Genomic DNA, 72,089 nt, shown 5'->3' on the forward strand with positions numbered 1-72,089 from the left:
AATTCTATCTCTAAGGCTCGCGTAAAAGCAATCCATGTTTTGAATGAATTTTCACGAGTCATCATTTGGTACCAGGGCACAACCTCTTTATCCAAGTGAATTGAAGCAATAATCAATCGTTGTTCATCCGGAATTTTATAATAGTTAAAAAACTGTTCAGCCTTGAATATCCATTGTAAAACATCTGATCCATCAAATTTGGGAAAATCAATCTTAACATTCCTAATCTGAAAAAGGTGATTGTTCATAGCCAATGATGTACTCCCAGGATCTCCAGTTTTATCCTTGAGTGTCATCTCCAGTGTTGTTTCTAAGGTCTCAAACCGAGTAGTATATTCTTTATTGCAGTTTTCCATCATCTCCAGGATACTTTTGACATCCCCTGTAAGCTCCTTCATGCGTGTGTTGTCCGCCATAAAGCAATGAAAGCACCAATGTAATGAGGGAATTAATGAAGGCAAGAATGGAAGGAATTTAGTAGCAGAGGAAAACAAATGCAAGAGATAGTTAGGAATTATCCTCCATTAAAATAAGAAACCACGGTTTACAACCACCAAAAGAAAAAAAACAGTAACCACACCAAAAGTGAATAGAATGTTAAAAAGAAGGAAGATCCAGAGAGAGAATGGGATCACACGATAATTCTTCCACACCCACTCTGCTATAACTGCCTAATATAAATACTACTCCTTATGCCAATAGAAATCCTTTAATTTGGAATTTGGTATTTTGGGCCGGGCCCCTCTCCTTAATTCCCTTGCTTCTTCCATCACGTGCTCTTCACCCTCTTCCTTGTCCAATGTCCTTTCTGCCCTTCCTTTCATTGTTACATAGGAACAAACCAAAAACGCAGAATGCGACGCGAGATAGTCAAACCAGATCTGAAACAACAAATTTTGAGAAAAACAAATGCAGAAAACGTACTCATAACCTGTCTTTTGAGTTTTAATCAGTGATTTGAAAACCGGACTGACCAACTCAACGGGAAACTGATCTGATCATTGGTCCAAACACTCTAAAAGCTACGACATTTCAAAACAGGTAAAAGAACCGGTCAAACTGATCCAAAATGAGTTGAAATCAGAGTTGAACTGGTCCTTTATAATTTAAAATATTTTTAAGATAAATAAAAATACATACTTAAATTTTTACAAAAATATCAATTATTTTATCAACTATTATTAATTTTTATTTTATAAAACATACAAATAGTGTTTTATAATTATTTTTTAATCCCAATTTTTTTATACTTTTATATTAATTTATTACTTAAAATATGATATAACATTAAAAAATATAAAATTAATTTAATTATAATTGAATTATTCAACTTTGAATCAATATCTTTGTCCTTAAAATTTTGGTTTTGATTCTTAGGCGCGGTAATAAAAACAACCCGATCTTAACCATATTCACTTAAATTAATTTTAAATTAGGTGCACAAAATTTGTGTGGAGAAATAAAAGTTATGTGGAAATTAATTCCATTTTTTATTGAGAGGTAGAAATTAATTCAATAGCAAAGTAGTAAAAGTTCAAGTTACCACGTCGCAGTCACGCTACTCATTTTGGTCTCCTTGACACGCTACGCCAAGCACTCAACAGGGTTTGTTTTTGTCGTCTCTTTTGCACACCCAACCCTTCACCAGATCTCACTTTGTTCCGTTCAGTGCAGAGAAGAAAATGGCGGTGATGGCCGTTCACCAATTCGCGCAATGCATCACTTGCCACGCTTGGAGCCCCGATCAATCCAGTAATTACTCTCTTTCTCTCTTTCTATTTCTTCTTTTTCTGTTTGGATTCCGAGAAATAATTTTACTGCTTCTATAGAGGACAGACCTTTCGCTTTTTTTTTCTTTTTTCTTTTACGAATTTTAGGAAATCAGATTTGACGGTGGTTTCAATTTTGAACTTCTTTTGTTCGTTGATGGATTGTGGAGATTTTTTTGCGTTTGTAGATGCGATTTTGATTGGATCTAAAATTTGTTTCACTCTACGGGTTTTTTTCATTTGAAATTGAACGAAGGCTGTAGTTAGAGGAAATGAGAACCTCCTGCTGCGAACATTGTTTTGTGGCGAAGTTGATTATCTCTGTGTTAAGTATCGTTTTTTTTTTTTTGCTTTGAACTATGAAGCGTTTGGATCCCTAAAACTTGGAAAATTGTTGATGTTGGTGTGGTTAATTGTCTAGGAAAGATGTGTAATTGTTTGATTGTTTTGATAATCAGTTTGAGGAATTTCATTTCTGTTTTGAATCTGATTTGAATTTTGCACAAACCAGTCTGCTTTGTAATTGTGGGAGAATGTGATTATTCAAGGGAAAATTTTAAGTGGTTATATTATTATTGAAGAACTTGAGTGAGGTACTAGAAGTTGTGGACGCAAAGCAGAGAACATAGGATAATAATGCATATGTAGTGTGAACAGTAAGTACATTGTGGAATGTTTGGACAAGAAGGGATGGTAAGAGTTTGGGAGGTTGAGTTACAAGCTTTGTTCCCTTTGCTTGGATGTTTGAAATCCTCCAAATTAGTGACTTAAAAAATGTTCATACGGGGGGTTTAGGAGGTTCACGTGATATACCCTCTTCTTATTCCCAAATGAGAGGAGGCCGTACTTAAAACCTTCCCAGCTTCCTTTCCATTGCTATCTCATCCATCCAAACATATCTAGCTCAATGAGAAGGGATCCAGGCTTTCATTAACTATCTAGCTGTTATACAATTGTTATATGTTTCAATGTTTTTTGTGTATTTCTTTCCATTTTCTTGCCCCCAACTCCACATGTTTCCCACTTTTAAATGAATGAAAACATTTGTTGAGAATCAAAATAGGATCAATTTCATATTTTGTCTTTACTATCATATCAGAATTATAAGAACTATATCTGCTATAATTGATTGTATTAATTGCAATAAAATTATATAAAGGAGCATCTGCTATGTACTCTAACACACGGTTTCAGTCACTTATCCCTCTATATTTTTTCTCATTTTACATGGTATCAGAGCTAGGTCGAGGGAATAACGAAAGCTGTCCCCCACCGGGTCCTCGGTGGAACTTTCTAGTCATTGCATTTATTCCAACGCTTTCCGACAACCCTTTTTTCTTCTCCAGTGATTTTGCAGGCTGCTGTCACTTTACTAATGGCCCTTTTCTCCATTTTGGTGGAGCTTTGCACTTGTCGCCCTTCTTCCGGTGTCCTTTTTCTGCATTCTAGTTGACCTTTCTGCTTGCTGCCCCTCTTTTCGGTGATTTCCCCCCTTTTCCGGCAGCCGCTGCCATTCTCTGTTGTCTGCCGCTGGAGCTCTGATGACCTTTCTGGCCGGTGACCCCACCATCAACATTGTCGTCCACCGATCTACACAATGTTGGTTAGGACATCTCGATTGGGCTTGCTACACTCCCTCATGTGCTCACTCTTTTGCGCACTAGACTTAGCCAAACAGCGCACTTCTCTAACGCACGGTGCACTGTCTTGGGTTGCGCTTCTACTGCTGAAGTCGCCCTTCTTGTGCGAGCATAACCTTAGACTTTTGCCTCAAATGGAGCATCCTTGCGGACACACCATTGGAGCTCGGTTCTGTTTACCCTTCTTCTAAGTACTGCTTGGTTTGCGATTTTGGGCACCCTACAGTCCATTTTTTGATGTGTTTTGCGTTGCTGTGAAGAACTTTCCAGTCTCCCATTCTGCCGCCGTCTTTTTCAGCGTGTTTTCCGGCCACTGCCTTCAGGTTGCCACTTATTTTCCGGCAAAGAACTTTCTGGTTGCCCATTCTATTGCAGTCCTTTTTCCAGCGTGTTTCTCGGTGACTTCTCTTGCTTTGCTGGCTTTTTAAGACGATTTTGTCTCTTCAGTTTGAATAATTTTGGGTCTCCATAGTTCATTTGAAGCTTTCAAATCTTGGTTTTAAGATCAGAACTTGCGTGGGATTTACTTAAGTTGACGGGTATTCCAGCTCTCTCTTCCTAGCAATATTCCTTGATTTCACCAAGATCCCTGAGTTGTCTTCAAAATATTGGTTTGAAGCTTCCAAATGATGATTTTAAGAAAGTCGAAACTTGCTTTTCTTAGGCTGATGGATATTCCAGCTCTCTCTTTCTAGCAATATTCCCCGACTTTATCAACATCCCTAAGTTGTCTTTCAAATTATTGTCTTGTTTACCGTAACTCAAATTTTATGTTTTTGTTGGGAATAAACTTTCTTGTAACAAGCTAAAGCTTAAAGTCGGAACTTGCTTTTCTTAGGCTGATGGATATTCCAGTTCTCTCTTTCTAACAATATTTCCCGACTTCATCAACATCCCTAAGTTGTCTTTCAAATTATTGTCTTGTTTACCGGAACTCGAGTTTTATGTTTTTGTTGGGAATAAACTTTCTTGCAACAAACTAAACCTTAAGCTTTAGCTTGAGGGGGCGTGTTGAGAATCAAAATAGGATCAATTTCATATTTTGTCTTTATTATCATAATTATAGGAACAATATCTCCTATAATTAATTGTAATTTATCTATATAAAGGAGCATCCACAGTGGACACATGGTTTCAGTCACTTATCCCTCTATATTTTTTCTCATTTTACTACCTTTATTGAAAATCTACCAAACCTAGATGGAGTCTTTTGTCATGTATATTGGCCTTAGATATCAATTTTATTTCTTGACTAAATCAAATGTGATTCATGAACATAGTTATTGATTGTGTGCTGTACCAGCATGATAGCCCCACCAGGGCCTCCAGCTGTGCAACAAATTTCAGTTTGTGGAGCACTTTAAAATCATGTGTGTCACATTGCAATCTGCAGCCCAAATTGCTGCCATTCGCACACTGCTATTACACCTGGAGGGTAAAGCCCCATTTTGCCCCATTTTCTGACTTTTCATCGTCTCCCAGACATATTTGCATTTCTGGCCATTCCCAGCATTTACCAGTATTTCTGGTCACCGGAGTCTCTTACTACTTCAATCATGCACTTTTGGTGCAGCCCAAAATCTCACTCTCTGTTGACCCTGATCACATCTTGTAGGTCTTGTTCTTTTTTTGTCGCCTGCTGTTCTGTTACTCAACCCTATACTGTCCTATTCTTTTGACTCTGACTTATTAATTAGGAATGTCTTTGATTTGAATATTTTATTTATTTATTTTGAGTATTTATATGAGTTAATGAGTATAATATAAATTAATAACTATGTTATCTACTATCCCACTATAGCATTTTTGGGGTCGTCCACTCTGTGCTACTATCCAAGATTGATAACTATGTTCATGAAATTTGTAATCAAAACATGTTTGAACTTGTAAGTATCATTTCAATTAGCAAAATTATAGTTTGAATAGTTTCTGATATTAAGTTTCTTGTTGGTCATGCGATAATTTTTTTTTGGAAGGCAGAAAATATAATATTATTAATAAGAGCAATAGTACCAGAGGTACTTAAAGAGAATTACAACAGCAGCTATGCTGCCAGCCTCCCAAAAAGAAAAAACCCATCACAAGTCCCCCCAACAGACCAGACCATCCGAATTAACCAAAGGCCTCCACAAGATTGGAAGACCAATGGTTAAAAGGAATATTAAAATCTTTATCTCTAGCTTTATACCAGGACCAAGCTAGGAATAAGGCGTCCTCCATCACTTTGGAAGATACAAAAGGAATACCCTGAAAAATCAGTAAATTCCTATGCTTCCAAATAGCAAAAGTTAGAGCAATCCACCAGCCACACCATCTAGAATGGTGTCTCCCTACATCTAAACCATCACAAAATAAGCTGAAGTGGCTTGCTGGAGAAGCAGGGAAAACTCCAGAAACCTGAATCCACCGCAAGGATTCCCACCACAGGCCATTAGTTTGAGAGCAGTGGAAAAAAAGATGTCCTGCCTCCTCCTGCTCGACATGGCAAAGCGGGCAGGTAACTTCCTGCAGGCCCACGTTTCTCCTGTGAAGATTAGCTCTAGTGGGGAGCCTATCCTTTAAAAGCCTCCAAGTGAAAATAGCAGCTTTTGGGGGAATATTTAATTTCCAAATAAGCTGAAAACTCCTCCCATCTGAGGCAGCACTATTTAGATTTGACAGAAGTCTATAAGCTGATCTAGTAGAGTACATCCCCGTAGGATCAGCTTTCCACAGTAAGCTATCTTTCAGATGACAGTGGATAGGATAAGCAGTGATCTGTTCCATGAAAGCTACAGCTGCTCCCTCCTCATGTTCAAATAAGTGTCTCCTCCAGTTTAGATCCCATCTCCAATTGTTCTGGTAGAAGCTGCCCATGTTTGAAATTAGTTCATTCTGTTGCTTACTAATAATGAAGAGCTGAGGATATTTCTGTTCCAAGCTGCAGTCCTCCCCCAACCAATTGTCTTTCCAAAAACGAATTTTATCCCCACATCCTGCCTTCCAAGCCATGTTTTGATGAATAATCTTGAAGTCATTGTGCTGATATATCTTCCTGAGGTCCCTCCACCAATGGGAATCCCCACTATGAATTCTGCCATTTTGCAAAGCTGACCATCCTCCATATTTAGAATTTATAACCCTGACCCAGAACTGATTCTGATTGGAATATAAATCCCAAATCCATCTTCCCATAAGAGCTGCATTAAACTTAGATAGATTCTTGATTCCCAAACCCCCTTCCTTCTTGTGAAGACAAATTTCCTCCCATTTGACCCAAGGAATCTTCTTGTGATTATGTTCCCCCCCCCCCACATGAAATTCCTTTGCAGAGAAACCAATCTATCTGCTATTCTTTGAGGTAATTTGAAGAAGGATAAAAGATAGATTGGTAAAGCATTCAAAACTGAATTTATCAAAGTGACTCTGCCAGCCATAGATAAACTTTTCTGGTTCCATTTAGTGAGTTTAGCTTCAAATTTGCTGATCAAAGGCTGCCAAACCACCTGACTTGAGGATTTGACCCCAATTGGGATGCCCAAGTAATGGAAGGGGATACCCATCTGCCTACAGTTCAGAAACTGAGCAGCTTCAAGATCCCAATTAACAGAATCCCCAAAGACCCCAAATTGGCTTTTAGCATAGTTAATTTTCAGACCAGAGGCCATCTCAAATCCTCTCAGCATTGCCTTCAAAACAAGAACATTTTCCAAGGAAGCTTGACCAATAAAGACAGTATCATCAGCATATTGAAGGATATTAATAGGCTCTTTCTGTTTTCCCACCAAGTAGCTTTTATACAGATTTTTCGAAATGGCCTCTCTCATCAATCCAGTGAGACCTTCACCCACTATATTAAAGAGCAAAGGGGCTAGAGGGTCCCCTTGTCTCAGTCCTCGAGTAGGGGCAAACTCATTAGTAGGGCTACCATTCACTAAAATGGAAATAGTTGCTGATTGAAGGCATGCAGCAATCCATTGCCTCCATTTAGTGCAGAAGCCTAATCTTGACAGCATATAGTCTAAGAAAGACCAAGATACAGAATCATAGGCCTTTTCGAAGTCCACTTTGAAGACCATGACTGGCTTCTTTCTCTTGATAGCTTCCTCCACCACCTCATTAAGTATCAGAATTCCATGAAGGATATGTCTATCCTTTATGAATGCTGATTGCCTTTCATCAACAATGCCGGAAATGACACTCTTCAGCCTATTTGCCAAAAGCTTGGCAATGACTTTGTACATACACCCAATGAGAGAAATAGGCCTGTAATCGTTTAGAGATTGAGGATGTTTTGATTTAGGAATAAGAGCCATGAAGGAAGCATTGCTGCCTCTAGGGAAGCTTCCATGATAGTGGAATTCATCCACAAATCTCCTGAATTCAGGTTTCAGAATATTCCAAAAAGCCTTAATAAAATGAAAATTAAAACCATCGGGACCCGGGCATTTATCTCCCCCACAACTCCAAACAGCTTCTTTAATCTCTTGGTCAGAAAAAGGGGCAATGAGTCCCTCTCTTTGATTCTGGTCAATGGACTGGAAAAATACCCCATCAAGAGTAGGTCTGAAACTCTTGTCTTCAGTAAATCTATGAAGAAAGAATTTAAGAACTTCATCTTTGACCCGGTCAGGCTGTTGGACCCAATTACCATCAATGAAGAGGCCCTGAATAGCATTGTAATTTCTTCTGCAGTTTAAAACTTTGTGAAAATAAGCTGTATTGCTGTCACCTTCCTTAATCCATCTCTCTCTAGACTTCTGTCTCAGCAAAGATTCATAAGCATTGGAGACCTCCCACAGCTTTTGTTGAAGAGATTTCTTGAGTTTAACTTCATCTTGAGATAAAGGTCTATTACCCACTGTAGTTTCCAATTCATTAAGCTGCTGCCTCAAACTGTGGATCTTACTAACATTAACATCAGAATTCACTTTACTCCATTGTTTGATGGTGATCTTAAGGTTTCTCAGCTTGTTTTTAAGAGCAATGCCCCCCCATCCTCCTTGCTGATCCTTAGACCAAGCCTCCTTCACCATCCTTTGATACCCTTTTTGATTAAGCCATGAGTCCAGCACCCTAAAGGGTTTAGGACCCCAATCAACCAGCTTGGTTTTCAAAATTACAGGGCAATGATCTGAGTAATCTCTGTGAAGAACATGCTGGGATGAGTCCGGCCATTGGGTTAGCCATTGGTCTGAAACTAGGAATCTGTCAAGTCTACTTTTGGCAGATCCATTGGGCCTGAACCAAGTGAAATTGCCACCAAAACCTCTGATTTCATGAAGATCCATGTCTGAGATCCAATCATTAAATTCTGAAATATCAGAAATATCAGCCCCCCTTTGAGAAGATCCAATACGTTCCTCCTGACTCCTTATGCTATTAAAATCCCCAAGGAAGCACCAAACACCATTCGGATTGGCCAACTTCAGCTGTCTTAGTTCCTCCCACAGAATTCTTTTCCCAGGAAGGTCACAAGGAGCATACACATTGACTATATGAAGTCTCTGATTTTCAGTAACCCATATTCCATCTAAAAATAAGAAGCTATGGCCTTTAATTGTCCTCTCTACTTGAAAAGCTGAGTTGTTCCATAGACAAAGAAGGCCCCCAGCAGCATGAACAGAGGGTATACTGTCCCAAGAGACACTGGAATCCCCCCACATTGACTGACAAATTATTTTATCAAATTTGTCCCTTTTTGTTTCTTGAATACAAACAAGATCAATCTTATGAATTAGATTGATTCTCCTTATAGCAGCCCATTTGATCCCCCTTCCCAGCCCTCTACAATTGTATGATAGAATAATCATGAGTGATGGTTCATGATACCCCTCTCGACTGCCACAGCTTTGTCTCTCTGCTCCAACTGATCCATGAAGTCCCTGACCTTTTGAGTTTCCTGACCATAAGTGAGGCCCAAATCACCAACTAAAGCCATTTGGTTTTCCAAATGTGTCTGATTACACATGCTAGTATTCGGTTCCCAGGTGTACTCTTTAGAAGAGGCCTCATAAATTTGAGGAGCTACTTGTATAGAAGGTTCCAGAGCAGTTTGGGCCTCTACATTTAGCATCCCATGCCCTTTTCTTCTAACGTAAAATTTAACAGCAGAGGAAGTTGGGCCTAATGTTTGCTGGCCCAAGTCCCCCCTTTCTTTTTGAAAATTAAGGCCTACATGTATATGAGGCGAAGTCTCCCGACACCTAGGATGACCTCCTTTTTGCTTCTGTTTCGTCTCTGCCAGCTCAACAGCTGCTTCACCCTGCACTTCCCCTGCACCCCTTTGACTCTGAATACCTTTTTCCTTTTGCATGTCTTCACAGGTCCCACTGTGGGATGGGTCAATTAATGATATCCTTTCCTGGATCAATTGACCGTTGCTGAGGGCCTGAAAGGATTCGTTCACGACGAGGTTGTTGTCGCCCAGCAATTGGGCCACGTCATGCCTGTCGGTAGCAGACGAGTGCAATTGACCAACGGGTTGGGTCCGCTGGTCATTACCCTCAAGAAACGAATGGGTAAGGCTCTGTTTTGCAGCGAGACCGCCGTCGGAGCCGTCGAGATCGCCATCCATGGAGGCCCCCTCTATATCGATCCTTGGGCTTTGGCCTGAGCTTTGGTCAGCGAGAGGTATCGGGGTGTTTGGCTCCGTTGAGAGTGGAGATGGCGGAAACCATGAACTGGAGTGGTTATGTAGCTTCTTCGTTCCAAGCGCATAGGTGTCTTCGGCCACGTAGAGTTCGACTTCCACTCCATCGATAACAGCTGGTACCGTCGTCGCGATGGCCGGCCGCAGCTGTGTCCTGATCAGAATCCGCGCCACATCTAGCCTCCGTCGCTCCTCCACCATCTCATCTACTTCCACCATCTCCCCAAGCTCCGCCACCACCTTCGCCATATACTCCTCCTCCCACACAACTGGTGGTAAGCCCCATATCAGGACCCAGGCCAACCTATGTGTTGGGCGTATAAGGTTGGACCATCTCTGGAGATCCAAAAGAGGTGTGGACCCGTTCATCCTTTCTTCCTTCACTAAACAGGACGCCCTCTCTTCACCCAAGTTAGGTAGGATAACCCAGTCATCTACCCAATATCGAGGTTTGATATCAGGCTCTAAGACCCACCTGAGTTCCTCATCTATTCTTTCAAACATACCCCTATTCTTCAGTCTGCCTACCCAAGCCCTTTGCAGCCACTCCTTGTGTTCCGCAGTGGGGTTCAAAAGCACAGGACGCTGAACATGCCTGATATCTCCCTGGAGAACAATCTTGTGGCTGGACGAGATATCCTGTACTGGTGTTACCCCCTTAGCCACCTCAACATAAGACCGAAGTCTTACACCAGTGTCATATGCTTTCTGATCAGCTCTATGGACCTCCTGTGGTATCTCCTTTCCGTGCTTAAGAGTATGAGGCTGATACCTTCTATTCCCCCTATTTCGTTCAAACTTTGGTCGGTTAACAAATATTTTGATCCCTCCAAGGAAAATGTTGTTATCCAACTGCCTTTCCAGTCTTTGTACGTCATGAACCTCCTTGAATCTGACGAAACCAAAGCGGTGTCCAGCTTTGTTTTTAGTTTTATGGATGAAAACCTCCCACACCTTACCCCACCTTTGAAAAGTTTGCCATAGATCCTTCTCATTTATCCCATCAGGGAATCTTGAGAAGTAAAAGGATGTGACATCCTCCTTATCTCTCCATGTACCTCTCCTATCCTGCCTTTGCCACTTGTTGAGCTCAGGAAGTCCTCTGTTAACAGGTAGTTTGTTCCTCCTCCTATAAGATACTTCCACCCACCCTTCGTCAGTTCTATTGGGGTTGTTATCCACCTCATAAGGTGGTCTCCTACTCTCTGCAAGGCCCCTAACATCTCCATATTCAATATTTCTGCTCCTTTCGCTGACAATGTACTTGTCCCTGGTCTCCTTTTGCCCGTTCTCTCACTGGGTCACTCTCTCTAACCCTGTGACGATCACTCCCTCTTACACTGTCCTGATCTCTCCTATGTTTTCTCCCTCTCACACTGTCCTGATCTCTCCTATGTTTTCTCCCTCTCCGACTCACTCTTTCTCGCTCTCTACCTTCTCTCCGACTCACTCTTACTCTCTCTCTCTCTCATGCTCTCTCCTATGCGATAATACTATGAAATTTATTTTAAGTTGTTTTGGGACCAAAGTAATGATTTTGCCTCATGACATAATTGTTGTAAAGCTCATCTACGAGTGGAAAGAATTTGGATGTTTCTAGTTTTTCTATTTTATTTTATTTTAAATTACAAACATCATCTTTGGGAGTTTTACTGGTTCATGAAGATGATGGGGTTAACATTTGAACATTTCATCTTCATGTATCATTTTACACACTCAAGATAAAAAGTACAGTTTATGGGGCCAGCTTACAATAATAAATCTTTTTTTATTGTCTTTATGGCATGTTATTTATTGCTGCTTTTATTAATTCTTCAAATATTATAATATATTTATCTCCTTCTGTAGTGGTGGCTTTATGTCCAAACAATAATGAAGTGCACATCTATAGGTTGGTTGAAGACAAATGGGAAAAGGTGCATGTTCTTCAAAAGGTACTCTGCTAGTATTCCTCCTTTTTCTCATTTAAAACAATGTTATTAATTCTGTACTCTTGCTTCTGGATGTGATCATGGTAGAAGATATTCAAAACATGTATTTTTGGTGCTTATAAAGTTAATTTAGATTGTCAGAAGTGATTGGACAGGCAGTAAGAATGAATGCAATTTTTTCTGCAATGTTATATTGTATTTTTAGTGTATATCATACTGTTCTATGAACTACTTACTATCTGAGTCTAGTAGCATTTGATTCTTTGTCCATGAACTCATGTACTTGTTAAAGTTTTGTGTACTGTAGCTTGTGTGGTTTAGCTTTATTGAGGGACAGCTGTATTGTGTCAGAGTAAACAGCTGTCTCCCCACTTTCTTTTGTACTCTATATATATGTTATTAGAAAGCAATAAAAATTTTGGTGTGTGTGACATTTTTCCACACAACATTCAAATTCAAGTTAGTATCAGAGCTGGTTCTCCGGCTGGTGTCAGCCGCCGTCTGCCGTTGGCCGCCGCCGTCTCCGGCCACCATTTCTCTCGGTGAACCCAGGGTTGGGTGCGCCTTGAAGAGCGCAACTCACCCTTGGAAGTCGCATGGCCAAAGTCCCTTCCACGCGCTGTCACGCGGCGCCACAGTCTCGTGCCAACTTCGGCGTGTGAAGGCCACGCGTCGCCCTCTAGTCGCCGAAAGTTCACCGGACCTATTCTAGCAGCTTCGTCGTCTTCTCCTGAACATGTTTCAGGCCTTGTTTTTCGATATTGACAAGTTGTTCGTTCCAGCCCTTGCATTTCCCTCTTCTTCTTTGTTAGGGTTTTCGTTTTCTGATCAAAAATGGCCTCTGCTGGTCCTGTATTTTCTTTCTCTGGAACTCCCACCATCACGACTGCAAAACTCAACTGGAAGAACTACCTATCTTGGTTTGCTTCAGTGGAGTTGTGGTTTCTCGGCCAAGGATATCATGACCACTTGGAAAAGGGAGTTGGTACTGTCCCAAACGACAAGAAATCGGAGTGGGAAAAACTTGATTTTCAATTGTCTGCTGTGTTGTGGCAATTGGTTGAGCTGAATGTTTTGGAAATCCTTAGATTGTTCAAAACATGTTGCTCTTTTTGGAAAAAGGCCCAAGAGATATTTGCCAATGACATTCAAAGTTTGTTTGATGCAACCCATAAAGTTACTGCTCTTAAACAAATGAGCCATGATATGATTGCACATATAGGTAAAGCTCGAGCGGCAGTGGAAGAGCTCAAAAGGTTTCTTGTGACTGACTCGTTGGAGGAAGTAGATAAGAAGCTGGACAAGTTTTACATGGTCCTCATTTTGAGAAGCCTACATTCAAATTTTGATCATGTGCGTGATCAAGTTCTTGTTGGAGACCAAATTCCGTCAATGGACTCTCTCATTACTAGACTTCTTCGTGTGCCTCATGTGTTGAAGGATGAAAACCTAGCCGAAGTTGTGGAAACATCAGCTATGGTTGCATCTCGTGGAAGAGGAGGAGGTCGTAACAATAGGGGAGGCCGCAGTGGAAGGAGTGGACGTCCTCAATGCACCTATTGCAAGAGGATGGGTCACACTCAAGAAAATTGTTACTCCTTACATGGTTTTCCTAACAAAGTAGCACATGTATCTAGATCAGAAAAATCAAAATCTAAGTTCTCTGATGAGGAGTACCAAGAGTATTTGAAGCTCAAATCTGAAAAATCCAACAACCAAGCACAATCTTCCTCTGTACCATGTATTTCAACAGCATGTATCTCTTAATCTATGAAAGGTCCTAGTCCTTGGATACTTGATTTAGGTGCCTCTAATCATATCTTTAGTAACAAATCATCTTTTTCATCCATCTCTTTTCCAAAAATTTCTCACGTTGTTACTGTAGCTAATGGGTCAAAAGTTGTATCCCATGGAATTGCTCAAGTTTCTTTATCTCCTTCATTAAAGTTGAACTCTGTTTTTTTTTTTGAACTGCAAAAATAAATTATATTAATAATTAATCAGTACCAGGGGTACTACATAGTAGAAGCAAGAGTGAAGTATCTCCTGAATAAGGAAAAAAGAAATACAACAACCCTACAAAAACAGCCACAAACCCAACCCTACAAACCAACTCTACTTAAAAGCTATAGACATAGCTGAAGACCATTGTTGAAAAGGTACATTGAAATCCCTTTCCCACCCTTTCAGCCAAGACCAAGTGAGGAAAATTGCATTATCCACCAGCTTAGAGATAACAAAGGTCTGATTATGAAAAACCATGTCATCTCTAAGCTTCCAAATTGACTTTGTAGCTGCCAACCACCATATTTTCCATCTTCTATTGGTAGCCATCCTTCCTACTATACTTGAGTGCTGGAGAAAATTGTCCATCGGCCTACAATGAGTGTTCCTTAACCCAAGAATTGGATTCCCACCACAAAGGCAAAACTTTATCACATGTGAAGAACAGGTGTGAGGTAGTCTCAGGTTGGCTTTGGCAGAAGGGACAAAGTTCAGTATCAATCTCAACTTGTCTCCTAGATAAGTTATCCTTAGTAGGAAGCCTATCCCAAAGCAATCTCCAGGCAAATGTTAAGGCTCTGGGAGGGATTTTGATATCCCAAAGCTGTTGGAAACCCAGACATTGGACATCAGAAGGTTGCTCAGCTTTAATAATGTGGTATGCAGATTTGGTAGAAAAGATCCCATTAGTTTCAGCTCCCCACACCCAAGTGTCCTTCAGATTAACATTTAGACTGATTGCTGCCATTTGATCAATAAATGTTGAAGCTATCCCTATCTCACTATCAAACAAATTACTTCTCCAAGAAAAATGCCATTCCCACCCATTTTCAGAGAAAGAGCCCATATCTGCCACAAGAAGAAATTTGATATAATTATGGAAATTTATCTTTAGGAGGTATCCCACCATCAACCCAAGTATCCTACCAGAAAAGGATCTGATCTCCGTTACCCACCTTCCAATTAAATTGCTTAGAGACATCAGCCATGCTCTGATGCTGCTGATTAATAGCCCTTAGGTCAGACCACCAGTGAGAGAAATAATGCTTTGCTGGCCCCTCTTCCAAGCCTCTCCAACCCTTGTATTTAGAGACCAGGATCCTGCTCCAAAGTTGATTTGATTGATGAAACACCAACCATTTCCATTTAATTAGAAGAGCATTATTGAGGACCTTAATGTCTTTGATCCCCAAACCTCCCATTTCTCTAGAGGCACACACCTGTCTCCAAGCTACCCAAGCAATTTTCTTCCCTTCCAAATTACCACCCCAAAGAAAGTGCCTTTGGATGGCAGTTAATCTATTAATCACTGCTATAGGGGCCCTGAAGAAGGACAGATAGAACAAAGGCAATGCTGTTAGGACAACATTAATTAGAGTGATTCTACTAGCCATCGAAATGTTTCTCTGGTTCCATTTATTCAGCCTAGCCTCAAATTTTCTGATTATAGGCTCCCACACCACCTTTCTTCTCGGATTGATTCCAATTGGAAGCCCTAGGTAACAGAATGGAAAATGGAGCAGGGCATAGTTTAGGTAATCAGCAGCAGAAAGGCACCAATCCTCAGATTGCCCAATTGCTCCAAATTGGCTCTTTGCAAAGTTGATTCTCAATCCAGAAACCATCTCAAAGCTTCTAAGAATGGCCTTCATAGCTTTAACATTTTCCATTGAGGCTTCCCCAAAAAATAGTGTCATCAGCATATTGGAGAATATTCGCAGGCACCTTATTCTTCCCCACCAGGAAACTTTTGAAGCAATTTTTGTTTGTTGCTTCCCTCATCAATCCTGTCAGCTCTTCAGCAACCAAGTCAAAACAATAAAGGAGCCAAAGGATCCCCTTGTCTCAAGCCTCTTTGTGGCTTAAATTCAGTGGTTGGGCTTCCATTCACTAGGATAGATATAGAAGCTGAGGTGAGACAACCCTTAATCCAGCTAATCCATCTCTCATGGAACCCCATTCTTCTCATCATGTAGTAAAGGAATTGCCAAGATACAGAGTCATAGGCTTTTTCATAAAGTTGAACTCTGTATTATTTATTCCTCATGGTCCCTACAATCTGTTCTCATTAAGTCAGCCGACTCGTTCCTTAAATTGCTCAGTAACCTTTAATGCTAATTCTTTTGTTATTCAGGAACATGGTACGGGTCATTTGATTGGAGAAGGATGTGAATCACGAGGACTCTACTACTTAGAATCCAACTTTCCTGTGTCCTGTTTTGCAACTCCAAAACCCAAGCTTTTGCATGATTGTCTGGGTCACCCAAGTCTTCCAAAATTAAAAATGATGGTTCCTAGTCTTAAGAATCTTCAAGTCTTAGAATGTGAGTCTTATCAATTAGGAAAACATGTTTGGTCATCATTTCCTCAAACTGTACAAAGATGTAACTCGGCTTTCTCTACCATTCATTCTGATATTTGGGGACCAAGTTGTGTTACATCTTTTGGTTTTCGATATTTTGTAACCTTTATTGATGAATTCTCCAGATGTACTTGGGTTTATTTAATGAAAGACATATCTGAACTTTTGCCTATATTCATGTCCTTCTTTAATGAGATTGAGAATCAATTTGGAAAAACTATTAAGATTTTCAGAAGTGATAATGCTAAAGAGTATTTCTCTCATGATCTATCCACCTTTTTATCCTCAAAAGGTATTCTACATCAGTCCACATGTCCTCATACACCACAACAAAATGGCATAGCAGAGAGGAAGAATCGTCATCTCCTTGAAACTGCACGTTTCCTAATGTTAAACTCCAATGTTCCTACACATCATTGGGGAGATGCAGTTCTTACTGCTTGTTTGTTAAGAAACAGGATGCCTTCTTCTTCTCTTGAAAATCAAATTCCTCACTCAATTATTTTTTCTCATGATCCATTATTTCATGTTTCTCCTAGAGTGTTTGGTTGTACTTGTTTTGTCCATGATCTTTCTCCTGGTTTAGACAAACTCTCTGCTAAGGCCATTAAATGTGTCTCTTTTGGTTATTCTTGTCTTCAAAAGGGTTACAAGTGTTACTCTCCAACTACAAGACGATACTCTATGTCTACTGATGTAACTTTCTTTGAGGACACACCTTTCTTCTCGTCCTCCGTGGACTATTCTTCTTCTCTCTAGCAAGTCCTTCCAGTTCCATCTCCTTGTCCACTGGGTAACTCCAACCAAAATGTTAGTGGAATTCCATCTCTTCCACCAAGTTCAATTGAAGTTGCTCCTTCAACTCTTATTACATATTAACGCAGGACACGGCCAGTTGGTTCTACAGTGCCTAAGTCTTCTCCTCATGATTCCCATCCTCCTCCAACAGATCCTCAAACCATGGATCCTTCATCCTCCACTTCTTCACATTACTCTGATTCAGATTGACCTATTGCCATCAGGAAAGGTACTCGATATGCTCGTAATCCTCATCCTATTTATAATTTCTTGAGTTATCATCGTTTGTCTTCTTCATATTTTTTCTTTGTTTCCTCATTGTCTTCTCTTACTGTTCCTACCAATATTCATGAGGCACTTGATCATCCTGGATAGCGACAGACTATGATTGATGAAATGTAGGTTCTTGAAAATAATGGTATTTGGGAACTTGTTCCTTTTCCTCCTGGCAAGAAAACTGTTGGTTGTAGATGGGTCTATACTATTAAAGTTGGACCCAATGGTGAGGTTGATCGGCTTAAGGCTCGGTTAGTAGCTAAAGGATACACTCAGATCTATGGCCTTGATTATTGTGACACATTTTCTCCTGTAGCTAAAATCACCACCGTTCGACTGTTTCTTGCTATGGCTGCCATGCGTCATTGGCCTCTCCATCAGCTTGACATTAAAAATGCCTTCCTTCATAGTGATTTGAGGAGGAGATTTATATGGAACAACCCCCTGGATCTGTTGCTCAGGGGGAGTATAGCCTTGTGTGCAAGCTACATTGATTTCTCTATGGGTTGAAGCAATCTTCTCGAGCTTGGTTTGGTAAATTTAGTCATATTGTACAATTTTTTGGGCTGAAACGAAGTGAAGCAGATCATTCTGTTTTTTTATTGTCATACATCCCCAGGAAAGTGTGTTCATCTAATGGTCTATGTTGATGATATAGTGATTACATGAAATGATGCTACTAAGATTGTCCAACTGAAAGAGCACTTATTCAACCATTTTCAGACTAAAGACCTGGGACATTTGAAGTACTTCCTTGGTATTGAGGTGGCTCAATCAGGGGATGGTGTTGTGATCTCACAGAGGAAGTATGCTCTTGATATACTGGAAGAAACATGTATGCAAAATTGTAGACTTGTTGATAGTCCTATGGATCCAAATCTGAAGCTCATGGCAGATCAAAGTGAAGTTTATCCTGATCCCGAGAGATATAGGAGACTTGTGGGAAAACTCATTTATCTCACCATTACAAGACCGAATATTTCCTTTGCTGTTGGAGTGGTTAGCCAACTTATGCAAAATCCTCATGTTGATCATTGGAATGCCGTCATGCGTATTCTCAGATATGTAAAGAGAGCTCCAGGACAAGGATTGTTTTATGAAGACAAGGGTAATACCTAAGTATCTGGATATTGTGATGCAGATTGGGCTGGTTGTCCCATGGATATGAGATCTACCTCAGGATATTGTGTCTTTATTGGGGGAAATATTATCTCTTGAAAAAGCAAGAAACAGATTGTTGTTGCTCGATCCAGTGCAAAGGCTGAATATCGATCTATGACTATGGTTACATTCGAACTTATGTGGATTAAACAATTTTTTCAAGAGTTGAGATTTTGTGAAGTGGTGCAAATGAAGTTATACTGTGACAATCAGGCAGCTCTTCACATTGCCTCAAATCCAGTCATCCATGAGAGGACTAAACACATAGAGATTGATTATCATTTCATTTGATAGAAACTATTGTCCAAGGAGATTATCACTGAGTTCATCAATTCTAATGACCAGCCAACAGATATTTTAACCAAGTCCTTGAGAGGAAATGATTTGTATGCTCCAGCTAGAGGGGGAGTGTTAAAGTTTTGTGTACTGTAGCTTGTGTGGTTTAGCTTTATTGAGGGGACAGCTGTATTGTGTCAGTGTAAACAGATGTGCCCCCACTTTCTTTTGTACTCTATATATATGTTATTAGAAAGCAATAAAATTTTTGTGTGTGACATTTTTGCACACAACATTCAAATTCAAGTGTACTCATCTGATCAATCACTGAAGTTGTATAGGGCTTTATTTGTTATATTCAGTTAATGTGTTTGTTATAGTTAGTTGAGTCAATTGCCAATATAAAGCACTTATCAGTGTTGTTAAATGGCGGCCATGGCGGCGCCATGGCGGTTTTCCATGGCGGGTTTGCGAAAAAACGCCACCGAATAGCGGTGGCGTGGCGGGTTTGGGATGGCGGCGCCATGGCGGCCGCCATAGCCATGGCGGTCGTGGCGGGATGGCGGAAATGGCGGAAATCTTCGGCTTTTGTCCGCGGTAGGAGTTGGGCCGACCCGACCCAACCCTACCCGGTTATTCATTAAATTAAAAACCCTCCACAGCTTGCGTTCAGAACACCTAGCCGTCCCTCCAACAGCTTCCATTCCCTCCCGAACCTGCCTGCGTCCCTCCCGAACCCCGCCGCTCCCAGCCGCTGCCGCGACACCACCCCCTCCCCGCCGCACCCAGCCGCCGCCGCGACGAGGCCCGCAACGCACGAACGGCGCCGACGACCTCCGACGACGAGCCCCGGCAACGCGCGACACCCCCCATTTTTCTGTCTCGCGTTTGAAGAAGACGAAGAAGAGGAAGGAAGAAGACGCGGGTCAGCTGATCTGTTTCTTTTTTTTTTTTTGGGCTTTTTGCTGTTTGACACCCCCCATTTTTCTGTCTACAGCTTTTTTTTTTCCTTTTGCTATTTGACACCCCCCATTTTTCTGTCTACAACTTTTTTTTTTCTTTTGCTATTTGACACCCCCCATTTTTCTGTCTACAACTTTTTTGAACTCTTTAATGAGTTTATTTGGTGTTGGTACTTGATTATTGTATGAACTCATGAAACTTTTTTAGTTTATTTGAATGCAATCCTTTGTTTTTTTCAATTTCAATGAGTTTATATATATGTTTTTTTTTTTTTTGTGTCCGCCATGACATCCGCCATTTTCCGCTACGCCATCCGCCATATTTTTATGGCGGATTTTTGACTTTCCGCCATGAACCGCCATCCGCCATTAACAACATTGGCACTTATGTGAAGCTTACCTTGTTTTTAATTTAGTTTAAAATACATAAATTAACCTATTTTCACTGTTCTTCATATTCAGAATTTCTCTCATTTTTCATACTTTCTTTTACAACATACCAAAGTCTACCAATTCAACAAAATTGATTTCTGAAAAATGCTTCTCATTTGTTTTTTTGGATTGCTCTGCAATCTCTTTTCTTTGGAATGATTTCTTTGGTGTTTTTGGCAGAGATTAGATTTGCCCCAAAGGATCCCCATAAGTTCCTTTGTGTTAATTTTGGAGATGTTGAGATTGTGTGAGATTATGGGCGATTGGCATAGGTTATGTTCTGATTTATTTGTTATTATGGATGTATATATTTTGCATTTTAAGAAGTTTTTCTGGATCATAATATATCAGGTTTTTCCCTTCTAGATTCAGGATAATTCTGTCCTTTTTTCTCTTGTGCCTTGTGTCTATTTATACATGTATCTTAGTGCTTTATATCAAGTCAATAATATATCAAATATTCATCTTTGCTTTGTATCTTAAACAATTCTTTGCTTATCAAAATAAATCAATAAATAAATAATCATAGGATTGTCAGATCCAATGAGTAAACATAATATTGACAACCTTGATGCCAATAATATAATGATTTATTTTCTTTTTCTATGTAATGGATTAACTAATTTGGTTGGAGACTTTGTGAATAGTTTCTAAGTAATTTCTTGGATTATTTTTCAGCATGACCAGGTAATTTCTGGGATAGACTGGAGCGCAAGATCAAATAGAATAGTTACTGCATCCCATGATCGGAATTCGTGAGTGCCTGTGTGATTTAGAACATTAGACTTATCTCCCTAGGTCTTGGTGATATTTTAGCATCACCTTTTATATATACACAATACATAATTACAAATTAAAATACAAACCATTTGGTCTTTGTAGATATGTCTGGAACCTTGAAGGATCAGAATGGGTGCCTACTCTTGTTATCCTTAGACTAAACCGTGCTGCTCTTTGTGTTCAATGGAGTCCAAAAGGTATGAAGTATGTTGCCTTGTTTCAGTTCCTATATTCTTCTCAAGTGAAGATATGTTTAGATATTCATGAAACTTTGTGTAGGACAAATAATTAATCTGAAATTTATGAGTTGTATCCGCCTTCTAGAATTAGATATGCATATTTTTGGTGTCTGAATCATCTCAGAATTTAAAGCAAAATGCGTAGGAGTGAAATCTCTACTTCCTTCTCCACCCACTGCACTATTGGATTACACTTAGTGCCATCTTGGAAGATGTTATGATGGCTAAGAGGCTATCCTAAGCTAACTCTAGTTATGCCCTTGACATGCATGTATGGTGCAATTTTATATTTGTCAAATTTTTACCAGCCCAAGTCTTGGGTGTAATGTTAATATTGGAGGTTTGATCCTCCACTGGGCCACTTTTGCCCTTCCCTACTCAGGTGCTTGCACCTTCTTTGTAATGTCCTTTTTCTTATTTTGGTTTATCCAGAATTGTCTGAATATTTTTTGTTAATTATTCTTGTTATTGTTAAAAGTTTTATGGTTCTGATGCATTTCCAAATTCTGTTTTGGCAGAAAACAAATTTGCAGTGGGAAGTGGAGCCAAAACTGTTTGTGTATGCTACTATGAGCAGGAAAACAACTGGTCTGTCAGTATTTCCATGCACTTTATTTCCCAAGTTCATTTACATCCTGGCAATATAATGGTTATGTCTAGTTTTTGTATTCTAGATTCACCTTAGATCTGCTTAGACTGTAGTTTTAGACTTGGCTGTTTGAAGGTGTGTTTAGAGTTTAGACAATAGTATGTTGAGTCAAATAACCTAACATGTGAAGGATTGTTTTAATTGGTTCACAAGGCATCTAGTGCTGCACAATATATATCTTTTATATTACTGGACCAGCTGGTTCATGTCCTTAATGCGTTCATAAATGTTAGCCGTGATAGTATTTAATAATTCAAATTGATGGGGTATGCTACTAAGCTACTTTCTAGTTGATTTGGGATTTATGTTGACTTTATTTAGAGTTGTTATGCATAATGAATTTTCCATTTTGTATCTTGGCATCACTTTAGCAATTAGCATGTGAAAATTTTCTTTTTATACATGATACACCCATGAGTTCACTCGTGAGTGGGTTGGTTGGATCAGGTTGAAGGAAAAAAGTATTTCCCTAACGGCTTAACCTTAACTTGACCCAGTCCAATCTACTGCTTTCATGAGCAAGTTGGGTCTAAAATATCCCAAACCCAACCTTACCCATGGACACCCATAGTTGATATACTTGGAACATTAAAATTTCAAATTTCTTCTTTTTCATTGGTTATTTTATATATTTGTATCTTTTTTGCAGGTGGGTCAGCAAACTTATCAGGAAAAGACATGATTCTTCCGTGACAAGTGTTTCTTGGCATCCCAATAATGTTAGTCTGACTTTCTCATATACATACATGCATACATACATATGTAAATACATATATATTCCAAGTGTTCTTTATCATTTTATAGTAGTTATTAAAAGCCTTTCTTGTATACCAAGTCAGCTATAGATTAGGTTGCACTTGCTTGGCTTGTTGAAAAATTCTCTGAAGTTATTTTTTTATATGTCTATATCCGTTGATTAGTATTATGATTTATTTGTAATCATCAATATTTTAAATATATAATATTTATTTATCCTCTGTTTTCTAAATTGTTTCATCTATTGTTTCACCCAGATAATGTCTTGGTCTGTCTGCTAAATTATTTTACTTTCAGAATCAAATCTTAGATAATTGTGTTTTGAAATATATTTGTTATTTGATGTAAAACCCCCTATGCTCATCTTCTTTGTTTTTATTTTGTTTTTCTTTTAACTGCAGATTCTTCTTGCTACAACATCCACAGATGGGAAATGCCGAGTATTCTCCACCTTGATAAAAGGCGTTGATGCAAAGTATGATAAAAGCAACTCTGAATGTGGCTGACTTTTACTTTTTCTTTTTTATATCATTCAAGTTTAAATGTTGACTTGGCACAGGGATTCAAAAAAGGGTACTTCATCAGATTCAAAATTTGGAGAGGTTCAATTTTAACTCTTATTCCTCATATGAATTTTTTATATTTATAATCTACTTAATGTATAATAAATTTTCATACATGTTGCAATAGATACATTGCTTGTGAAGCTTGTTTATGGATGTATTGTTCACCTGTTTTTTGATTGAAAAGTTGAAACTAATATTATTTATAAAAAAATAACTTTGTTAAGGTCTTGATGTCTGGATTTATATATATCAGCATTTTTTAGCATATCGATCAATGACTGAATGTGGCTGAAAGAGTACTCTTGCGAATGTTTGATATTTTAGAGTTGAATGTTTGATATTTAATTGAATGCTTATAATTATTTTTATTTTTTAATGTATTCTTATTCTCTACCTTAGCTTACAGAAAAAAGAAATCCCAATTATTTGACAAATGTGCCTTTTTTAATAAAAAAAAGATGAATTTTTAAAGTTTTTTTATTAGATCCGCAGGCCAGACATGGACTCAAAAATTTAGTCTATTTAATTTTGCGGACCAGGCGTATCCGGCCCATGTAAAATGCGGGCTTTGTGGGCCGGACTGGTTCGTATACCTACCCCTAAAATTTGATTTGTATAAGATTATAATAATGAACTGAATAATGGTTCCTAAGTAGTTTTCTTGTTAACAATTTTTCTTCCGTCTCCTAAAGAACAGCAGAAAATAGAGATATAACATGAAATGACCTGTTGGATAAGTGTAGCATCTGCTTATAATATTTTTCTTGTCTAACAGCTGATTGTTCAGCTTGATCTCTCATCATCTTGGACATTCGGAGTCAAGTGGTCACCAAGTGGTAATACTCTAGCATATGCAGGTGAGAAAATTCTGTTCCTGGTTGAGCTCAGATTATGACTGCAAGCTAAATGTTTCTTTTTGTTTTTTTTTTTTTTTCATTTTTCTTCTTTCTGATGTCAATAATTTATTAAAGATAAATATTTTAGTACGGTTTTCATGGTGCACAAAAGATTTGATTTGTTTATCTTGACCCATTGCATTTAAATAAGTATTTTATTAAGTCTGTATCTTTTACTTGTGACCTACTGTATTTGTTGATATTATACAGGTCATAATTCTATGATATATTTTGTTGATGATGTTGGTCCTTCTCCTTTGGCCCAAAACGTTGTGTTCCGTGATTTGCCGCTCCGTGATGTGGGTCAGCATCCACTCTGGCTAACCATTTTTAATTTCCCATGGCCTTTTCACGGATAATTTACTGATATTTATGGAACTGGTGGATCATTGTATTACATGTTTTCAGGTATTATTTGTTTCCGAGAGAAAAGTGATAGGTGTGGGATTTGACTGTAACCCAATGGTTTTTGCCGCAGATGAAAGGGGAATTTGGTATGTGCAAATTCACATTTTGGTTTTCTAAGATTGGCGTTATCGATGTGACTTGTCCAATTTGTGTGCAATATCTAAATAATTATGCTTTTAATTATCTTTCTAGGTGGAAGAAAAGCGATTATTTTGGTTCCTCATTTATTTTTCCTTCTCTTTTGATGTGTTTTTTTTTTCTAGGAGTTTTGTCAGATATTTGGGAGAACGAAAAGCAGCATCTTCTGGACCAAGATATGGCTCACAGGTAACTGAATTTCTTGCAAAAGATTCTTTAATATTGAGCTATGAGAAACATGAATTTCCAGCTGGAAATCAATTTCATTAATCTCAATGCCTGACATGGAAATACTCATGGAGTTGTAGCATGGGTAGCTTGATATAGAGAGTGTTCTTGATCTCCGTAAGTCCTTAACACATTTAGATTTGACAAATTAGAAAGATCAAAGAGAAATATTGGGGAAAAATAATGCTGCTAGCTCAAGGGGACTATAACTTCCATTTTGATGTCTAGTGAATATACTCTTGTCATGACAACATTTAGCAGAACCCCACTAACTATTAATTTTTTTTAAAGAATCTATAAATTAAAAAAGAAGGTACATGGATAGGAATCTATAGTTGAGATTTTTTAAGAAAATTGAAATTTTATTTTATGTAAAATGGGAAAGTACAATTAGCAGAGAATATATATCCTCTAAATGGAAGGGTTAAGTTACTGCAGAAAATTAGAACATTACAATGTAGTTATTGTAAATTGTGACACAAGATAGCTGAAAGATTTCCAAAGCACTTTTCCTTTTTAATCTTCTAAAAGCAAAGTCACTGGTTGTAAAGAAATTGTCCAATAGAAAATGAACTGATCCGTTGTTGTTGAATAAAGCACCCCTACACCTGCCTAGCTACCTCATCGTCAAAAGGACAGTGTAAACTTTTTCTAGACTTCAGTAGCACATAGGACATAGCTTGATTCAATTGGTGGTTAGCATTGTCTAGGCGCTAAACTTGAAACAAGCCTTAACAGATTATCAATGTTAATCTTATTCAGAACTGTAGTCCAATGAAATAATGCTGATTCTTGTTTGTTTATCATACCCTTTTCTCATGGCTAAGCACATTTGTGATGTGTTCATTACGTGGCTAATTGTTTGAATATTTTCCCTTTCATTTGTGTCCTTGTTTACTTGTTGCTTGATGGCTTAATTGTACTTTTAATCTCCTTTGCCATGACCAATGTGATTTTAGTTCCCTATTAATTTTTTAATTTTTTGTTCAACTAGTCCCTCATTTTTTTATATTGCTACAATCAAGTCCTTCAATATTTTCTTTTGCTATAATCAAGTCCGATAGTCAACTTTCTTCTACATACATGATACAACAGGTTCACATTTTTTTAATCAAAATCTTCATAAACTGAACCCATGAAACCATTTTAAAATCTCATTCAAAATCCACCAATCAAAACATCATATTAACCCTAAGTTAATAAAATCCTAGATTTTCCCTTTTCAATATATTAAGTTCACCCCCTACAAGATCTTTCAAATTTCAACAATTTTTTTACTTTCTGAACCTTGTAAATCATTTTCTATTTCAAATTTGTCCAAGACCTCTAATTATTTAAGTGAAAAACTAGGACTTAAGGGTTTTATGTAAAGAGAAAGTGATAGAAGGATTTGATTGTAGCAATTAAAATATTGAGGGACTAAATACAACAATTGCCTTATTCTATTAGGTAATGTCAGCTACATGAATCATACAAGGCCATTAGGTTTGGTAAAAACCAAATTCTCAATAACATTCGTCATGAAATCTCTTTATTAATTCCTTTCAATGTTATTTTTGGTCTCTTCTACCATATTTCAAGGGCTAAAACCAATGTGATCTACTTTCTTCATCAGTGCCTCCCCTTACCTTTTTTGCACATGTCTGAACCATCTTAACTGGTTTTGTGTCATCTTCTCATATTAATGTATCTACTCTAACTCATTTAATACTATAAAACTATACGGTAAACCTAGCATTAGCACACATAATCTGTCGTCAGTGGTCTATATTTGGGGTTTAGACAAGTTTTATGTTGATTTGTCTATGGTCTAACATAACCCTCCCTTTATACCGAGGCTCGGGAACAAAAAATTAATGAGGGACAAAAAGTGCAATTAAGTATGTTTTCTTATTATCTAAAACTCATTGTAATGTGAAATTTGACAGCTAAATCAAGCTTTAGATAGGTTGGCACAAGGTCATTAGGTGTTGGCACATCTATATCTTGCAGTATTCCTCTTTATTCTATTAACTGGAGGTTTCTCTTTCCTTCATTTATCAACTTATGCCTTTTAATCAGTTCTCTGAAGCATTTGGAAAGTTTTATGGCCAATCAAAGCATGGAGTGAGCAATGATGCAGTTGAAACTTCTAGAGCTCGTGGAACTGTTCATGAAAACTGTATAAAGTATATATCTCCTTCATGACCTCCGTACTTTTTCCAAATGTTATTGATTGTTACATATTTTTTAATGTATACAATGCTTAGTTTTTTCTTCTATTCCACAATACGGTAGTGGTTTCCATTGTTCTATTCAATTTATCATGCTTCTACCCGCAACACAATGGATGGATTCCATTAACAGTGGGATTCAGGCAACTTAAAGTTCATGTAAACTGCTAATGACTGGCTGATTTTTGGGCTTGTAGTTGTATTATGCCTCTTGGGGATCATGGCACGTTGATAAGGCGTTTCAGCACATCAGGTTAGTGGATGGTGGATGGTCATCTGAATTTTTGTTATTTTTTGTGCTGATAATGTTCTTTGCTAGTTTCAAGTAGGCTGCTTTTGCTAATGCCTACTCCTCGAATCCACAGGATTGGATGGAAGAATTGTTGTATGGGATTTGGAAAATGAGCAAGACCTGTTGGAATTATAAGCTCATCATTAAATTGTCACATCTTCGTGGTAAAGTGTCTGAAGCTGATTGTCTCATGAAGCTGATTACCTCATGCAGCATTATACCTTGTAAATTAATTTGGTTTTGAGGGATTGAAGTGATCTCTAATCATTATACATGGCTTGAAAGTGTCGTATACCAGCCCCTAGAATATGTTTATAAACTGTACCTGGATGTTAACGTATTCTCTTTTTCTATATTTTGGCTGTTGTTTTCCATGCAATGACTCTCTAAGGAAAAGATATATACTACTCCCACTGGACTCAATATAAGAAAAAAAAAAAGTTGTCATGCTTCGAATCAAATATAAATAAATCTAATTAATTTTATTAATATTTAACGATATTATTTCTAAATTTTTTTATTTAATTGTAATTCTATTTTTAATAATTTTATTTTATTCATAATATCAAATTTTAATGAATGATATTTTAAAAATAATCTTATATTTTACTTGAGATTAATAAAATTAAATGATTTTAAATAACTTTAAAAAATATAAAAGTAAATTATTTTTGCTTATGAGTTCAGGGAGTAGTAACCGATAATATTCTTACAAAGGAATTTCAGTGTTCATCTTTAGACAGCTTAAATGTTTTTTCCTTTTCCCTATACATGGCAGATAATTTCATTTGGTTCATCAATTTCTAGAAGTTAGAATTTTTTTTCATTGTTAAACGGAGGATTCTATGGTGGACCAGTGAGATAGGTTGTCCACCGTTAGACCACAATTTTTGCCTTGAACAGTAGCATAAAGTAGAATTAAAATGTCCATGATACCCCCATTAAAATGTCCACTCGTTTTTTTTCGTTTTCACCTTTCTCTTTCTTTGTTTTACGGTCTTTTTCCGTTGTCGCTTTTTCTCTTTCTTCTTTGTTCTGAATGACCCACTCCCCTTCACGCCGTCGTGTCGTCGCTTTCCCACAATGAACAAGAACTCAAGGCCTCCTCACCATTCGCACTAAAGCCATCAACCCTTTACTTCTCTCCTCACAAATTATCGTTACTATCCAAAAATGAGCAAAGAATAACAATCTCCCCCAAGCCTTCCACTGCGAGAACTGTGACGACGTAGGTGGAGTGAGTGTAGTGGTGCATGCGGAGAAAGACAGGGAACGTGAAGGGTTGGGGTTGTAGATCTTGGTGAAGAGCAAGATGGAGAACGGGTTTGGGTTAGATTTGGGGTGATGGCGTGTTTGACTTTGTAGATCTGGGTGGTCCTTGTGATTCGACTCAATGAGACAGTGGAAAGCATTGATGGTGTTGTCGACGACGGGTTGGAAGTGGGAGTGTTCATGTGGTGACTCCACCCAGTTGAAGAACTTCACCGAAAGATCGATGGCCTCAACAAATTTTTGGGATTTTTACTCCTAGATCTTCAATTTAACTTTTTATTTATTTATTTAAACTTAAATTTTTATGTGTATTTTTTTGCATAACTTCTAATCTTTTTTGCGTTAATCTTGGATTTGGTTGGATATAAATGTGCTCAATGTTTTCTGTGCATTGTGTCTACACTTTGTGTGCATTTGACAAAAGAATATGATTTTGAAGTTTTTTTTGGTAAATCCAAGTTTCGAATGCAGGGCCAAGCATGGATGGTTTATTCTTTCTCAATAACTAGATGCATTTCATTTTGTACATTCAAGGAACGTTTAGTTTCTGTTTTAATTTGAGTACATCTTAGAAGGAGAAAAAAGGATTGAAAGGGTCGATGAAGGTGATGCGTCATTGGCTTGGGGAAGTTCTTGGCAGTGAGAGAAAGGCAGGGGAAAAAAAAAAGAAAAAGAAAAAAGAGGAGAAAAAGATGTCAATTCCGTTTCACTTATTATGGGCAAAAATGTCTCAAAACCATATTTACCTAACAATATTCAAATATTGAATACCAAAACAAGACTTTGATTAGGTGCGAAAGTAAAACTACTTTTGCACCCAATGCAAGTCTCGGCAAAAAAAAAAAAGAGAATGCATCGCGTCCGTCTGATTTTAAAATTAGAAAATCAAACGGTGGAGATTTGTTTGGGGTACCGGTTGTATCAGGAGCCCTCTTATTCGATTGTCTTTGTCGCGAAAGTGACCTCTGGTGCCACCTCGAACACCTCCGCCGTGACCGTCAGCCTCTTCTTCCTCCCCTCTGTCGCACCATGCAGTCAGATCTTGAAGTCCTTGACCTCTGCCACGCGGAACCTTAGCCCCCACGTCGCCATCGCAATCTTTGCCACAATCACTGTCGTGGAGCACTTTGACGTGAACACTGCTGCTGTCTTCCTTTTGCTCTCGAACATCCCGAGAGGTCGAACCCAAAAGACATGGACGAAATAAACTCAAACGCGTTGAAGAACTTAGGCATCTTGGAATTGTTTTCTTCCTCCGTAACTGTAAGGGCCTCTTGTTTCTCCAATTGGCACAAGTCTGGAGCGAAAAACGAAGAAAAGCCCTTCCCGAACCACAACACGCGAGTTATGGCGAAAATCGTGGTTCTCTTGGCGGGATCCGCCACTACAATCTTGGAGATTAGCTTCTTTGACTCAGGCGAAAACCATGGTGGAAACTCAAACTCGGCTCTGAGAACTTTGTTATACATGGTCATGAGATTCTCGTGTTGGCCGGAGGTGTCCGAGGTGGTGCCGGAGGTCACTTTCGTGACGAAGACAACGGGTCTGAAGCTTACACCGAAGGGGAGGGCTCTTGTTACAATTGGTACTTCCTCCGCTGCCACAACTAGAACTGCCGTCACTGGAGATCTAGCCTCTTCGACATCACCACGGGAAGAGGGAGGGGGGAGGGAAGAACAGTGACCGTAGGAGCGACCTCTCAATCCGGTTGTCATCATCAAATCCGGTCCATTCAATTTTTTTATTATTAAATCGGACGGACCCGAATGACTGTTACCTTTTTTTGTAAACTTGCGTAGGGTGCGGAAGAAGTTTCACTTTCGCACCCTAGAATTCGCCCTAAAACAGTACAATCCTACCGAAAATGATATGGAATGTTTATGTTAAATTAAAATCCAACGACTTCTGATTCTACTTTATGTCACTGTTCAAAGCAACATGAAAAAATAGAGTACATGAAAAAAATAAGAGAGAATAGAAATAAAATAATATGTTGTGTTGAGAAATCCACTGTTCAAAGCAACATTAAAATCCAACGGCTTCTGATTCTACTATAAGGAACCTATCTCACTTGTCCATCATAGAAATTACCTTGTAAAACTTAGTATTTTTCATATAATTGTAAGGTTGTATTTGGTTTAAAGGAGAGAAATAGAGTACATGAAAAAATAAGAGAGAATATTTAAAAAGAGAGAAATAAAATAGAAATAAAATAATATGTTGTTTTGAGAAATAAAATGATAAATTTATTAAAAAAATACTTTTACACCCTAAGCAACATGTGCCTTTTTGTAACACACAAACAAGACAAAGGACAAACTGGTAATTACACCAGCCACATCATTGCTTTTGTTGTCAAGCATAGAAATATATGTAGAACCTGCACATTTTATGACTTATCTCTATTTTAAATTACTCCTACCAAACTCCCTATCTTCATTCCTATCTTTGGTCTCTTTTTCTGTCCATATAATTGAACATAGCCTAAGTTATGTCATTAAATAGATGAAAGTGAGTAGTTAGTTTACAAAATTAATTAGTATTAATATTACATCGAAAAAATAAAGTAACACTTATAGTGGAAAAAAAATAGTACGTTAAAAAGTCAAATTCGACATTTATTTTGAGATAAATTTTTTCTGCAAATATGACACTTATTTTGGGATAAATTTTTTCCACAAATACGGCACTTATTTTAGATTAGAGAGGGTAAAATCTACTCATTGTAAAACTTATTTCTCGTATAATTATTATGTTAGTGTAAGTTTTGTCCATTAAGTATAATTTTCTACTTACCTTTTTGTCCTTTTAAATATAACAATTTTTCATTCAGCTTTTGTAAATACTACTAGTTTTTCATTTAATATTGGCTCAAATATGGTTTAAGTCCTTGAAAATATGATTTTATCTAATTTTTATCCTTGCAAAATTTTGATACTTTAAGATTCCTGATATTTTCTTAGTGTTGTTTTTAGTTCTTTGTGTTAAATTTAGTTAGTTTAGTGATGACATGATTAACAAAATGAAATTTGTCAACTATCCCTAATATAGATGTTTACAATGCAACTTCAAATGTATAATGTTAGTACAAATTAGCAAACTTAAATGTAGAGTAAATTAACCAAATGGAAAATATGCTTAAGCTATTATTGATCTCTAATTGCCTATTTTGTAGAATTAAATAGTGACATACTAAATGACCAATTGTAGTCTCATATGTAAGGATACTAATATAGGTGAAACACTTTTCATGTGAACATGTTATCAAACAATTTTCTCCACAAAGATCAAGTAAAAGAGACCATCTTAAAAAGATAAAGTGAGAGCATGTAAAAAAAAGGTCCAAGTAAAAAAAAAGATAAATACTAAATTAATTTAAAATTTTCTAAATTATTTAAATAAAGGCAATAACCTTTTGAAATATTATGAGTATTTTTGACTTGATGGTCGATCTGCATAACTTGTCCAAATGTGTTGGTATGTGTTGTATACATTCAAACTCACCAATTGGTATAACCCAACTCGTCAATTCGACCTGGGTTAATTAGATTGAGTTGAGTTGACTCAATGGGTTGGACCCCTCTCCCATTTTATACATTTTTATGATCATCTTATGTATTTTCTTGATTTACTAGTTCATAACATTTTTTCCCTCTCTTTTTTTAATTATATTTGATTATAGAATTTGATTTTTAAAATAAAACATTTTAAAAAATGGGTTGCATTATTATTTTCAACTTAATAGAAAAAATGGGTTTAACTCAATCCAATCTATTTTTCAGCAAGCCTATGACAAACAAAACATAGAGCACTAAAATGGATATTATAATTGTCCTAACTTTTAAAGTATATATAATCTGATTGTTGTATTTTTGAAAATTAAAGGACATGGTTATAGCTTTTTTAAATACCGGAACCTAATTGAACACTTTAAAATAATTAGAGGACCAAATTGATGATTAAGTTTTTTTAAATAATAATTAGTGGGTCAACCTAACTTAACATGTAACTATTACATATTGAGTTGGATTGAGATATTCAAATCAAAGTTAAAATGACTTTAACCCAATCTAACCTATTTTTTGATAGGTTAACAAAGGGTTGGGGTAGGATGATTCATTTAACATCCCTAATGCATTGTAAGTGTTTTTCATATTAGCATGGAGCACAATTTTTTTTTCTTGTGTGAGGGGAGGCATGTGTTATTAGAGAGGGAATTTTGGGGCATATGCATGAAAAAGAAAGAGGTTTGTGTGTGCATCATTCATTGTGAGAGTGGGTCTCTCAAATTTGTTATTGTAAGAGGGCATATATAATGAATGAATGTGTGATGATATTTTTAAGGCTAAAATATTATTTTGATCCATGGCGTTCTTGTGTTTTCTCGCTTTAAAGTTATCATTTTGGTCCTTCATGGTTGCAATTACCCAAAAAGTGTGAAGGGTTCAAGGATAAGTTGTCGGGGATGATAAACGAAATTGAACGTCCAAATAGTAAGTCTTGGGAGGTGGTGCTAGAAAGTAAGCAAAAACTTATAGTCTCAAGTGAGCTACATGAAGAAGGGAAGGTGGAGCGTGACGGCATAGAGAAAAGGAATAGAAGTGAGGTACCAGAGGGGGAAGTTGAACGATACTTGCAACATAAGTCACAATGTGGAATGAGGAGTGGGTCCCGGGAGAGATGTGTGGGCAACAAACACACAAAATTGGAGGAAAACACACAAAATAGGTTTGTACCTTTAAGCAAAGAAGCCCAAGTTAACAGCAAAAAAGAAACGAACAAGGGCCTAAGTGTGCAAGCAACCAACATGGTCAAAGTGTTTCAGAACAAAGTGTAGAACTATATCCCGGGCAATAAGACAAGTAACCATAAAATTAAAGTTCCTATATCTGTTACAAAAATGGTTGTATTTAAGCCAATGTCTAGGCAAGTGGTTCTTGACGATAAGAGGCAGCAAGGTAATAGGGGTGACAAGGTCAATGAGAAGATAATTATCCCATAGCATGAGTTCTCTGAACAATAGGTTAGGTGTGGTTTCCTCCATGGAAGGTCAAACATAATTTGTAGTTCAAGTAGGGGGGAAGAGGAAGGTGTGTGGTGTAGAACAAGAGAAGAAAGTTTGAGAAAGAAGGAGTTGGGGGCATTGGGTTTGGAGCTTAGTAATAATCTCTCATATGGATGTATCAAGAGATGCAATAGTAAATTTTGGTTGATCAAGGATGTGTAGGAAGCCAAGAGACTATACAACATTGGTAGGCAGTTAGGAGTCACCTTTTGGGGGAAGGAAGAAGGAATTATTCATAATATGATTGAAATGGAAAAAGAGGGATAAATTTTGGAGGTGGGGGGGGGGGTGGTGAAATGGAAAAGTGTGAGAAAGGTAATTGGAGAAAAGCAAGTACAAATGTTATGCCTTCAAGAAACAAAGAGGAAGGATATTGTGGATGGTGTGTGAAATTCTGATACTGGGGACAGATGTCGTACAGGATGTCACGACATCACGCTTCAGAACATGCAGATTGTCTTTGACAGTGTGTACAGTTTAAACAAGTAAATAACACAAGAGAATTGTTAACCCAGTTCGGTGCAACCTCACCTACATCTGGGGGCTACCAAGCCAGGGAGGAAATCCACTAAAATAGTGTTAGTTCAAGGTCTAACAGCCACTGTTTACAACCTTCTCACCTAACCACTACCCGTGCGATCTCTACCTAAGAGCCACTCTTAGATATGAGAACCCCGCTCACTCCCTCTCAATCACACTCCCGTGTTTACAAACAAATCAAAGACACACCAGAGATTAGTCTCTGAACAAAAGGGATCAACCCTACACACTAGAGATCAACTCTACACACTAGAGATCAACTCTACACACACAGGTCCAACACTTGATGTTAGGATAACATCAAGGTGGCTCACAAAACACTCAAGTCCCAAAACTCACAAAATAACTCTTCAATCCCGGACTTGGTACAGAACTCGTGCAGCCTTCATGTTTATATAGCAATGTGCGTTTCTGGGCTGCAACGGCTTGTGCTGGATGAGATCTATCATTCTTCCTGAAAATCTGCACTTAAAGATCTAAAAGATACAGTTTGATCTTTTAGTTTTTATCTTTAATCTTTAATCTTTGATCCCTGAACGAACTCTTCTAGTTTGAAATTCGAACTTTAATTATCTTTTAATTCGTTCCTAAAGATAGATCATCTAATCTCTTGCTAACTGCACAATAATCTGTTAAAGATATAACAGATTTATGTGTCCAGTATTTTCGGGCCGGATGTCAGGACATCGTGTCCGACATCGTGGATTCTGCAGCTTCAATTCTTCATTTGACATTTTATCTTGACTTATGCATTGTGCAGCAACTCCAGTATTTTCGGGCAAGATGTCAGGACATTGTATCCGACATCGTGGATCCTGCAACTTCAATTCTTCATTTGACATTTCATCTTGCCTTGTGCATTGTGCAGCCCGATCTTATTCTTTGACATAACGTTGGACATCATGTGCAGCAACTCCAGCTTTCCTTCATTGTCTAAGTGCTTATGTTTTAACAAAATCTTAGCCAATCTTTTAAAACTCCGTAGAGCTAAGCACTAACAGTGTGTGTTATGCATTGTGGTGGAGTAATGATATTAGATGGCTTATGAAGTTGTCTATGAATATGGCAGGGGGATTGTTGAGTATGTGGAAAAAAGATGCCTTTGGGTTGGAAGATTCATTTATGGGGAAGGATATCTAGGTATGCAAGGGATTTGGAAGGAGAAAGGCGAAAATGTTATTATTGTTAATGTATATGCTTTGGGTAAGATGAAAAAGAAGAGAAAGTTGTGGGAGGAGCTAAAAATAAGAAGGTTCTCTAGTAGCATTAATCTATGGTGTCTAATTGGAGATTTCAATTATGTAAGGGGTCAAAATGAAAGACAATGTAATTAGTGAAGCCTCATACGGGACAGTGGAAACAAATGAGTTTAATGAGTTCATAGAAGCAATGCAGGTGGATGATATATCATTAGTGGGGAAAAATTTTACGTGGTTCAAGCCAAATGGACATGCAAGTACCCACATTGATAGAGTTTTGGTGACCAAAGAATGGATGACTATGTGGCAAGGGTCTTCATAATATGTTTTGGTAAGAACATTCTCATATCATTGTCCTTTGTTATTGAAGGATGTCTCAATCAATTGGGGACCCAAACCTTTCAAGGTACTAGATTGTTGGTAAGGGGATAAAAAAAATTGTGGAATTTGTGAAAAAGGAATGAGGGAAATGCAAGTCCAAGGGTGGGGAGCCTATGTATTGAAAGAAAAATTGAAAAGATTAAAAGAAAAGTTGAAGACGTGGAATGTAGAACATTTTGGTAACTAACAAATGAATTTCAATGGCATTGTGGAGGAGATGAATGCTATAGAAAAAAATGGAGATGAAAAAGTTGAGTAATGAGGAAGTGGCTAAGAAGAAGGAGTTGCAAGAATCTCTTTGGATAGTTAGGGGGACATATTGAGTCATTGAATAGGAAAAAGTGAAAAGCATGGTGGATGATGGAGGGAGATAGTAATTCAAAACATTTCCACTTCATCATAAAGTGGAGTAGGAGGAAAAATTCAATAAGGGGCTTGAGTTTGAATGGAGAGTGGGTGGAAGAACCTTTGAGAGCGAAAGAAGAAGTGCTGAAGTTTTTCCAAAGTAGATTCCAAGTGATAGGGGGGAATGGAGTTTCACTTGATGGTGTACCATTTGCAACAATTACAATGGAGGACAATATGGAGATGGAATGCGTGTTTGGGGAAATAGAGGTCAAAGAGGCGGTTGGGAAATGTGAAAGTGATAAAAGCCCAGGCCTAGATAGCTTTAGTTTCAAATTTATTAAAGTGTTGTGGAAGGTTCTTAAAGATGATATTATGAGGTTTATGAGGGAGTTCCATTCTTATGGTGTTCTACCTAGGGGTGGCAATCCATCATTCATCACTTTAATTCCAAAAGTAGAAAACCACTAGGTGTTGGAGAGTTTAGACTTATTTCATTGGTGGGTTGAATGTATAATATTTTGGCCAAGGTACTTGCAAAGAGACTCAAAAAGTGCTTCCAAGGGTCATTGATGTAAGACAAAGTGCCTTTTGGGTGATAGAAAACTCCTCCATAGTGTGGTTGTGACAAATGAGGTGGCGGATGAAGCTAGGAGGTAAAAGAAAAAGTGTATAATCTTAAAAGTTCATTATGAAAAGGCATATGACTCGGTCTCTTGGAATTTTTTTTGTTGTACATGTTAAGGAGATTGGGCTTCCAAGAGAAATGGGTTAGGTGGATGAGAGAATGTTTAAGATCTTGTTCTATTTCTGTCTTGGTAAATGAAAATCCTACTAAGGAATTTAACATCCATAGAAAGCTTAGACAAAGGGATCCATTAACTCCTTTCCTTTTCAAAATGGTAGCGGAGGGTTTGAGTGAAATGATGAGGATGACTACTTTAAAGAATATTTTCAAGGGGTATATGTGTGGAAATGTGGAAGTTAATCTTCTCCAATATGCAGATGATACTATTTTTATTGCACAAGTATCTATCCAAAATGTGGAGGTCAATAAAAGTATGTTGAGGTGCTCTGAGCTAGCCTAGGGGCTTAAGTTGAATTTTTCCAAGAGTATATGCGGTACAATTGGTGTGGATGATCTTGAGGTGGAAAGCATTGGCGGGAGTCTTAAATTGTAAAGTGTTATATTTTCCCTTTATGTATTTAGGGATTCTTATTGGTGCCAATCCAAGGAGGAGGAGTACTTGGAGACTAATCATTGACAAGTATGTGAAGAAGTTATCCTTTTGGAAGCACAAGCAACTCTCATTGACGGGATGTATATGCCTCATCAATTCAATACTCTCATCCTTACCTCTTTTCTTTAGGATTCCTAGTAGTGTTGTTAAGAAGATATAGAGTGTACTTAGGAATTTCTTGTGGGGGAAAAGGGGAGAGTATAGGAAAATAGCTTGGGTAAGGTGGAGGGAGGTGTGTTGTCCTAAAAGCCATGGGGTAAAGGACTTGAGGCTATTCAAAGAAGCTCTCCTAGCAAAGTGGAGGTGGAACTTGTTCCACCAACCAAACACTTTGTGGGGAGCCATATTGAAGGCAAAGTATGGTGGTATGGTGGGTGGAGGGATTTATTGTATGTGAATACTAATAGGAGTGCATCTATATGGTGGAGGAATCTTAGGGTGGTTTTGGAGGGGAGAATCACGAATGTGGTTTGATTATGGGATACTGAGAGGGTGAGGAATGAAAGTGGAGGAGGCGATGGTTCGAGTGGAAAATTGATATGGTAGAAGAGTTTCATCATTCTTTGGCAAATGTCGAAGTGAGAAAATTTGTTGATGAGTGATGGTGAGAGGTGGAGCCAGGTGGAAAATATAGTGAGTTCAGCCCATCAAGCTTTACACTATATGTCTCAAACACATGAGCTATTCTCCTCAATGTGGGACTTAAAAGTTCCTCCAAAGGTGATATGCTTCGTGTGGAGGATTCTTAAGAATAGAAAAGCAACACCGGATAATCTTAAAAAAAAGGGGGCATTATACTTGATAATCAAGAGTTTTTATGTCCCCTTTGTCATGGTGAGGTAGAAACTTGTTCACATACTCTTTTCTCATGTTCAAAGGTGGACTTGGTTTGGAAACATTATTTTCTTGGATAAATATTGACACGGTTTTACCAAGAAACCTGGAGGATCATTTTTTGGCAACATGTGACTAACATCAAGAACAAAGAAGGTAAAGAAAAATGGTATGTTGTGTGGTGTGCAATTATTTTGTGTATTTGGACGAAAAGAAATGAAATCATTTTCCAAAATATAAGGTTTTTGATGTTCAATCCGTAATTGATGAAGTGGAATTTGTGTCTTGGTCTTCGATGAAGAGTAGAATTAAATCATTTGAGTATTCATATGTATTGTGGTCATTGGATCATACTGCATGTATGCAACTTCGGTGATAGTGATTGTGGAATTCTGTGAGATAAAATCATTGACATGTGGAATTCATCTTGTGGAGGGTTGCAGGAAGTTTTGAAAGTTGGTGGCCTCTGTGTGCGTGTATGGATAGGCAGGGGAGGTGGCTAATTTCGTTGTCCTTAACACCTGGCCAATGAACTATGCTCAAGCTGGTGGTGTAATATTTATTATAGCATGGAGCTGCGTGAAAGTGTAGTGCATTTAATTATATCTTTTGTAAAGGACCTTTGAAGGTGTTTATGAGTCTGTATAAGATAGATACAATTAGATAGGTGGGAGAATGATTTTTTGTCGCGTGTTTCATATCGTGGTTAGTATGCATTTATGTGTTGGGTGCATATAAATTTATCCTAACCAGGGGATGGTTTAGTCTCAGTTTGAGTCTTTTTCTTTTTATCTTGTATATGGGTTGTGATACCCCTTATACCTACTTATATTAATAATATTTTATTTACCGATAAAAAAAAAGAAAAAAAGAAAGAAATCCTTGCAGGGGTGGGGTTCGTGAAGAAACTCGGAATCACAAGAATGGAGTAAATCTTTTGATGGGATTTATTTGCTTAAGGACTTGATTTGTTGTCCATAGTTTAGCTTCCATGGGCGTTTTTGTTTTCTACCAAAAAAAGAAGGCAAAAGCACAAAATAGGAAGATCACCTCTGACAAGCCACATCATTTGCTTTAGTTTTTTGTCAATAGTCTAACTTTAGTTTTTCCTACTGTACCAAAAAAAAAAAGTCTTCCACTTCTTTTATTTTTATTTTTATTTTGTCATTTACGTATTGTATACTGCCTCTAATTATGTCTTTTTTTCTTTTCCTGAGCTGATCTGACCTCTGCTGCAAATTTTTCCCATGGTCTTTTCCTCACACCATACACCTTCCCTTATTCTGCATTTCTGACTTCAATTAATTACATTGCCTCGTTGCGGTTGTTGTTGCCATGGTGAAGTCAACCATATCGAAGGAAATAGAATTGTGGATAGAATCACTGACAACTTTGCTTTACAATGAATGGAACAAAATTTCTCAACGCTACTGCAAGTCTGCAACGTGTCCTAATCTGTGGCTTTATCAACTACCCATCTCAGTTTGAATTTATTTGCCGAAAATCCCACCATAGATTATTACACAAATTGGCTGAATACCATGATCAAATTGGGGGATAAGCTCAATATATTCTATGAAGTTAAATTGAATCTTCATCTACTCACCATCGTTTACATGATGATTTCCAAATCACATTTTGCTCTTTGTTGGTATGATATTACATTTTCTAACAGACTAACACTTAACTTATTTGTTTACTATTATACTGTAAATTTACAAAATAATTTTTTTAATAAAACCTTATACTGTTTACACATTAATAAATGTGCATAATCAGTCGAGTGAGACACGGGTACTGTCCTAGTGTGCTAGTTGAATGGAACAAAATTTCTGAAGGCTACTGCGACGTGTCCTAATCTGTTGCTTTATCATCTACCCATCTCGGCTTGAATTTATTTGCCTCAAACCCCACCATAGATTATTACACAAATATCAATTTCAGTCATTCATTTTTTAGGTCTAAAATAAATTTTAAGAGTCTCTGTGGTGAACTTCATGATAGATTCACATATCCTATTAAAGGACATTATACAATTCTAAATTTTAAGCAACGAACCACCTTGTTTGTAGCAGGCACCGCATGAGAGGAGGCTATGTTATTAACAGTTTGGTTTTAGTGCACCAAATTCTATTTTTATTAGCAGCTTAGTTTTATAGAGCTGAACTTAAGAAACAGTTCCAGGTTAGCTTTTATAAAGCAATTCAATTTTTTTTTGAGTTTAATTCAGTTTAGTTTTAGAGTAGTGTAATATAAAATAGTTTTTAGACATTCCTCAGAACAAAGCAAATATGTCTAACTTAATTGATTAATTGATTAAGTAAAGTGTGTGAGTGTTATAAATATCTTAATATCCTCCTTGATTCTTATTTATTACAAAAAAAAGACCTCTAGATGAAAATATAAGAACAAAAACACAAAAAATTATTTAAAAACTAAAAGAGACATTTATGCAAAATTTATGAAACAAAAACATAATTAACCCATTCATTTATTATAATTATAACACAAAAGAAGCTTGATGTGAATCAACATTGATCCTCATGGATCAATCTGCAACAACCAGGAATTACAACCTTGAAGTGAATACATCCTCGTAGAAGAATTTCTTAAAGAGTTGCATATGTGATATCTGGAAATACATGATGACAATGACAGAACCATCATTTTCTGGACCTTGAATAATAATCCCCCTGTCAAACGGACACACATATCCCAGAACAAAATGCTCAGGCTTTCCCCAGCCAAAATCTGCTTCATACAGTGGAATGTTTATCCAGCTCGTGATTTGAAGGTTAGGGTTCCCTGCAAAAGGGGCATTCCTACGCTCTCCTTGTCTCGAGAACAAAGCCTTTATGGACTCCAATTGCTCCTCACCCAACGCAATATCTAACTGTGAACTTATATATTCTTCCTTGAGCATTTCAACCGCTTCTCTCATTTTCCGGGCGGCATAGCTCAACGGTTTCGATGTGATTTCTCCAGCATAACATTCTGGTGTCACTGTCGCCGCCAATGCATTCCCAAAATAATTTCTCGGGAGAGGAGGGGTTAGTCTATTGCGAAAATCGGCGTTGAACCGAACAAGAGTTGGTTGATTGCGATCTAGTTCACGAGCCTTGCATGCACATCTCCATATGTGTGCAGCCACAGCTTCAAATCTGCTACAAGGTCTTGATCTTGACCCTTGCTTTGTTGATAGGTTTTCATTTTCATTAGCCTTCTTCCTCAACATCTCCACTTGTTCTGATGTGAGTTTTAATACAGCAGCTGTTGTCTTCTTATTTTGCTCTTCAGTGCTGTCAGATTTGCCTAGTTTAAATGGTAGAGGCTTCAATTCAGGGTGATCGAAGCGCGGTGGCGGTGATGACAACGACGATGATCTGCGTATAGTTCTATCTAGACATGGCATGTCATTAAGATCTAACATGCCTCCTCTATTAACCTTTGCCCATGTGTTGATGAAGTGAATCCAAGCATACCCATCAGCCACAGGATGAGAAACAGCCACTGCAACGGCAAGGCCTTGTTGTTTTCGGTCACCTTTGAATCTTGTTACTTGGACTAATACCAAAGGAATCTCTTCTATAGGTTGAGAGTGATAATCAATCACTGGAACAAGTTCTTCCTTGATGGAGTCTGAGGGTGTGAAGTCTCCAAAATCATCAAATGTTTTTGCGGTTTCGGCTTCGATCAATGTCACTCCCTTTGCGTTGCAATCCACTTCCATTCGACCACTTTCTGTTACGCTCAATCTGCCAGCTACTGGATAGTAGTGCACCAAAATTTTGCTAAGAGAGTCTATCATTTTCTCAATGTCATATTCGATGATGTTGTGTTTTGCTTTGTAGATGTAAAGGTTTGGTGTGTGGGCTGGGCGTGCGGTTTGGTCACTGTTAGATAGCCATAATCGACCTTGGGGTGTTGGTTGATTTGGAGCCACAGTGTGAGAAGCTTTTATGGTCACCATTTTTGAGATTTTGATGTGGGTAACTATGCTTCATTGCTCTGTTCTATGTGTACCTATATGAGACGTTGTATCAAGTTGAGGGATGTGAAAGGCAAAGAAATAAGAAAAGCAAATAAAATATAGAGAAAGGACCACGAGCAACGCGCTCACTTATTTTTAAGTGAAAAAAAAAAAGAAAGAAGAATGACTGAAATTAATGGACAGGCTTATTAGTTTTTTACTCAATAATTGCACATTTGATTGCAACTGAATTGAAAATAACAGGATGGCGTTTAAGTTGTCCAAACTAGGGATGTTTGCTGAGTGTATTTGATTGATTATTAAGAAAAATCATTTGATGCAGTTATTTTAATATTCTTAATTTGTAGTTGAATGGTTTGATTAAAATTTTAATTCAATGTTATCTGGTTTAATTTACAACGGATTGGATTAATTTTTAGATTTAATCTTACTTTTATTTAATTGAAAAATATATAAATGATCTGACATATAATAAATATAATATAAATAATATAAAATATTAAATATCTTATTTAAATGTCATTATGTAACCAGTAAAGATATAAATTTTTATTAAATATATTCTACGTCAAAAATAAATTTACATGACTTGATAATTATATTTATACATCTTAACTATAGTAAATTATGTTTAATTTAATATATTTTCTTAAATAAATATAAGTTATATAAATTTACAAATATATAAGAAATAAAAATATAAACATGAGTGGTTATATAAATATTTTTTCAATTTTTCAATCCATTCGGTTTTTATTTTTTCGTTTTTTTTTGTTTTTTCAATGTTTATTGAATTATATCAATTTATGAATATTCCTACTCCAAACTATTACTTCTATTTGTAAACAAAAAAATAACTTAAATAACCTTTTGATCCTTTAAAATATGGTGCTTTTGATTTTAGTACTTTAAGGTTTTTTTTTTTTTATTTTTGTACTGTTTTAGTTCTTCTAGAATTAAATTTTTTTTTACTTAGTCTTTGTTATCATGTAAAAGCATTAATTGATGACATAACATAGTGTGCGTAAGTTTTCTCTCTTATCTTCAACAATTGTGTTTACAAAATTAATTTTCATAAAGATTAATTTCATAGTAATGTACTACTCTAATCTTAAATATAAGAAGAAGAAAATATCTATTTTTATCTTAAATATAAGAAATTTCAATTAATTTTACTTCATTCTATGTTATTATCTCTAGAATACCCTTCATTCAACTGAGGTTTTAGTTTTAATGACTCATTTTTATTCCTAGCTAATACCAAGTTCCAATGAAAGGTAAGTTAGGAAAAATTAATTTTTAATTGAGATTGGTGTAATTAAATGTGGTTAACTAACTTTCTTAGTTAGCGTAAATTAGGTTTTTTTTTTAATATTTGAGACTGAAGGGAGTATATTTAAATATGTTTATTTTAAAAATAAATTAATAGTAAAATCTAATATAAAATTTTAGATGTAACACAAAAGTTACTTAAAAGCTTCTTTTTGTAAAAATAAATTTTAGACTCAAACTCATTCTTTCCTCATAAACTCAATCTATCAATAAGTCGTTGATTTGAGTGGTAGGTTGGATTCCCTTAAGCAATATTTTGGATTCGAGTTGTGTGAATGGAAAAAAATGTGATTAGGAGGGGAGATCCATCAAAAGTGGTCAACTATATTTTTCGATGGAGATTAGTCATTAACAAAGCCAATAAATACTTCATACTAGTAACATAGTAATAGGAAAAAAAAATCAAATGTTAGCTAATGTTTAAATATAATTTTTAAAAAGTGAACTGAGTTAGATTGACCCCACTTATTAAGCAAGTCAAGGTGGGTCGAACTTAACGAGTCTGTCTGATCCATTTTTAGGGTAAAAGCTCTTTTCCATTAATTGGAAATTTTTAGTTGGAGAGAGAAAGACACAAAGGGGTTGTGGGACCCACATGAGCATCGGAGTCCTACAACCTGATGCAGAGCATGTCACAAGATTTTTACAAAATCCCATCGATTAAGGGGTCAAAACAACAATCTTATCTTTTACAATAATTCTAGGAATAATAGTTGCTTTATTTTATGGTTGTTGTATGAAGACACTGGATCATTGAGGTTCAGGTTGTACAGTAATTGTTGTGGATGCGGTAGTTGTAGTTGTGGAAATGACGGTAGGAGACGGTGGTTATGGTTGAGGAAAGGTAAGTAACAACATACAATTCGGCAGAATTCAATTGTGGATTCTGAAGAATTATTTCCACTGCGCCTCTGAGATCGTCATTGTCGAGTAGTTGTGCTGAAATAAAACATGTCTGACCCTGATGAAATGAAATAAGGACACGATATAACCATTGATCAACTTTTTCAGTTGATTGAGTAGGGAGACGATTGTTAATTTTTTGAATCAATTGTGTTAACATAACAGAATGACTCACTTATAGAAATATTGGATTCACACATGTGTACATCGATCCATTAACCGGGACATCTGCAATGTGACCATGGTGGTAAATGATGATCAAAATTTCTTTAGTGGAGCCATGGGATGTGAGTGGGAAGACTGTGAGAGTTATGAATAGAGGTTTGTTTTGTGAGAATGTTATTATGTATGATGTGTTGTGAAATGGTGAGATTATATTTATTTAGGGTGAGAAAGTTTGGTATGAGAGTTAGGTGGCAAAGTTAGGTAGGAGAGTTAGGTGACAGACATAGGTAGGATATTCAATGCATGTGAGTGAACACTGTGTAGCTCCGTAAATTTCCAAAGACAATAGTTTGTTTTTTGCATCATGACTGTTGACCGCACTATTCTGTATCGTGCACCGAGCCCATGTGGATTTTTTAGAACCACATTAATGGGGTTAACGTACACCTGTGAGTGAACAGTGTGCAGCAGCACACATTAAAGGCGATAGTCTGTATGTTACATCATGACTGTTGACCGCAGTGTTCTGCATCGCGCGTCGAGCCCACACGATTATTGAGAATCACGTTAATGCAATAAACGTACGCATATGAGTGAACAATGTGCAACACCACACATTAAAGATGACAGTCTATCTGTTGCATTATGATTGTTGACCGCAGTGTTCTGCATCCCGCACCGAGTCCACGTGGATTGTTGAGAATCACGTTAATGCGGTAAATGTATGCATGTGAGTGAACAGTGTGCAACATCACACATTAATGGGGTTCTTGATGCATGTGAGGGTTAGGTACGACACTGTTCAACATCTCTAAAATCATGCACGTGTAGGCTATTATTATTGAAGTAAATTGATAAAAACAACTTCAAAGCATGGAACAACTACAAATACATAATAAAGACGGAGAGAAACTTAAACGCAACAACAAAAAAATATGTTAAATTATTCATTCTAATTTTAGGGAATTGTGCAACTCCTACTCCATCTCAGCCCAACTTAGGTCATTAACTTGAGTAGGTGATAATGAATTATGAACATAAACTTTAAGTTCCATACATATTACACTTGCTATATTTGCAAATGTATGAAGCATGCACAAAACACCTTCTTCATCAATAATTTGAATTGCCCTATATTGAACTTGACCATTGAATTCATATACAGGACAACGATACCAAAGTGCAGTAATTATAGGCATAACATCATTATCTCTAGTTGATTATTGTATTGCGGTGATTATGTTTAGCAATGTCATTGTTGGATTCAACAGTAACGATTTTGTCTTGTCACCTTTAAAAACTGCATTTGCACTTGAACTTTGAATGTTTTCACCATTGATATAAACGTATGTACAAATTGGTTCTGATCTTATTTTGCTTGCTCTCTCTGTTTACTGTCACAATTTGATTTGATGCAACTGTGCAAAGTCTTTGGTGATATGGTACATTTATATATACAATCAATCACAAGTCCATGGTTCACGTGAATTAGAATCTCGATGCGTGACACTAGCACAATCGTGTTAATGTGCTTTTGAATCTCGAGGCCTTACAATGAGACAAATTGTAAATGTGCTTTGGAATCTTGAGGCCTTACAATGAGATAAAGTGTAAATGTGCTTTAGAATCACGAGGCCTTACAATGAGATAAAGTCTAAATGTGCTTTGGAATCTCGATACAGTTTATATTATAAATACATGGGAGGTGCATGTCAATACCACATTTTCATCACCCAACTTCAAATTTTATATCATTTGTACTCGGTTTACCATTTAACATCGTTGTCATGGATCATAAACCTCTATTGCGTCATCTACATATATTCACCGTTCACATACCACAATTAACGACTTAATCACTTCATATTACCATACAATACCTGAACCAGAACCACAAATTATACCATTATTATCGTCTACCGAGTTCCATCATATTGCCCTAATCAAACAGTGCAGAATTGATCCTGCATTGATCATTGTATTGCTTGAATGATGGAGGCCTAAAACACACACCTTTCACCTACCATGGGGTGAGTGCACCATCACACTTGAAGATGTTGCACTGCATCTAGGCATTAAAGTCAATGGTGTGACACCCTCTACCCTCACAAATAACGAATAAAAGGAAATAAAAAAAATCATACATAATTTATTTAGAAGTTTTTACACCCATAATAATAAAAGGAAAGAAAATCATGCAGAACTTTCTTTTTTTATTTTTTTAAAAACACATTTACTTTAAATCAATTCAAAAGGATAAAAGGTTCACATCCACTTAGTAAAAACATAGTAGAAATTGTTCGAATAAAAAATAAAGTTATCTTGACTCAAAACAAGGCCGTCCATTTTGAATAAATAAAAAAAACTAAAATAGAAAATATAACACAATTATATCATTCGCGGAAATTATAACATGCAAAGTAAAATCCTATGCCCCAATGTCACACTTATCAAAGCATATCCCTATCATAGACTAAGTCTCTCCATCTCTAGCATGGAACCCATCATATGATAGCTCACCTGAAACAAAATGGCAATTGGCCCAAACACACACACACACTGGGAGTGAGTTATCAGATTCGTATATAATCAAACATTAGAGCATGTGAAACATATAATACTTAAAGTTGAATTTATATAAATAACATCACTTCACAAAATCACACACATTATTCACACTCATTGAAGTTCACACACTCCATAAAATATCATCAAACCACAATTGTTAACTCAATGAAATTCAAACACAAGTGTTATGCAACAAATAAGCTAGACTCGAGCCTACATGCAATGTGGTACCATTTTTCAGTGAAAAATCTCGTTGGGCGCCTATGAGTACATGACAGGACATGCCTCACAATGGGTAAGTCAGGTCACTCTCACTAAGTGAAATCGTAGGGAGACCAATCAGGGTCACTCTGTTTTGCGAGAATGTTCCAATCATATGGAATCAGTACATGCTTAAAGGAGCACTCAAACTGGGTGTATTTACCCCCAAGGCCTAGACTCTGAGAAGTCTGTCAGAGCCTCTCCCTCCTAATTCAAGTCCAACCAAAAAAATATTTTAACACACAGACTCTACCTATTAACTATGTAATGCACACAACTACTCAATTGTTTTCAAAATCTCAATTATTTTCCAAAATTATTTTATCTCATTGCGCCTCGAGTGATTAAACTCGTCGGGTTCCCACCGTGGAACCCATCACAACTCATCGCACATTAACTCGTCGTCCTTAAATGGTCTTACAGTTGTGTGATTACATAATTCATAGTTCACAACTGCATACATATAACATCTCAACACTCATGTAATTCACAATTCATTATATACCAAATGATTATCACTTACACACAATCTCAATCACAATTTCATAACGCCAAATAAATAATTTATCGCATCCCATGCATCCTACACATATCATTCAATAGTAATATTTACATGACACAAAACACGTATTAATTAACTCGAACTATATTATTTTCAATTAAAAAAGAACTTTTACCAAAAATTAAATTAAAATGTATCAAAAGCAATCACTATTAAGCAATAATTTCTACAACTTAATAATTTATAATATTAAACATATCAATTTACACAAAAAAACAGCTTTCTTACATATGTATGTGATCGTTACAATATAATATTTTTCACTGAAAAAAACTTACTTATTATTAATTGTATTTGTTAAAAAAAAAAATCGAACATGTAACAAAAAGAGAATTTGTACCCGGCGCTTCCAAAATGAAAAAAAAGGACATGCTCATAAAATCTGTAATATAAAATTAATGGCCACTTTATTAGGTAGGCAAGTATAACCAACCAAATGAAGTCAATTAAATCCATTAATTAGTACATTAAAAGCTCTTATTTACAAAAAAAATCTCAACAAAGGTGATTGTCAATCTTTTCATCTTCTTTCTTTTCAAATATACTAAAATCAAACCTCAACATAGAAAAATGATCAAGCTTCAATTCCTACAATAAACTTATGTGTGCAACTCAAAACATTACCTTACAATAAGCAAATAACTAAGATTAAAATTAAATAAAAAGAAACAAAACACATCACTATTTTATCCATGAATAGTGATATAATAATAATAATAATAATAATAATAATAATAATAATAATAATAACTATACACATTATATTTAGGAATATATGTATCTACTAAAAAAAATCTATTTTCACGTGGTGATTAGATATAATTCAAAACCAGTCATATACATAATTCATATAATGTGATTGCCTACATATACGATCATTATTGTATAATTCAAATTGAAATCGAAGCATTGAAATAGGAAAATAATTCACGTGAAACCAAAACTTGCAATATATGTAAATAAATCAAATTTGCACAAGTGAAATTCAATCACAATGACAAGCATAAATTTAAGAAAAATGGAGTTTAATTTTAAGGGAAAGAAACAACCCAAAATAATCCAAAATTAATCCTCTAGGAATCCCTATACGTGTTCATTCTAATCCCCAAGTTTGAGTAACTCATCTCTTACCTCGATGTAGTCGCTCAAGCGTTCTCCGTTAGCAATTATGGCGTTTTTTGTGCTCTCTAGAGCTCCTCCTCCGATTGCTCTGTTAGGATTTTTATGTGTCAAAAGAAGAAAAAGGAACATAAGGTGTTTTGTAAAAGCTGCTCTGGGTTAAAAGTTGGTTTATATAGTGGGGAAATTATGACCTAATTAATTTTATTATTTATTTGTAGGAAAACTTAAAAGGCACGACTGTTACAGATGGTCGTGTTGTGATTGGACCTAGCTTCTTACTTTGGGATGAGTTATGCGACGAGTTACTAGGGAAGTCCCTCTAGAAAATTCACGTAAGGAAGTTGCACTGAAGTTGACATGGTTGCTTAGCATCTTGCTCGCACCATTGTCTGAAGAACCAACAATACACCAACTACAATGCAGGTGTAGAGCTTACATAATGTACATGATTGATGGTGCTTTAATTCTTGATAAATTTGGAAATAAATTTCATCTAATGTATTTGAACCTGTTACGTGATTTCAACAACATAAAAAAATATAGTTTGGGTTCTGCTTGTTTAGCAAACCTGTACAAAGAACTATGTCGGACATCATAAGAGTTTGGTAGAGTTACGGGTGGTTATGTCATACTATTGCAGTCATCAGCTTGGTATCACATGCCTTTTATTGCACCAAGAGTCCCATGACCCGAAACTACTTATCCACTCACTAAAAGGTTATTTACATATAGTGAAATCTAAATTTTTAATTTAAATGACACGCATTATAACATTACAATACATAATGGTTTTGTTTCTTTTACATTTATGATGGAGTGGTGGTAGATTAGAATATAGGGCCACACCTCATGGTGACTTGGTCGGATATAGATCTCGTATAGATCATATGGAGATCCATGAGGTATAATACTATCATGAACTTCACCATCAATATGTACATATTAACATTTACTAATGTTGCAATGTTAGCATATATTTCAGTTTTCTTGGGTCCCATATAGAGGATTTGAAGAACACCTACCAAGACATGCATACAAAGACAGGGAGATTTGGACTGCATGTACTGCAATTATTTGTTTTCCGATTGTGGAACGACATCAAACAAACTGGGTCAAGCTATGGTTTGGACTACAACAAGATATCCCTGTTGATCACTTGAATCTTGATCGACTTCACCAAATTGACATGTGAGGCAATCATTACAGTAACTGGATGGAATATCATGCGGAGTGGATTAATATCTGGAAAGACAAACGCAATGATGTTTTAACTGGACAATGAGTTGAAGGAATAGTGACACATATACCAGAGTACATGGAATGGTATAAGAAACATACTATTATGTTCTTGTTGCACAACAACTAAATGATCCACACACAACAATTACCCATAATCTTACAAGGACAAGTGTTGAACAAACACATTTCAAAATTCCATATCCTCAATCAATATATTGTACTCCTTCACCTGTTCATCAAACTTTTGGCCAGACTGGCGAGTCAGTCAACGCAACTAGCCATGAATGGATGACCAATTTATTTGGTGTCGATTTGGATATACCAAATTTTGTGGCATCATATTTAGCTTCTTTACAACAGTTTGATGCACCATATTCGTTTGGAGAGCCAGGAAAAAGTTCTTCAGCTGTAGCAACCCACATTGAATACACTAACACAGAACAACAACATCATCATCATCATGAGGGAGAACCGGTCATACAAGAAAGAAGAAATCCGTGACGTAATCGACGTCCACTGCCCTGTGGGACTGGTCATTGTCTTGATCATTGAAGTATAAAATGTTGTGATAATGGGATCAACTATGTTTAACTATCTCTGTAATGGTTTGGTCAAAAAAGACATCAAATTAATATATATATATATATATATATATATATATATATATATATATATGTTTCTCATCCTTAAAACAATGTTTAAGTGGTCATTTTATGTAATTTTTTAAATTTATGTCCTATACATTAAAAATTTTCGTGGGAAGTTTATTTCATAGTCCTCACGTCAAAGAATCCAAAAAAATATATCGTGTAACAGTTTCATAAAAATAGATCTCAAATTAACAGTAAAAAAAAAAGTATGTTTCCCACCCTTAAAACAATGTTTAAGAGGTCATCTTATACAATTTTTTAAATTTGTCCAATAAATTAAAAATTTCTGTGAGAAGTTTATTTCATAGTCCTCACCTCAAAGAATCCAAAAAAACATATCGTGTAACAGTTTCTTAAAAAAAGACCTCAAATTAATAATAAAAAAAATAAAAAAAGTGTGTTTCCCACCCTTAAAACAATGTTTAAGTGGTCATCTTATGCAATTTTTTTAAAATTTATGTACAATACATAAAAAACTTTTGTGGTAAGTTTATTTCATAGTCCTCACATCAAAGAATCCAAAAAAAAATACATCGTGTAACAATTTTATAAAAAAAAGACCTCAAATTAACAGTAAAAAAATAAAAAAAAAATGTATGTTTTCCACCCTTAAAACAATGTTTAAGTGGTCATCTTATGTAATTTTTTAACTTTAGGTTCAATACATTAAAAACTTCCGTGGTAAGTTTATTTCATAGTCCTCATGTCAAAAAATCTATAAAAAAATATATCGTGTAATAGTTTCATAAAAAAGACCTCAAATTAACAGTAGACAATATAAAAAAATGTATGTTTCCTACCCTTAAAATAATGTTTAAGTGGTCATCTTGTGTAATTTTTTAAATTTATGTCTAATCCATTAAAAACTTCTGTGGGAAGTTTATTCATAGTCCTCACGTCAAAGAATAAAAGAAAAAGATATTGTGTAACAGTTTCATCAAAAAGACCTCATTATGAGTAAAAAAAAGTATGTTTCCCACATACTCACATGCCATTTACTAGCGCATGTGACTAAATAGTGAACACCTGTTTGCAATCGAAAAATTCTATATATACCAATACCAGTTGAAGACATTCGTAGAACTTTCAAATATTCACCTCAATCCCTACAACAATGTGTCACCTAACTACATATGTTTGTGTTTACTACAATGGTGAAATCCACAACACTAATGAGGGCACCACCTTCATTAGTAACAACACAAAAAATTTCATGGTCAACAAGGTCATAACCCTTATGCAATTGCTTGAACTTGTTCATCAAAAAATAAACATTAAACCACACCAACATCGAAGAACTCCGCTTTCGATGCCCCATATTTGAGTCAAGACAACTATATGCGTACACATGTTTTATTCTGGGAGATGATGCTGACGTTTGACAAATGTTCAACATTTTTTACAACAACCCAACACTACCATTCATGGAGTTATTTGCCACAATTTGTGACAACAATAACCCACCAAACAACCAACATGACTCAACCTCCAATGTTGACGACCTGTTATATGAATACGAAAGGGTCAAAGACCATGGTAGTGATAGTGACTCCTTTTCCGAGCCGGAAGGATGCAACATGTCTCCTTCCCACGAACCAATATTCAAACGAATTTGGTAATCTAGGAATGCTACGTGTGTTGTTTCCGCTTTGAGGTTATCCAATGGTGTGTCATGTTGATGTTTAGTGCTTTAACATTAAGTCATTGTGAGTTTACATTGCCCAATTCATTTCATGTTTTTTATTTGTAGTACTTAATTTAGCTAATGAAATAAATCATTTTTTTAGTTTATGTTGATAATTTGGTAAAAAAAAAATGAGAACTCACTAAAATGCAGACACTTGTTTTTTATAAGTCTATGCAAATCAATCAACTATCTATTATTTACAAAAAAAAAACTAACATTGAATTGACAGCTTATAATTTAAATTCAAGTCTAAAAATAATAATAATGGACGTTTGGAGCACAATGTAGCAGAGTAAAATCAAATTCAAAATTGACAACCCTTTACAATTTACACACGTCTCTGAAAAAATAATATATGTTTCACCAGCAAAACTAACATTGAATTGTCAACTCACAATTTAAAGCTAAGTATGAAAGTAATAATAATGAACGTCTGGTGCATTAGACAACAGGATAAAATCACAGTCAAAATTGACAACACTTTGTAATTTACCCAAATCTCTGAAAAAACAATAGATGTTTCACCAACAAAATTGACATTGATTTGATAACTCACAATTTAAATTCAAGTCTCAAAGTGATAATGGGAGGTCTAGTGCACCAAGTATTATGGTAAAATCACAGTCAAAATTGACAACACTTTCAAATTTACCCAAGTCTCTGAAAAAAACAATAGATGTTTCACCAACAAAATTGATATTGATTTGACAACTGGTTTGGTGCACCAAGTTTTAGGGTAATATCACAGTCGAAATCAACAACCTTTTAGAATTTACCCAAGTCTCTGAAAAAACAGTAGATGCTTCACCAACAAAAATGACATTTATTTGACAACTCACAATTTGCATTCAATTCTCAAAGTGATAATGGACGGTCTGGTGCACCAAGTAGTAGGGTAAAATCACATTTGAAAATTCACAATACTATGCACTATATTGATAAAAGTGAAATTACAATAATGACATGTGTCAATAAACATCAACAGGGTGAAGCTTTAAACAACTATAAATAACACAAAACACCCTCAATATAGCCACACACTTCCGCACAACATAGCTTCATAAACCATATTCAATCTCAATACTATGACATTCTTAGGAGAAACAAATACTCAGACCATTTCTAACTCGAGATTAGCATTCATTTTCCCGAATGGATCAATCATTCATAACCAAACTGATGTTTATTTTCAATGTCCTACTCTAATACCGATGCGAGTTCCTAAAAATTGTTCTTTTGAGACATTGAACAGTAGAATTCACAACACCCTTTAGCTAACCAACCACCAATTTGTGGATGAAATCTACTATCGACAATAGTCCATAGATGCAGGTCAACAATCTTTTTTCATTCTTTGCAATTGAAAAATGATGATGATATTTGCACAATGTTAATGTGCAATGAGCAATACTCATGTGTTGGCCTTATAGAATTATTATGTACCATCGACAGAACACCCGATGATATACTCAACCTACTTTGATCCACCATCACTTCTACTCATGATGCAATGTTGTATTACAACGGCAAGTGGAAGATACCACAACAAGGTAGTTTTTTGGGTTAGTCCTTCACTAGAATAAACACAATAAGATTTCAAATTCCTTTGGGATGTAGCATTGAAAAACTCAAGGATGTCATCAAGCAAGTTGCGCCTATAGGGATTCCCCCTTATGGAATTTACGAATCACAACTGGTCAGACAATTGTTCTTTAGACAGCCAGGTCATACAAAATATTCAGAAAAATTAATCGAGTATCAAATAATAGAGTTGATAACCAATGAAGACGTGTTAAAGGTGTTAATAGAATCCAACTACTGAAAGTGTTTTTGTCCAATAGAAATTTTAGCTATTTTTAACAAACCAATAATCCAACTATTGGAAGAAGACATGTCTGCTGCACAATACCTTCAAACTAATATTACTTTTTGTCATTTTCTTGTTGAAATTGTTATTGTTAGTACATTGCGTTATTTTTGCTTTATTATGTTTTGTTTATTATGTTTCAATTTCATTTTATTATTTTCAACTTTCATTTGAGATTTTTAATTTCTTCATAAAATATAATAACTAAACTGCGATAACTATATATTCATAGGGTTCTTTATAAAAAAATATTTTAAAAAAATCAAAAGTTCAAAAGTCTAGTATAAATTAAATATTATCAAACAAAGTCTATTATCAACTAAGTCTTGTATAAATTAAATAATATAAGAAAAAATTATATTGAATAACATCATTTTCTTAAACAAATAAAAATTATTTTTAAAATCAATTAAAAATATGTTTTATATAACATAATATTTAAAATAAAAGTACGAAAGTTTAAATTTAAAATATTTTTAATAATTTAAATTAAAACAAATTTAAAATTAAAAAAAAAAACCATCGTTTAGAAGTCGGGGTGGCAAATCTTGACTTCTCAATGAAACCTAAGACTGATGCAATTTGGGATATAACCCACAAAGTGGTGTAGTTTAGAAATCTCCTGGAGAGAGAAAGAGTAGATGTTAAAAAAACTTATATTTATATATTTTTTCTTTAAAATGATAATTCATTTGTATTTTTACATTTAATTCATAAATATAGCAAAAATATATTCTTGAAACATAATTAGTTTCTCTCTCTCTCTCTCTATCTATCTATATATATACACATTGCATTAATTTTGGGTTCATAATAAATTAAAAATTAGAAAAAATGCATAACAATAAATTAGAAATGAAAACATACATAACAATAAATAAGCAAAATAAAATTTAATTAGCATTTTCTTCATGCTCATAACGTGTCCAAATGTGTTCCACCAAATCTGCTTGAAGTTGTCCATGAATTTCCTTTTCACATATCCTTTTGAGAATTTTCGTTGGAAGGAGATGGATAGTTTTGCATAAAATTGAATGTAGAGTTGTTTGGTGTTGGTTGAAACATAGGAAATTAAGGTCGATTCAAGAGTTTTGATCAACAGAAGATTGACAATTTTGCATACAATAATTGAACAAATCATTAAATTGACTTGATTCATTTCAATATAAAACAAAAATAAAATAACAATAAGTAAAATAATAGGCAAAATACTGAAAACAGAGGACTTGAGAATGGAATTTTTATGAACTTGAAATATAAACTAAATACCAAATAGATTGTGCAACTTTTCAACCTTACAAACTCATTTTAAACCATTTTAAGATTCAATTAATTTATTCCAACAGTAAAAATTTGTAGCTTCTGTCAATTACATAGTAGAAAGCACTTCATTTTCACAAATACTATTCTTTCAATGTAAATTGAATTTTTTTTCTTTTTTAATTTAAAAATTTCATTCTCATTAATTTTTTTAAGTTATTCTCATTCATTTTCACTAGTACAATACAAGTGACTTTGCCCTCTCTCAAAACACTCAGACTCTACCTCATCAAATCCACTAAATTGATAAATAGAAAAGGCTTAAATATATTTTTGATCCCTGATATATACCTAAATTTCGCATCTGCTTCCTAATAAATTTTTCCTTTGTGATAGGTCCCTAATATTTGAAAAGCTTTGAGTGAGGTCACTGCCGTTAATATAGATTCATTAGATGTTGATGTGATCGTTAACTTGACACGTCAACAAGCCACTTGTGATGCCGCATGTCTGAGTTGGGATTCCACATAATTGATGAAGTTTTATATTTTTTAAAAATAATCAACAAATATTTTTTAGGTTGAAAATTAAAATTGAGGGATGGAGAAATAAAGCAACAATGTCATTCTGCTAACTTAGAAAGGGCATAGTGATTTGCTTCAGAACACTAATATGATTTCCTCTTTTCTTTTCACACACTTTGTCAATGTTTTCCACAAAGGGGGAATAGGGTTAATGATTTTCTCTATCATTGCTATTGTGAAGGGTCTATTTAGGCAATGTGTGGGTGCGACATGTGGTCTTCACCTTCATGGTTGTGGTTCACTCATTTTTTAGGTTAAGGATTTGTGCGATTTGGAGAAAGATTTTGGTGTTGAAGCTTGTGGTCCCAAAAGTGAACAAGGTGGTCTAGACAGGTAAAGCATTAAGACTTCCTTATTGTGTTTCTATTGTTTATTTTGTATTTTTGTTGGTTTATGTTGTCAATATGTGGTGGAGTGCATATGGTGGTTGTGTTACTAATAACAATAATATTTGTTTTGGGGTTAATTGCTTTTTATTTATACATGGTTTGTCAAAGATGCCTTTTTCTATGAAGGTTAATCATAGGGGTAATTTAGTTTGTGACCTCGTTTTGAAGTATGTCGGTGGAGAAAAAAATATTGTAGCTTGACATAAATGAGGACAAGTGGTTCTTCTTTGAATTGGTTGGCATTAAGAAGGATGGCATTAAGTGCACGAGTGACTTTAAGCTTTGGTGGATAGGGGCTAATGATGTTGGTCTAAAAGAGTTGGCCTTTTATAACCATGCTCTTGAGTTGGAAAATTTTGCCTCGAGTCACAAAACTCAAGTAAAAGTTTATGTGAAGAAGTTGAATGGTGGAGAGGTTGTTGTTATTGTCGGTGATGTTGTAGCACCTGGTAATGGGAATGAAGGTGTTGTTACTATCAGTGAGTCTGATGGTAGTGATTTTGAAAGTGGGTCTAAGAATGATAATGAAGACACTCTTTTTGAAGATAGTGAAGAGGAGAGAGCAGTTGCGGTTGATGATGATTTTGATAGTGAGGAAGAACCTTTAGTTAACTTGACTTTGAAGAAATAAGGGCAAAAAGATTCTCATGTTGGATGTAGTGGTGGTGATATGAATGTAGAAGAAATAGATGGTGAATTGAGTGAGGGATATCAAACTGAAGAACTTTATAGTGCTAGATACAAATTCAAAGAAGAGGGCATACATAAGTTTGCCAGATACGAGAAATATGAGTTGAATAGAGATTTTCAATTCAAAATTGGTATGGATTTTTGTAGCATATAGGAGTTCAAAGAAGGAATTATTGAGCATTCTCTAATGAATAGGAGACAAGTTGTGTTTAGACCAAATGACAAAGTGAGGGCTAAGGCCAAGTGCAAAGACAAATGTGAGTATAAGAATTTTTGACTGACAATCATGAGTTACTAAGTAAAATTACAATCATATGACTGACAAACGAATAAGTGTACACTATTTCCAAATCAAAAAAAGAGAACAAAGTTTCCATAAGTGTATCCATTTCTCAAGTTCAAGCTAATAATAAAATGTTCCTTAACCAAGCTTAGGTATAGAAGCTGGATTGAACTGAAGTTATATCAAACAAATAATGAGAAAAATCAAAGGAAGAAAGTTCACTAATTATTTTTTTGTCAAATTATTCAATCATTACATATAGACAGCCAAATAAAAGTAATTTTAATTAAACAAAAAATCAAAAGGAAAAATAACCTTAATGGTGTTCAAGTCCATTATGTCAAATTTTGCCTTCTTATGGATTGTTTTCGCATGTATTGAATTACAAACTTCACCTGTAATAGGAAGTACCAAATATAAATGGAAAAATCATTGGGCAATGACAATCTATTTTCATAAGAGAGAAACGATGGCCATGAAATCATATGCACTCAATGTTTATAAATTATTTAAATATTCATTGAAGGGGCTAAACATACTTATATGTTGCAAAATGAAAACAACAAATATTCACATGCCTCTACCAAAAAATAGCAATTATTCATCATAGGTGTTACATTGCTCCATAATAAACTATAGCCTAGGCCAACTACTTTTCAAGAAATAGCCTATAAAAGAAAAGCATCTTTACAACAGCCTTGTTACTCATCACAAGACTTTTATATGAACCTAATAGATGTCTAGAAAAGCTCTAAATTCCAACCTAGATGGATAAGGACCTTTTTTTATATTAAAATGAAACCTTCCCCAATCTAACATCTGATCATAATATGTGGTTGGTAGCAAACCATAGACTAAGCCTGAAGGTGATTTTAATAATCTCAATGTAAAGAAGCATTAAAATATGAAATGATATTATAGATCAATAGTTTTGGTTAGCTTAGTTATATAAAAGCATTCTCATTTGCATCCAAAAGTATTATGCACTCACTGTGATATAAGATGGGAAGGAAGGAGAAGGGTGTAAGAGATGTATATAAGATGGGAATGAATAGGGCTTGCATGGATCACTTCGGGGGAAGTAGTGACAAGCCTAGATGATGAAAAATAGTTTCTTGCTATCAAGTACTATTACTGGGAGAAGCTAACATCTTTGGTAAAGAGGCTTTACGTTTATACTCATTCCACTACCAGTTCCTCATCACTGCATGTATATATATACTTTATACTACTAGAAAATAGGATTTTTACATCGGTTATTTAAGACTTTCAACATCAGTTAACATCGATTTTCCAAAACCGATGTTGAAAGTACCGACGTTGAAAATATTATCGTTAACATCGATTTTCCAAAACCGATGTTAATGTAAAAATAAAACATTGGTTATTTAAATAACCGATGTTATATAATAAGAATTATATAAAAAAAGTTATATATCTTCAGATAAAAAAAACCGATGTTGTTAGTGGCAGTTAACATCGGTTTTTTAAAAAACCAATGTTGTTGGTAATAAGTTAACTTCGGTTTTTTAAAAAACCGATGTTGTTTTTAGGAATTTTTTTTAATATGTTGTCTGTTTTTTCAATAAACCCAAAATTAACCTACAAATTTTAAAAGCAGACCACACAACATATAATTTTCATTCTATTTTGAAATAGTTTTTACCAGAAAATCCATGAGAAATTTATTAATTACTATGAATTAAAAGAATATTTAATGTTAAGGAGACATGAATTGTACAAAATGTAAAGTAAGTAAACTACAATTACAAAATTGCTTAAACATCCTAAGTTTCATTTTTAACTTTCAAATAATACTTTGTCCACTTGATGCGAAGCGCTTTCAATATCTCTGGTTCCAATGGTCTAGCATCATTGAAATACTGTATGATATAATAAAACATAAGTTAATAATATAATATCAATCATAACAAAATCAAATTTGTTTAAATTAAACAATTACCGTTTCCCAATTATTCTTGAAACTTCCTAAGACTATAGTTGACATCCAGTGCATGACATAATACCCACAGTGTGAAGTATTTTCTTTTTTGTCCTTACATTAGATGCTTCAGGGATATCAAATTCAGCCTGACAAACGAAAAATTACGTTTTATTGTTATTAAATTCAAAATTTTAGTTAATAAACAATATGCAACATGAAAACTAAAATACCTGAATATCCCCTCATATCAAATCCTTCTGAGCAGCAGGAACTTGCTTCCAATTCTCGTATGTCACATCCACCTTATCATGAGCGACGATCCCCAAATATGTTCTTAACTTCTTTCTGTGGGGATCGTCCACTTTTCTAGTAGTAGGATCCACATGAACTAGGGGTCTCTCTACCCCAACTGGTCTAGTCGCCAATGATCTTAAGCGTGTGGCATTTCTTGTCCACTTCAAGGTAGACGAAAAATGCGATGCTACACCAGTAGGAGGAGGAGGAGGAGAGCTGGGCGATGTAGCCATTTTCCTGTAAACAAAAAAGCATTAGTTAATTAACATTATCACAAAACTAAATAACTTATGTAAATGAATGCACTTAAATGAAATACATAATAAGAAAATTACATTAGACGATGTTAATTAATTATCCTTCATCATGATCATTACGATTAGCTTGAACGTCATCATCTTCTTCTCCAACGACGTTAGGCGACATTTGTGTGGATAAAGGACTAACATAAGTATCAATGTATGAATCATCATCTTCAACATTAACACCAATTGTTTTCCTGTGTAGAACCACTGACCACCTTTCGTCACAAGGGTCTTGAACATAAAATACTTGTTTAGCTTGTTCTGCCATGATGAAAGGGTCATTCTGGTAAGTGAGTTTCTTTAGATCTACCAACATAAATCTTACATCATCGGTCCACACACCGGTGTTGCTGTCAACCCATTTACATTTGAAAACACAGACCGTAAACTTGACATAGTTAAGCTCCCAACTGACACATTATAATAGCAGCCTCATTTTGCAGCTCATCTAACTTCACAGGATCAAGGACTTTGCTACATATGGCATTGAAGAAAAAGCACAGTCGAGTTATGGAAAACTTGACTTTGTTAGGCAAAATGTCTCGTATGGCCAAGGCTAACAATTGTTGCATCAAGACAATCATGAGACTTTAACCCTACCAACTTAAGATCCTTCAACTGAACAATGCTCTTAATATTTGAATAGTATCCTTGTAAGACTTTGACCCAGCACAGACAGTGACAAAAACTGATATTCTCCTTTATGGACAAAGTATGACAAGCTGAAGGTAAGTATATTTTCTTACCATCAGACCTTGGATGCAACTGCGATCGTATACCCATCTCAGCTAGATCTTGATGAGTATTCAAACCATATTTCGTCTTGCCTTGAATGCTAAGGAGCGTCCCAATGACATTTTCACAAACATTTTTCTCCACATGCATAACATCAATAAAATGTCTAACATCTAGATCAGACTAGTACGGAAGATCAAACAAAATCGACCTCTTCTTCCATATGCAAGTCTTACCTTTTTCCTTCTTTTGGGTCTTTCCAAATATAGTATTCAGATGTTGAACCTGCTGGAAGACCTGGTCACCAGTTAACGGTATCAGCGTAGTTTCATGCTCTTGACTTCCATTAAATGCTTTTTCAATCACCTGTAAGGGTGATGAGGTTTTAGAAAACGTCCATGCCTAGTGTACACTGTTTTTCTACCATGTTTCAATTGTATATAACTTGTGTCTTCTTCACAAATGGGGCATGCACAATGGCCCTTAACACTATAATTGCTCAAATTCTCATATGTTAGAAAGTCATTAATGGTACAAAAAAGCATTGCACACATTTGAAAAGTCTTATTCCGAAACCCATCAAACACTAAAACCCCTTCGTCCCACAACTTTGTCAAGTCTTCAGTCAACGGACTTAGATAAACATCGATGTCATTTCCTGGTTGTCTTGGGCCTGATATCATCATAGACAACATCATGTACTTTCGCTTCATGCATAACCAAGGAGGCAAATTGTAAATTACTTGCAAAACTGGCCATGAACTGTGTTGAGTGCTTAAACTGCCATATGGATTCATTCCATCACTGGCTAGCCCACCGGATACAAACGATCAATCTTCTTCCACTAGGATGAATCAGCTGGATGACGGAGCATTCCATCACAGTTTCTCCCATTTCCAAGCCATGTAAGGTCTTTTGTGTCGTCTCCATTAGCAAACAAACGCTTAAACCTTGGAATGATGGAAAGATACCACAACACCTTCGCTAGGGGCCCTTCTTTGAGTTTTCGTCACTACTACAGTTGTCATCATCCTTCACTTTGTTCCATGATACCTCAAACCTAGGGCATTTGAACATTTCTTGAAATTCATGTCTGTACAGTATGCAATCATTCGGGCAAGCAAGAATCTTCTGATACTCTGTACCCATCGGACATAGTATCTTCTTGGTCTGATAGTAACTTTTAGGCAACATGTTTTCCTCTGGAAGCATATCGTGCATTACTTGAAGCAATGAACTAAAGCTTTTGTCACTCCTCCCATATTTGCCCTTCACATTAACCAGACTTAACACCCCCGACAACAACGTTAAGGAATTCTTGCACCCCGGATACAAAAGCTTTTTTGAATCAGTTTGCAATGTATCATATATAGGGGCATGTGCTTGCTAAAAAGACTCTTGTCTAAGATCACGAATCATATCCTCTAAGCGATCTCCCATTTCTGCATCAAATGGTTCAAATTGAGACCCCCTCTACATGTCTGTCAATTCAGCATGCCATATCCATGTGGTGTAATTCTTCTTAATCCCATCACACAATAGATGCTCCCGTATGTGGTCCAGTATTTGTCATCTCCCATTCAAACAATTAATGCAAGGACAAAAAAAAATTCATCCTCATCCGGTCGACTTCTTTCAGAAGCAAATTCCAAAAACTGATCAATGCCTTCCTCATATGCAGGGCTCATGCGACTTTCATTCATCCAACTTCGATCCATCTAAATAATAACTCCGTGATACTCACAAAGTTATTCCATGCATGAAAATCTCACTTTTTCATTATAGGTGTGGCCCTATCCCATTCAAGAAGACATTTTTTTATGATAGCTTCATACGTCAAGGTTAAGTCTCTTTTGTTAAATTTAACAAAATTTTGATAGCATTTTGCATTGGCCTCCAAGTACACATCATGAAACTGGTGAGATTATTTCCCTGATAATCAAGTATGCACTCAGAGAACAACTAGAAATGCATTGTACCGAAATTTCATCAAATTGAACAAAAAATTCTTAACCTTAATGCATGAATCTACCATAAAAATATAAGTCTCCTCAAACTGTCCAAATGGACAATTTAAGATTGAATACAACGATTAATGCAAACTATCCGCAAGAATCATTGTATTCAATCTCAAACGGGAATCTAAGGTTCACTCATGACAAACATTAACTATACGCACAACAATAGTCATTAATCACATAAAACAACGTAAAAAAGGACATGGTTTGCATTCGTACCTGTGATAATGGTCACTAGCAGTCTCCAACAATGAATATCGTGACTGACGATGCTTCAAACCAAATGATAAGTGTCTCGGAGCTTATGTTGTAGCAAACAAGGGTTCAGTCTATTATTGCTCAGTTGTCATTAATACTCTACCTACCATGTAACATAATTGTAGGAAAGCAGACTATGTCTTACAATAGCAGTGTAAACTTATGTACACAAAACTTCTACCATGTTCTTGCGGACACTCAAAGTTGTTTTTCACTAAAAATGGCAATACATTCTCTATACAACTATATGTCTTACAATAGCTTTCAATGGATCATCAATTTATCACAAATGATTTTATCTATATGAAAATTAAAAAGCCCATTTGCATGGACATGCATGATATCTAACTTCTCAAACAAATTTTCACCATAAAAAGTAAGCAAGAATTAAAATCATAAGCAGCTTCATGGAGATCACGGTGCAAGTGCTTATCCAATTAACACTCAATAAGATATGTACAATGTTTCTTATTCCTATATATCTCTTTAATTGGATTTATATTTATATCCCTCGGTATATGATAACAGCCAATGGAAGTTTTTCATCTGCATCAACACTCCTCAATGATTTGATTAGAGAGGGAGTTGTAGTATTTAATTGAATAAGCAATATCATTTCAAAATGGCTTATCTATGAAAAGTTGAAAACATTACCAACATCTTTACCATAACATAGTTTTTGCTAACTGGGCTAATAATTAGTAAATGCTTTTTAATTAAAATGTATGGTAAATGCAGTAGCAAAATTACATATCAAAGACTAGAATTTGAAACTAGTAATCAAGGTGAAACAACTCTACATCAGTACTTCTTGGTAATAAATGATACAGGATTAGACATATCATACGTGTTGTATATAACTAGCAAAAATAATATTCAATCAAAGAGCGGCGCAAGGTGATTCACATGACTTATTTGATAAATAGTTTATTGCACTATTAGTCGCTACTATCTACTTGCACAACATTAGCAAGCCCAACTAGCCCATTCATGACTCAACAACTTCAACTGCAAGCATGTGAAACAATATTTTTCGGACCCTTCACCACATCTAAGACATTGACGTATTTGAAAAATGAAATCCCGAAAGAGCAGTCCATTAAGAAATTTATGAAAGTTCTTTTCATCAGTCCAGCTAGAAGTGGTAATTCTGCATTCATTTTTACCATGCAAAATAATTCATAAGAGAGAAAAGTATATAAATATGATAAGTGAGATAATGTAATAGAATCTGTGAGATAAAGAGAGAAAATGTGTTACTGAGGTATGTGATATATATCATTACTTTTCTAGTATACAAAAATTATCCATACTCTATATAGACACCTGCTCCTAATATACACCGAGAGAAAGAAATAACAAAAATGTAGACGTGATAATTGATATAATGTAAAAAAGAGAAAAATATGAAAGAATGACATAAAGGTGAAGAAGAACATGCAGTATAAGCTTTTAAAAGAATGAGAATAGTATACAAATGCCTAAAGGGGATCAAAGCAAATCAATGCACCAAACAAAAAAGAATGAAAACACTGCAAAAGTAATACAGATTTTGCTTAGTTCTCCAACAAATCTTTCTTATTAACAGTGTAAACTTGTGCCTCTTTCTATTTATTTTAATCTCCTTTGTCAAGTGACTATCATGGAAATTAAAATAGTTTCAAGGTAGATATCCATTATGCATTGTTCCAAATAATTGATCAATGAGGTTGGTGAGGGTTGGAAGGTGTACCTCTTGCAAAGAATCAGCTTTTGCCCTAAAAGATGCTTCCAGGAATTCAACTTCTTTCCAAAGTTTCCATATTTTCTCCAAGTCATAACAAGCTACTTTCAAATGCTCTTTTCCAAAACTAGAGCTTGATACATGCAACTCTTGAAGCAACTTTTCAAGTCTTATAATAGTTTCTTCAACACTTTTCAATGCCTAGAATTATATGCCAAAGAGAAGGCATAAACAAGAATGAGATAGATTAAAACTGTTAAACAACAATGAAATTCAAATTTTGAAAGCTGCACTTGGATGCAATTACGACCAAATCTTAAGGTAAGTTAATTCAGTTCTCGTTGTTTGTATTCTGTTTGAACACAGGTTGATGAATTGTTTTCAATTTATAACTCAAAATTAAGACTACTAACTACTGAGTAATGAATATTGTTTTTTATTTATTTATTCAATGGGACATTTCTAGTGAATCTAGTGGCATATTTGTAAATGCATTGGAAGTATGTTCCTTGAACTAATTTATAGCTTTTCCTCTGGGATATTATTGTATAAAATACCGAACTTGACAATTATTGTCAGCTATACTTTCATTGTTGCATGTTAATTAGTTGACATGGGGAATTTTTATGAAAATTAATTGTCTGCATTAATAATATATGCCTTTTATTTTTATTTTTTAATTTCTTTTTTGATCTATAGATCCAATCCTTGAGAACTTTAAGTATGACAGGTTTGAGAGTTGAGAAATAAAATGGCTAGGGTGCTCTAGGATATAAAGGTTTTAAACAATTTCAATGTAATTAGTTACTTTTCAGGCATGACAAAATATTGATTAAATAAACAAGCTTATTCTCTTTTCCATGTTGCCCAGTCTTTGATACAAATAAATGGCAGGATATCTCATTGATGACTCAACTGTGGGAGTTGGAGTCTCATCAACTTGTATAGTTTGCAAAAATTGTCTTATGAATTGCATGGAAATTTGTTGTCTAACCTATCACTTTTCCTTCATTGCTACTTTTATTGCCATTTGTCTTTCCCCAAATTGTTGTATACATGCATTTGTGGTACAATAGCAAATATTACTGGAAATAATTTTAGTTAGTTTCCTTAAATTATTTAGGCACTGTGTGGATAAACTTATTTCCACCAATAACTATTAATGGCAACTCTTTTTGCTACTTTTTATTTGAAGGTTTTAGAGACGAGAGATGTAGATGAACTGGTTTTGGCAAACTGGAAGTCTCAGGGAGTCACGGGTAGCATGTCTATGCTTGAAGACAGTGAGGTGTTATTTTTTATGATTCAGGTTGGAAGCTATGTCTCTAAGTGGATCACTATAAAGAATCCTAGTCAACATCCAATGGTGATGCAGCTTATCTTGAATTCAAGAGAAATAATTAATGAGTGTAGGGATTTAGATGATTTATTACACCCTTCTTCATCTAGTAATTTGGTTCTAGATGAAGGTGCTACTTCAGAAAAGTATGGATTCTCTATTCCAGAGAAGGCACTAACAGAGGCTTATGTGCACCCTCATGATCATGTAACTTTGGGGCCAATAATTTTTTATCCATTTGATCGATGTGGGTGGAGTGGTTCGGCATTGATAAGAAACAATCTTTTAGGTGTTGAGTGGATACCTTTAAAGGGATATGGAGGGTTGCTTTCTCTAGTTTTGCTCGAGAGGTCTGAGCATGTTGACAATGTAGATTTTGATCTTAAAATGCCTAAGACACTCAACTTTTCTCTTCCATATACCTTACTTCACATGAAAGAGATAAGTTCTGCTTGTTCACAACATTTAGTGAAAGAGTTATATGCCAAAAACACTGGAGACTTGCCATTGGAGGTTAAAAGTATCAGAGTTTCTGGGAGAGAGTGCGGGTTGGATGGTTTTAAGATTCTTTCATGTAAGGGTTTTGCTCTTGAGCCTGGGGAATCAACTAAACTTTTGATATCATATCAAACTGATTTTTCTACAGCTGTGGTGCATCAAGATCTTGAACTCATCTTGGCTACTAGTATTTTTCTGTTACCTATGAAAGCAAGTTTCCCTTATTATATGCTAAGTAGCTACAAGAGATCCATGTATTGGATGTGAGTGAAGAAATCCCTTGGATTTATTCTTGTTGCATCCTTAATATTTCTGATATTTTGTTTCATATTTCCTCAAACCACTGCATTGGGCTTCTTGGATTTCTCTTGCAAGAGTGGTGATAACTTGATCCACACCACCATAAAAAGTGTTGAGAAAACCCTTATGCTACATCATGACCAGAGAAAGAGTAAGCTCTCTATGTCTAATGAGATGAATCATCTAATAGAGGCCTCTAGTGGAAAATATTCCTATGTTCAAGGCAATCCATTTGAACTGGAAATATCTCAACGATTGACACACAAATTTGAAAATCATGAACAGACTAGTCATGCATTGGATATTCAAAGTGAAAGAAAATTATCATCCTCAACAGTTCAGAACTTTGACCCAATGGAAGCATCTCAGTTGGGTTATCTCACGGTCAAAACTGGTAAAGAGAAGGGTAGAAGAAGAAAGAGGAAGAGTCTTGGTGCCAAATTAGTGGCATTGTTTGAAGTTTCAAGTAGTCAAAGTGGTAATTCTACACCCTTGTCTCCTTTATCCCATACTCCTTCTACTACACCTAAATGTAACTGGCCAATGTCTCCGGACGAAGAGCAACCCCCTAAGGCTCCTAGTTCAATGACACAGGTGGCTACCCAACATTCTGCCAATGATCAAGCTTCTGCCACTGTTGTTGTGTCAAATATATTGAAGCCTGCTTCTACACAAAGGTGCACTAATAGTAAAGTATCACATTCAGCTGCAAGAAGTGCTACTAGTTTTCTCAAGTACCACAAATATTGTTTTATGACAAAGACATCAATAGTTTTCACACATCTATGAGTATGAGTCAATTGGCAGAAGTCTCTTCATATAAGTTATCCTCATACCACCTAAACTAGTACTCACTAACCATTTCACAATGGTTTCACAACATTCGAGTCAAGAACAACTTTAGTTACCTATAGGATAAGTTAGCTATGTGGCCTACTAGTTAACTAAACAAAAAGACTGAAGGAATCACTTAATACTTCCCCTAGTGACTCAATCGATATGGAATGAACCTCAATCCCTTGGGCAAGCGATGTGATCACCCTGTTGGTGCACTCCTCAATTGTAGCATCCAAGGATTGCAAGTTTGGATGTTCAACACATGCCGCCTCATAAGAGCTCAAATCAGCCGGATACAGATAATGGGTACCCATTTTGATGGGTGTTGGAACATCACTACTGCTAGGTATCGTACTGGATTGACCTCCCATCATAGGCAATTTTAGTCCTAACAAAGATTAAACCTAACTTCCAAAATTAGAAGGGTAAATACAATAGGATCACAATCAATCACAAATTGTCTCAAACCCCAACAATGCAGAGTTTCAAGTGGTCAATTAAATCCTAGCTTTGATATGTAAGAAAAGAAAATTCTCTGAATGTAGCAAAATTCAGCACCCAAAAGGCAATCCTACACTAGAGAACACAGAATAGGTACATATGAATCTAAATTATTTATAAAAAAAAAGTTGCAATTTTTAACCAAGTATATATGGAGTGGGAAAGCGTAGAAGTTCTTAGTACCTGGGCCTGAGAATTAGGTTGGTATCTCTGACTTGAATTTATGCCCCAAGAAAAAATAGTTAGAAAGTGAAGGAAAAGAATGAAAAGAATATGAGATGGCCAATTATGGGAAAAGAGTGATAAACGGAAGTGGTTTGCAGCTTGAATTGAAGCATTGACTAAGAGAGAATAGGTGTGTGGGTGTTAAGATTGTGGAAAGGCAATGAAGGTGATTGACAATTGTGAGGGTTTTGCGATTTCCCGAACCATGCAACTCAAGGAAGAAGTGGTTCGACAATTCCAAAGAGGGTTGCTACGTCCTTTTCTTACTCAAGGTTCAGTAAATCACTAGAAGCCACTAATAATAACATCTATCTTTGGGAGTTACAATGTTACATGTTTGAATTTTTACATCTATCAAAAGTTGAAGAGAAAATGATACAAAACTTACAGAATCAAAAGTGCCAAATGGAACAACGAACTCGCGAACCCGGGAACTCACGAACCCACCAACCAAGAGCCAAGACTATGTTTAAAACCTATGAAACAATGAACTCACGAACCCGATGTTAACATTCTAAAGGGAGAAAGGTTTGAGCACCCACGTACCTAAATCGCGGTAGTGACGAACCCAAACTCGTGGAGCAGCGCAGTTGCAAGTTGAGCAGTTTGCGGCAGTTACATGTACCTCAATGGCATGTTGAGTGGCACAGTGAGGAGGAGACGATGGGCCGGGGGAGACAGGTCTTTCGAGCCTGAGCGATGAGGAAGAAAGGGAGAAAGGGTTTTGGTAACTGATCGCTCGGGGGGAAAAAGGATTTGGAGTTTTAACTTATGGATAACACAACATCGGTTTCTTTAACAAAACCAATGTTAACTTTAGAATATTAACATCGGTTTTTCAATAACCGATGTTAACATTCTAAAGTTAACATCGATTTTTCAGTAACCGATGCTAACATTCTAAAGTTAACATCGGTTTTTTAGTAATCGATGTTAACATTCTAAAGTTAACATTGGTTTTTTTGAAACCGATGTTAAGATATTAATGTTAACATCGAGTTTTGGAAAAACCGATGTTAACATCAACTAGTTAACATCGGTTTTTCCAAAATCGATGTTAATTAACTCAACTTATTTACGAAAATGCCACCGTGCTTTTCTTATGAAAATGCCACTGTGCTATCTTTTTCAAAAAAAAAGTATTCTCTTTCTAAGAAAGAAATTATAATAAAAAAATGCATTATGTTCCTGTCCTGCTATACTTTTTCGTACTCTACAACATGTAGAATGAACTGCATCTAATACTAATCACGCACCGTATGTTTCAATGAGCAGGACATTTTGAAGTGATTACGCTTTTCTTTTGGAAGAAAATAATTATTTTTTCTTTACCCAGGGGGTGTGTGATCCACATCTTTCTCATGCAAGGATTCCACTCCTAGTACTCATCAGCCAACTCATTATTTGTTTCTTTAAACAATGAACAAATTCACATCATTAAAATATAGGCAAAACGAAATGTTTGCTTATATTTACTTAAGTGTTGAGAAAAAGAGAAGCAAAAGCTTGAGACCTTGTTGTTTGGCCATGGGATCCTGCACCTTGGCCACGCTTCTGGAGACGCACTTCACGATGGAGAAAGAGCTCATCCTCCTCATCTGAAGGCTCAAGTTCGTGCTCCTTCTGATGGAGCGGAGCCTCGATTTGGCGGAGGATCTCGCCACAACGCCGATGAATCTAGCAATGGAGCTTCAGTGAGGAAGCACCAATGAAGGCTGTGGAGAACCACATTTTCATGGATGAAGAAGCCATAGCAGAATTGCAAATCTCAAATCTCTCTCTTCACTCGAAATCAATAATCAATGAGAGAGAGTGTGTTATTCGTTTGTTTGTTTCTTATCTTGTTCACAAGCTTCGTTGGGTGTTAGTGTGAGTTTGTGAGTGTGTGTTGAGTCTACTATAATGAAGATGATGGTGTTATTGTATCGTGTTAGATAGAGATACAGTAAAACCCTACATTCGCGAAATTGAAAATGAATGAGGGAAAATAAAGAGTGGAATATTTCACAAAACAATATCGGTTTTTAATCAATTATTAATATCGGTTTTTTAAAAACCGATGTTAACAATTAATAAAATGACAAATTTACTGTAGGGGGGTACTTTTAAAAACTAATTACGAAAGAGGGTCTGTTTTTAAACTTTTTATGAGGGGGTTCTGTTCCTCCATGGATGCCGCCAGAAGAACTGGCGACATAGGTGTTCCGCCATTGCAGATGGCGAGAAGTATGCTGAGCTAGAGGGTGCCTCCAGTGGCACAGGCGAGACTTGCTGACGTGCACTGATCTCGCCAGTTCCTCCTGCGAGACACACCCATAGCCCATGCCGCCATTGAAATGCTGGAAGCATGCCGCCAATCTAATTGGCGGGACATGCCAATGTAGAATATATAAAGATGAGTGAGATGGTTTGGGTCGTTCTTATCTGCACAAAGTCTTCAACCGAACCAACAAAGATGCGTTGGGCGTAAGGAACCCACCTCCTTCTTTCCTTTTTAATCTTCATTAAATATTTAACATTTCATTTATAATTGTCTCACTGATCTTATCATTTTACTTTATTATTAACAATAATAATCTCTCTGCTGCTATTATTTTGCTTTCATTATTCGCTATTAAAACATTTTATTTCACAACATTTGCCTATTACAAACTGCTGCTTTATCACTTTCAAATGCCTAACTGTTGACCCACTCAAACACTTTTTGTAAATATTCCTATAATATATATAAACAATTTTCAATAAGGGCTTTGATAAACAATTAATTAAATATTTGTTATAATTTTTTTAATTTATATAGAAATTTCTATAATTAAAAGAACAAATATTCAAACTATTATTATGTAAGTTTTAAGTTATTTTCATAATCATAACAATATTCTTAAAATAACTTATAGATAAACCATAAACTATTTTCACAAATTCTCCTAAAGTTAACACAAATATATTTTATAAATAATTTTCCTAGATATATCATAAATAATTATAAATAAAGCGCAAATAATTAATTCTTTTCTTCAGATGTCAACTGGAACTTTTTTCCCCTCAAACTGTATTCAATATAGTTTTCCTCTCAAAATTATATAGAGTACATTTAAATAATAATGATTGATCATAATAATTAAATATATATCCCTAATTTTGCGTACAGTTTACTCCTGAAACTTTTTTCTTTTTTAAACAATATTATACTCATTAATCTAAATCTAAATAAATACGTGGACAGCTCTTGTGTAAGTAGAACATGTGCTTAAACGACCACTGGCTGTTAGTG

At 35.8% G+C, this 72,089-nt stretch overlaps 2 protein-coding genes across 2 annotated transcripts; one reads left to right on the plus strand and one right to left on the minus strand.

Moving 5' to 3' along the window:
* The first annotated feature begins 1,564 nt into the window (after positions 1-1,564).
* On the plus strand, positions 1,565-27,786 carry LOC114396528 (actin-related protein 2/3 complex subunit 1B-like). The gene is made up of 15 exons (XM_028358545.1): positions 1,565-1,752; positions 11,889-11,974; positions 20,921-20,997; positions 21,125-21,219; positions 21,780-21,849; positions 22,560-22,629; positions 23,068-23,141; positions 23,226-23,268; positions 24,008-24,089; positions 24,339-24,427; positions 24,537-24,622; positions 24,800-24,863; positions 26,964-27,070; positions 27,313-27,368; positions 27,481-27,786. Exons 1-15 carry the CDS (start codon positions 1,683-1,685, stop codon positions 27,540-27,542), a joined length of 1,131 nt encoding a protein of 376 aa, XP_028214346.1. The 5' UTR covers positions 1,565-1,682; the 3' UTR covers positions 27,543-27,786.
* Positions 27,787-40,742: 12,956 nt separating this feature from the next.
* On the minus strand, positions 40,743-42,359 carry LOC114394917 (spermidine hydroxycinnamoyl transferase-like). The gene has a single exon (XM_028356601.1). The coding sequence runs from the start codon at positions 42,252-42,254 to the stop codon at positions 40,854-40,856; it is 1,401 nt and encodes a 466-aa protein (XP_028212402.1). The 5' UTR covers positions 42,255-42,359; the 3' UTR covers positions 40,743-40,853.
* Positions 42,360-72,089: the final 29,730 nt, after the last annotated feature.

Source organism: Glycine soja, chromosome 18, assembly GCF_004193775.1.
Source record: "Glycine soja cultivar W05 chromosome 18, ASM419377v2, whole genome shotgun sequence".
NCBI classification, from domain to species: Eukaryota; Viridiplantae; Streptophyta; class Magnoliopsida; order Fabales; family Fabaceae; genus Glycine; species Glycine soja.

Excerpts from the sequence above, each read along its gene's own strand:
- LOC114396528 (XM_028358545.1), top strand. The coding sequence starts at position 1,683 with ATGGCGGTGATGGCCGTTCACCAATTCGCGCAATGCATCACTTGCCAC. Across the intron at positions 21,220-21,779 it reads TGTTCAATGGAGTCCAAAAG|AAAACAAATTTGCAGTGGGA; the intron begins GTATGAAGTATG and ends CTGTTTTGGCAG. Across the intron at positions 27,071-27,312 it reads GTTCATGAAAACTGTATAAA|TTGTATTATGCCTCTTGGGG; the intron begins GTATATATCTCC and ends TTGGGCTTGTAG.
- LOC114394917 (XM_028356601.1), bottom strand. The coding sequence starts at position 42,254 with ATGGTGACCATAAAAGCTTCTCACACTGTGGCTCCAAATCAACCAACA.